Genomic DNA, 72,089 nt, shown 5'->3' with positions numbered 1-72,089 from the left:
TCATGATAATATTACGCTAGGCTGAATATCTTGCTCGTAGATGGCACAACAAGCTGGATATCTATTAGCGAAATCGCGAGACTTAGGCAATATTTTTTCCGGCTACAATAATGAGTTAGCCGTTTTTAAAAATCGGCTCAAAATCGAGCCTTTTAGCGACACTAGGGGGGATGATGATATATAAATATATATATATGTATATTTCTATAAACTATTTTTTAAAGAAAAATACAAGAATAACTAATGGGAATACAGTTGAATACGGATGAAATAGCGATGGTCAACGAAACTTGGCTTAAACTGATGAAAACCCCAAAAGAGTCAGGGGTCCTACTATTCATAAAGTATGAAAACATTCCGTTTTAGATATGGTATGACTGGATTCTTTATTTTACTAGTTTATTCAAGGCCTACCCAGATTACAAAAATCTTTTTATCAAATTGGAACGAATCTCGATGGAAGATTTAGCCAGTTCTAGACAAATGAAAGCTCACGGTGTCACGGTATATAATATATATATATTTGTTACCGACAATGAGGTCAATCAGGCAATATCTGTAATAATATTTAAGAATTATCTGAAAGGGATCGATATTTAACACAATCTGGGATTTACATTTCTGGCATAATGAAAAATGCTTTGCGGTAGGTTTTTATATTTGAGGATCTGATCTAAATGAAGATAACTGATCTTGGCTAAAATATTCCTTTTCAGTATTGTGTAAAATATCCCCTTTAAAATACCCTATTTTATACATTTTAGACAATTCGATGATGAACTTTCAAGTTATTTAAATTAAAAATTAGAGAGTGTATGAAATATAATGATGACGCTTATTGCCGGTAATATAATGCACATATTTTTTCTACCTATATTGTGATTCAGAGTTTAAAAAAAATAATTATCAAATACATTTTTGAGCAATTAAAGGATATCTTTTTAAAGAAGAGATTTTTGATCAAATATTTTATCTAAAAAATACCTTTTACCGCACGAATAATCTTCCATGAAGACTTCAAAGATTTTTGCTCAAAATTTTTTCGAAGATTATTTTTTTCACTCTCAGATGATTGTTATTTGTAAAAAATATATTATTTAAGGTAATGAACAGTCTTTGCCATGGTTCAAAATCTCGATGATCCGGAATGCCTAGAGGAATTATTGATCGCAAATGGAGTAATGCATGCCAGATTTGGCTTAACCCCTGAATATTTTCAAGTTTGAATAACTTTTTACGTACATTTAAACATTACGTTAAAGCAAAAAAGTAAATATAAATTTTAAAAAAAGACTATTGATAAGAAATTCGAGATTAGATTTAAACACAATTACACAACACACACATTGTTATAATTTCTATACCATTAGCATTAGTTGTAGGGATATTTTATATCATGATTAATGAACATGATATTTTAGTAATTGTATACTAATTCTTATTCTCCGTTTAATAGCGATTTCCAGGTACCCAGGTTGGCCAGTTTTTTCTCGGATTTTTTTTTTCATTTTTAACGGTCCTGAACATCAATATTTGTATAATTCATTTTTCTCATTCGCTAACACTTTTATCTACGTCATTTTGGGCCTTCCTCTAAGTATTGATCCTCCTACTTCGATCAAGGTGCATCTCTTTAACCAGTCATCTTTTGTCAAACGTTTCACGTTCCCAAAACCATCATAGTCTATTTTTTCGCATTACCACTCCAATCATTACTCTATACCCAATCTTGGTCGCTATTCTTTGCTGATTTTTCATTCCACAGATCTATCTAATCATCTTCATATCTGTTCTTTCTAATTTGGCCTCGTAGATCGCTTTCATTATTACATAAACTAAATAAATCCTCACTCAAACTTTCCCCTTTTAACCTTAGAGAGACTTTTTTATTTGATAGAATAGACGACATCTCTAAACTATTTCCATGCTTCTCGCAACAGCAACAGAATCTACCCCACCATCTGCATTTAGCATATCGCTCAAGTAATAAAACTTATCAACTTATTTAAACCACCATTTTCAACGTTATCAGTATACCCTTTTATGAACGTTCTACAAATAAAAGTCATTCTTTGCAAACATCAGACTTCCTTTTCCCCGCATAATCTATTATGTACCCATTTCTGGTATCTAGTGTATTGGATTGAATTATAACTACTCCTTTTTCACATACACCACACCAGTTGCTGGATTCCTCCATCTTCAGATTATCTCCACCAATCATCACCTTTGTCTTTGCTGCATTCAATTTCAAGCTCTTTGTTTCCATAGCCATCTTCCATCTAATAATTTTTGCCCCTCAATTCTTCCTCACTGTTTGCCATTGATACAAAGTCATCTGCGTATAATAGCTCCCAGGGAAGTTCTTCACGCATTTCTCTAGCCACCACATCCATTACTAAGATAAATAATAATGGACTTAGCAAGGATCCTTGATAAAGTCCTACCTTCACTTCAAAGCTTTCACTATCTTTATCATCGGTCCGTACAGCAGTTTGTGCTCCAGATTGACATCTCTGCGATATTCAATTATTCTTCCACACCTGATTTTCTCAAGGTCCATCTAGTAAGCTTTCTACAAATCAATAAGCACATAATACAGTTTCTTTTCCTCTGCAAGATACTTCTCCAATATTTGTCTCACCAAAAAGGGTTATCTGCCTTTCCTAGATGCAAAACCAAACTGAATTTCGTTAATTTTAATTTGTTCCCTTATCCCTAACACCCTCTCAATACTTTCTATGTATGTTCCAGGAGTCTAATAGCTCTGTAATATATGCGATCTCTTGTATACTGGAATAATTATACTTTTTCGCCAATCCCAGGGAATAGTTCCTTCTGTGACACTGTTTGGTTAAATTCAATAACCTAATTCATCAAAACCTTTAAACATCTTTGATATCACCCTCGTTAAACATTCTGCCTTCCTTTTTTCATCTTTTTCACTGCTCTCTTAATTTTCATCCTTTGCCAAATTTAAACCTTGGACCATCTACCTTTCCATAACTAACATCATTATCCCATTGATTCCCTTCTTCAAAAGTCCATCCATGTAGATTTTCCAGGTGTTCTTAATACCACTTTATCAATCATTCTTTCCATATATTTAAAACTCTTTTTTGCCATCTGCTTTGCTATTCGCACATTTCCCAATCCTTTCGCGGATTCCATTTCCTTAGCAAACTCCTCTATATTTTCTTCTTCTCTCTTTTTCAGCAATTCTTTTCACCACCTTGTAAATATCGTTATCACTATTTTCTTAAGTATTATACCATTCTTTGAAGCACCTCCGTTTCTCGTCCAGAGCTTTCGCTACCTCCGGATTCCCTCACCATGTCTCCTTAGATGGCCCTCTTGTCTATTCACATTTCTCGTCAGTTGACCTCACCCAGGTTTTCTTCATGGCTAATGTCATTTAACCCAGATGCTTGTGCCACCTCTGCCTCTCTTACTGTCAATATCATATTAAATTGACGTCTAGCACTCTCCTCTCAATTTCTAAACCTACAGTTTTGGCACTAACTTTATTTAGTGATTCTGGCGCCTTTAAAAGTGAGATCTCCTATAACTAGTCGGTGCTGATTAATAAATATTATTTTTTTTAAAGAAATATAACCATTTTTTTATTATATTATTATCTAATAATAAACACATTAAAACAACCATTAAGAATTTGTGGATAGTCTTTTTGGATACTTGTGGTGGTGTATTGGGGGATTCCTTTTCGGAGGCCGAAGCCGCAGCTTGGAAAAAAATGTTTGCGATTATGGAAAAATATATATTCAAAGGATTGCAACAAGATGACTAAAATATTTTACTCTTTTAAATGCAAAAGCCACTATATATTTTATAAATTTTAAGAGACCAAAAAAAAAAATTTGAATTTGTCCATAGTTGTATTTATGATAATCACCAATTTTTATTCTCGATAAAATTATTACCATTAATATTATTACACAGCTTAATTTCCCCAATAATGATTCGCAGAAAATAATTCAAATATTTATAGGCCTTTTATTTCCGATAATAATTTAATTCACGTTCATTACAAAAACATCATTGAATTTCAGGGGAAAAAAAACTTCCATTCATTTACACTAAACAAAATATGTAATAATTGATTGACATTTCATACAATCTTTAAATTAATATTATTTATTTTGTATGTTTGCAAACTGCCCCCCACCCTTCATACACCCAGTGTCCATCTCTTCAAAGTTCCTACAAAGTTGGAATTTATAATCCTCGGGATTCATTCAATTTATCGTATTGGTGGCATTGACCCAACTAGAGTATTATTCGAATCGTCCATTTGAATTGTACCGGTTTTGGTTTAGGAACCGTTCATGATATTTATTTTAACGATCCCTTTTGATACTGATCTATATATAATAACTATTCGTGAAATATATTCTTATATATATTCACTTTGTGATATATTGCCAATAAACGACATTGACATGTTTATATTTATAATTTATGGGATAATCATTAGTGTTTAAAAGGGTTGTTTTGAGCCGATTTTTAAAAATGGCGAACTTAATCAGAAAAATATTTCAAGTCTGAAGATTCTGTACATAGAAGGTGAAAAAAAACTATAGGAAAAAAACAAATACCCTTACCTGAAAACCCTTTCTATACTCAAATTATAATTTAATGACAACTAAATCAACTAGAATCTAGTCTAAGAATTTCTTTTATTAATATCAAAATCACAATAATTCAAAATATCAAAAAAAAACTCACAAATCGCTATAATTCAAAATATATTTTTTGCAATTATTTATCCACACAATTAAAAAAAATATCACGTGTTCTATTATTATAATTATAATCCAATCAAACTTATTTATTTTAGTTGATTGGCATTACACAAAAATTAATATAAATTTATCTATAAAACTACGACATGCCACCCCTTTATGAGCCTATGGCATGCCTGTATTTAAAATAACATTTACTAACACTATCTAATTTTATACAAAAATATATCTAAATAATTGAGACTGCGCTGTGGTAAAAGAAAATAAGTTCACTCACTCTAGTGTCATAAAAATACTCCACGAATAATTTTCTTAGGCGGACATGGGGTTTCCCTAGAATACGTCCGTATCGACTGGCTGAGAGACTTCGGTAGCCAAAACTGCCACAGCTCTTTGTAGCATATCTCCGTCTTTCGGGGTCTGGACCCGAGCGTCATAGTTCCTGATAATGGGAGGATGCCAATCAAAATTCATAACAGGCCGTATTGGTACTGATGTCGTCTTCTATTAGCGAAATCTCAAGTCTTAGGCAATATAAAATATTGAGTTTACCGTTTTAAAAAATCGACTCAAATATCGATTTTGCATCACTACCTATTAGTCATGTTTTTGACCTATAAGGCGCTATTCGCGCTGGGTGTGAAATTGCCAGCCTGGCATATGCTTGGGATATTCCCCTAGTGTCTCACCCCGTTGATTATTTTTTATTCGAGTTATTCATTTAGAACAATCTCTCAACCAATCTACCGAATTCCAAATCAGGCTATGAATGGCGTCGGTTATTCCAAGCAAAAATCTCTGTATTTTTTTAACTAATAAAGAACCGTATAGCTATTTCGCTTCGTCTTGCCTGCGTATCGCTTCCATTGTTTTTTTATAGGACCTTTTGTAAATTCCTTTATACCTAAAACGAATTATTTGTTATTCGATTCGATTCGTATTTTACGAATACGAATAGCACAATTATTCGATTCAAAAATTTGAATCGAATTCGAATAATGAAAATATATTATTCGTAGAATAATTTTTTATCTATTATTCGAGATTATTCGATTAAAATAATTTATATTAATAAATATCGAAAAATAATCATATATTATTAAAAGTACCTATTTAATATTCCTAGTGGAATAATGAAGAAAAATTTTATATTTCTAAATGTTGTTAACGGCTATTTTTTATTCGAATAATTCATAATACAAAATTAACTACCGAAAATTGTTTTATGATGAACGAAGAAAGTATTTATTTATATGTAATTTATAACACATAAAATAACTAGTGGCTATCCCGTCATGAATGACGGGCGAACCAGATATTTTTTCTTTGTTTGATGATGGAGAAATCATAAATTTGATTTTTTGCAAAAACTTGGTGTTTAAAAAATTTGTTGTTAGTATATTTGTCTTCTACATGATATGAATATTATAATATTTATATACTATATATGTAAGCTTCTATTTTATCTTACTAATAAAATTTGTTTGTCTTTTATCCATAGTTAAATTTTACCAAATGAAATTAATATTTTTTTATTTATGGTTAAATAAAATTTTCGAATTGAATCGAATATTCGACGAATCGAATTGAATAATCATTTTATTAATCTACAAATACGAATAATGAATTATTCGATTTAAAACGAAAACTAATAATTCCATTATTCGATTTGGAATTTCGAATCGAATACGAATAATGCAATTATTCGATTCGATTCGTATTTTTGTAGGTCTAAACTCAACAAACAGAAAAAAAGGAAAAAAATATTTTTGAAGAGATGCTAACCCAAACCCTGACTCTATGTTTTTTCTTCTCAACCAGAATCTAACCCTGAACCCTTTTAAAAAGTTGTGGATTCGAGGGTGAAAAGATAAAATTTCCTTAGGTGACAAAAATAAAATTTCCTTAAAACAGTAAATTATATTTTAAAAATAGTTCGAAAAAATATTTTCTTTCTCATTTTTCGAAATTTTCCGTTTTTTGCATCTAATTATATGATTAACATGTAAAATTTTAGATTATTATGAGAACATATAAGGAACTAGTTCAGGGGCGGACTGGTGATGGCACAAGTGGTCATTTTGACCAGGAGGCCGCGATGTTCATTTTTGAGGACGATCATTTAAAAAAAATTTATAAAAAGGCCGGCCAGAAAGAAAATATAATGTATATGTTATTTCTTTTTATCATTATAGGTTATGTTAGACCTTTTTCTTATCATATTCATGTAAGTTATCATATTTCACTTTTTTAGCATTTAGAATATCGTATTAATATTGTTGAAATAATAAAATAATTATATTTAGTTTATAGGATTATATTTAGAAGGATGTCAATCAATTATTATTATTATCATTGATTGTAAAAAAAAGTGCAATTTTTGTGTTAAATTTCTACATGTAATTAAAGTGATACACGTTGAACCAGGATCGAAATTTTACTGGGAAGAATATTTAAATAAAGAGAATCAAATGAGGACATTGAAGGATCATTCGAATTCGTATAAAAAAATATATTTTCTGAGGATTATCATTTAGATATTGTAATGGGATTTTTTTAATACAAAAAAAAAATTTCGTGTCCGTTTAAATGAAAATTAAATTGATTGATTTTTTTATTTTTCTACATTATTTTATAAATTTATTATAAATCAATTAGCTTTATTAATAATAAATGCAATAACATCCATGTTGTAATATACATATTTAAGATAATGAGATAATAAACAAATCTTACCGTAGATCAGACCACAGTGAAACACTTGTCGATTTTGAAATTAAAAAATTTAAATCATTTGATTTTCCTTATGGTGTGGTGATACGAATCATATCAAAAAAAAATGATAAATACTTAGACACCCAATTTAGAAAAGGCTATTTTCAGGAACAAAAGTAGATAAGGAAAGCCAAAATTTCCCGATGAATCGAAATTCAAGGGAAGACGTTCTCTAATAATTTTATATCAAAGACAACTGTTTATAAGTTATTGATGCTGTTCTAGGTAAAATTAGGAATTTAATATTTAAAAAATAAGGGAGATACGTAGCAAACTATTAGGTTTGCAATTATATAGTATAAAGACAATAATTGATTTTGGCGAAAATAATCTATCCGGCTTAAGGAGGCTGCCATATCTTCACAAATAGGTGGAGTAAGATGGTGGGCACGTGATAAAGATTTTAGATCGTTATATGATGAAGAGAGATTCTTATGCCCGATCTCTTTTATTGATAAATCTAAGCAAATTTAAGACGTTAAATATGTTTTGATGTTTTTTTCGAAATAATGGGAGCAGTTCTCATTAATATTTTCAAGCAAAAAATTAAAATATTATAAGCGAAAATGATTGAAAATGTCGAGTCTTTTGTATCTTTTATAACCTTCACCTCCATTGGAAATAAAGCTATAAAAATGGCTAAAAATTTAAATAAAAATATTCCTGACACCAGATAACATCTGGGCACAAATAAAGTGTAAAAAAACACGAATAGGTCTAACAAGGAGGATGTATAGTGATGAATGGTAAGATGAACGCTCTAAGATCCATTAATCTCTATATTTTACAGGAATTTCGTCCTACAATTGATCAAATTATAAATTAACTACCATAAGATTTTTAATGAATAAAAGGCTTATATAAAATGCGCAATATTTGTATCCATTTTAATGAAATAAATGTCTAAAATATTTCTGGCCTTGAAGAAAGTTTCACGATTAGAAAAATGTATTCAGTGACAAATTAGGACTTTAATTGTAATTGATTTCGAATATTTATTTATTGGCGCCAAAGCTGAGAGTCAATGCGAGATTTATTAGCTTAAAAATAATTAATACACTCATTATTTAAATTCTATTTGGGAAACTATAGTAATTTTTTTAATAAAATTGTGATAACTGCAATATTGTGTTTAACCCATCGTTTTAGACATTGTTTAAGAATATAAGAAATAATAAAAACATGCATAATATGAACCCGAAGGCCGGGTAAAAGCGTACCAAAGCCCCGCAAAAATGAGTATTGGGGCGACCCCAATAAATAGTCTAAAAGACAATGTATATATATATATATGCTAATTATTGCAGTTGAATTATTTTCAGGTCGTTTATAATATTTCAAGTGTTTCGAAAAGAATTTAATTAGGATCGAAATGTTATTGCAAGATGCTAATTTTAAGTAAAATATTGTTTATACCTTAATTAATATAAGTTAGAGAAATTTCGCGAGGTATGTAGGTTCTATATAGTTTCAACTCATTTAGATAGGAACAGTGGGGGGGGGGGGGCATAATACAAATGTTGAAATTCATCTTTAAAAGTATATAATAGTGGTTGAGACAAATGAAATATTTCTGAGTGCCTAAACGACTTGAGATTGATACATAACCCTGAGTGTAGTAAAAGATAATGTCATAGAGGATTTAACGATTATGATTGACTCGTGGTTATGTCATATATAATTTTATTATTTTTTCTATAAATTTAAAAGTGGTAGTAAGATATTCTTTTTATAAATTTATTTATCTCAGATATAATCAAATAAATTATGACCCAAAACCTGGTCAGTCAGAGGTTAAAGCCCTGCAAAGTAATTTTTTCGCGGACCGAACCCGAATTTTGAAAGATTTGTGTCCGTAGCTAATAGTAAAATTTTTGTTCCAGCCCGACCAAAGCCCGAATTTAAAAAAAAATTGGAATTTGAGTTTAAATATTTATTTAAAATAAAATTAAAAATTATTTGTATTTGTTAACATATTGCCACCTTAAATAAAAATATATTTAACCCTCAATTTTTTAAATATAAAATTTTGAGGCTGTTTAATTGAATAGATCTTAGATAAGACAAAAATTATCAAATAAAAATATTAGTATTTTGTAGAATTCGCCCGCCAATACGTGCTAACTATGAATTGAAGGGGGGGCGGGGGTTGAAAATTGCCTAAATGAATAAGAGAAATAGATGAAGAATGACACATGATTACGATATACATTTCGATAAAGTAAAATTGATTATTGAGGATATTTTTAATATTTAAATTTTAGGGGCCTCGGGTCGGGCTCCCTTATACAGCCCAGTTCCTAGCTTAAAGTCTTCAATATCCGAGCCCGACCCAGACATCCCGCGCAGGGTTCACCGGATATCTGTTGTCTATGCAATTTATAGATTCATTCACACCAAAGAAAGACTGGGGTGAAATCTTAAGATGGGTAAGCGGAAAATAATTCCCCGGAAAAAAGAAATCCCCAATAATATTTCTTAGAAAATCATTCCTCGGAATTGATTTTCTTAAAATTTTTAAACATTTTATTTGAGGATTTTTATTTTGTGGATAAATTTACAGGTAATTTTTTCTCCTATTATATTAATTTTGTAATTTTTAATATCTTAATAAACGGAATTTTTTTTTTCCGGGGAATTATTTTCCTAGATATCTTAAGATGAACTATAAAAGGTATGGGGATCGAGATAATATTCGTTAATATCTTCTTGAATATAGATTATTTTTTTAAAAAATAGCAATAATTAAATCTAATATTTTTAAACAGTTGTTTTACGATTTTATAAATTTTAATAAAATGTAACTAATAAAGTTTGAGGAAGCATTAGAAATATTCAATTAAATATACAACTTTATTCATTTCTTTAAAAAATTCTAGAAAAAAAAATATTAAATTTATATAAAAATAAATTAAAATAAAATATGTGTAAAAAATAATAAACCAATCATAAAAAACAACCAATCACCTATTAATGTTTTATAAAATAAACATAAAAAGAAAAAATAAGAAACAATAACCAAAATAACAAATAATAAATAAAATATTATACACAATTTTAAAATAAATTTCCATTGTGATGCGTTTTTCTTTTCATTTTTTTTAAATTATTTTTTTTGTTGTTTTTTTTTTAAAAAAAATCTCTTTTTCCTTGTTTGAAAAAAACATATAAAACATATTTGTTTTTTTCCCAATTCCTAATTGAAACTACACCTAAATATTAAAATCACGATATTGATTTATTATTATTTTTATTTTCATAAGACCATCCCCTGGTTATATCCGAATTTTGTGAGTCTTTCACGAAATAGTTCTAAAGCGAAATCGTAGAGCTTTACATCCAACTGGTTATTTTGCGCTATTTTTATCAACATATCTTGATCCAAACATTTGATCCTATCCTCAGATTTGCTCTCTTTATTTTTCAAAAGCTCTTTATTACTGAAGGATATTCCCAACACTTTCTCGAATAGGTAGATAGTTTCTGGCACATATTCAGTTATGCCGAATACCTTGAGCCCTAATTGCAAATTAATCTTGGCACTTTCTAGCATAATATGATTCTTTTGTTCAGTTGATAGACTGTGATTAGTGTTTTTTTTTAAATTATAATATTGTTTATAAAATATGTTTACGAATCATTAGTTTAAAATGAATATATACAATCTATAATACTTTTGTTAATAATTATTAGATCAACTTTGAACAAATAAAAAATCAAACTAACTTTATCATAAATTTTTTTTCTCAAAAATTTATTGCCTAAAATTAAGAAGTTCTATTAATAATTATTTGAACAACTTTGTATAATATAATCTCTCCCGTTTACTGTTTTAATATTACCAAAAATCTAATACGAAAAGTTTCAAGTATAGGATTAATTAGGGTATCGAAAGAATATAGTAGTTATCATACACTCCTTACCTTTTATCACATTCTATGATTGACATATCGGCTAGATGCCTTGTCATGCGATTATTTGACCATTGATTTTGACAGTAGACAAACTCTTCCAATGTGAGCTCCGAAAAATTTTGAATGTGGCCAAAGCATGTAGAACGAACAATTAACACTTCCTTCTCGCACAATATGAATTGCTCGGCCCAATCACCTCTTCTACGAATCTGATTGTATTCGCTCACGTATCTTTTCATAGGTTCTCTCAGCATCGTGACAAAGTATCTAAATTTATTTAGGTTAGGGGGGAAGATTGTCAATCAAATTTATTATATATATTTTGTTTAAATAAAATTTAATGTATATATACTTGTCCACTTGCATTAAATTGTTATATTTAGTCTAAACTAAACATGATGCCTGATTTAGGATTATTCTAGTATGATATGGTCAATTACATAGAGTAATACCAAGACTGACGATGCAATCGTTAAAAGTGTACATCAATGAAAAACAGCTAAGGACGCCATTTTGGTTATCCAAATCATTATTAAAAATTTTAAACGAGAGGCCAATTTACTCCTATGTCTGACGCAAACTATATTATAGAATTGCCTGATCATCGAGATAATAAGGAAGCAAGTTATCAATTTAATAGTAGTTTTTAACATGAGAATAATTAGTATATGGGTTACCAAAATGGCGGGTCCAGCTGATTTGTATTCGACGACGCTTTAAAATGCATCATCATAAATGCATCGTCAGTCTAGGTAATATTATATGTCATTGGATATGACTAAACTAATTTATCCAATATTCAAATTGAACAAGTAGGTCAAACATAACCTTTTCTTTAAAAAAAATATACTACCCAAATTCAAAAAAGTAGCGCCAGTTTTACATTTTGTCTCTTTTATCAATTCTGCACCCAAAATTCTATGTGTAGTTATAATCAAAATGATCTTAATATGGTAAAATAAAGTTAGTTTAATGATGATTTATTAATTTATTTTGGATCATAAATTTTTTAAGTTATGCCAATTTATGAGTTTCGTTTATTGGCCATTGTTTTAAACTGTAGTAACTAATGGTAAAGGGAAGAAGGTAAGATCGTGAGTTTTTTGGACTATCTGCAAAATTATCATTTTAGTTTTGTTTTTTTACAATTATTTTTGAACCGGGAATTCCAATTGATCCCAATTTTTCACGAGAGAATTCTTGATTTTAAGTGAAAAAAAAAATTCAGTCATAGTCGGAAAACTTCACATAAGTGTTAAACGGCTTTCAACTTTTTTTTGCCAAAATAATATGACGCGATCCTCGAGATTTTGTTGATAGATCTCCAAACCTTCCTGCCATCTACGATTCCAGGCTTAAATAATAACTTTTTTTGTCACTAAAATTATTGGGGTACTTCAAAAATCGAGATCAGTGACAATATTAACAAATTTATTGATCCCGTCAAATCTCTTCTCAATGGCTTTAAATGGCGTCCGAAGGCGAAAAAAATCAGATATAAACGTAGTTTGCATATGAATTATCAAGGAAAATCGTAGATCAAAATAGTCATATGATAAAAAAGATATTCAAAACTCCATATATATATATATTATTTTTTATTTATATTTTGAAGATAACCCTACCCCATATATGTGTTTTATAGAAATCAAGCGGATGATATAAATAATATATATCTTAAAACAAATTTAAGAATTGTGAAATTTAGTCTTACACTATTAAATCCATATATTGTTCTTTACAATATCTGAAAAATTAAACACAGGAGTTATAGCCGATTTTGCCCAAATCTGTTCGACTATCCCCAGTCTCTCCTACTTTTTAGGTAAATGATATGCTTAGAAAAAAATCTTTTATTAACAGTTAACCAAAAGAAATAAGGATACTATTTCGCAAAGAAATACAATGATTAGACCTTTATTGTGAAAAGTCAAAAGTTGTTTTTGGCGATAGAAGTTTGATTGGAACTTGAGACTATTTGCAATAATGAGGTATGCAAGGCAACTGAAGCATCCTAATAAATTTAAGATATTTAGGAAAAATGAAATATCTAGGCACTGTCAGGTAGTCTTGTTAAAATCGATTTAATTTTTTAAAATGGCTAACTCGATATTCCAGATAAATATTGCCTAAGCCTAGAGATTTTGCTAATAGATCTCCAAATCTTTGTGCATCTATAAGGAAAATTATGAGGCTCGCATAACATTTTTCTGGATAAAATATTTATGATATCCGTTTTTAGAAATCGCCTAATATAGCTGTTTAGCAACACTACTGCCAAGTATCATTCTAGACAATGCCTAGAAGGTTACAGCCCTCATTAAATATGTCTCTAAATTTTGGCCAATATTAGTAATGTCTTATACCCATTTTTGAATCGAGACGATAATTTTGTTTGATCCATATTAAACCTTTCTTAAAAAATTTTTCTTGTTTATGATTAATTCTATATCAAATCAAACCAAAAAAAAAGTCGATTTTCAACCCCGACTCCCTCAGAACTTTTTTAAATTTTGAATATTAGTAATATATGATATAACTAAGAAAAAATAATGAAATTTTTACTTTATACAACAACTTACTCCCTAGGATATAGGAGTTTAAAGAACGGAAAATTGGTACATTTTTGACAAAATGCGCTTCATTAATTTTCAAATATATCTTCTCAAAGATTAAATTAAGATAGAGTAATAATTTAAATTTTATTAATTATCCTAATAATGGATCTTTAATAATGACCTATAAATAAATGTGATAGAAAACTCGATTAATACCCAAAACCGGAAGTAAAAAACCGGAAATAATTTTTATTTTACAAGACAGCTTAATATTTGTACAAAATAATCCTAGATGGGGATGAAAGTTGGTCTAGGAGTTATGACCTTTTATATGGCTAAAATTGATCATATTTTATTATAAATATCGTCATATTTAAATTTAACGAATCTACTTAGGTAATCATTTTTATTAAATATTATGTAATTTATTTAACAAAAAAAAAATATTAATGGATTAGAGATCTGCAAAGTTAGGCACGGTCCTTACCCGGCCGGCCTAATTCTATTTAAAATATCGGGTTCGGACCGGGCCAGGCCTAATATTTATAAAATAAATTCGGGCCAGGTCGGGTCGTATTTTGGAATTTTTTTTAAAATATATCTTAAATTTATCAATTTTATATTGAATTTATTATGTAAAATAAAAATATTTGATTTTATTTATTGAAACTAAACGACATAATAACATATGTCTTTTATTTTGAGTAATTATAAAAATTAATTTCTATATTTAAATAAATTGGGGCCGGGCCGGGTCGGTAATTTTTTTTTAAAAAAATTTGGGTTCGGGCCGCCGGCAAAACTCTTTTAAAAAAATTTCGGGCCGGGCTTGAAAAATTAGGCCCGATGCAGATCACTAATGTGGATTATTCACTTTGGTTAAATTTTCTTATAAAATTACTTGGCAAAATAATTTTGAATATAGGGTGATTGCAAGTCAAAAATTGTATCTGGGTAGTGGCGGAGCAATTGGGCACTATCAAAAAACAACTCTCCCTTACCTCTCCACCTCCTTATCTTACTTACTTTCAAACCTTCCGGAAAAGAATATTTGATTTGCACTACTTTATTTTCTGAATATTACCAAATGATTTTACCGAATACAAAACAAAAGAAAATCCAAGACAAATGATAATTAATAATTGCTCCACGAGCAATATATATATAAAAATTTCATATATAATATTATAAATATATGTATGAATACAAATAACGTTGAAAATAACTGACATCTCCTATATATAAATATATATATGTATGACTACATATAATGTAGAAGTTAACTGACATCTCGTATCTAAAATTATATATATGCGTAATTGTAAAAGTACAAAACACAACAGGCACCTCCTCGGGTCTCTGAAAAATACATTATAAAACAAATAAAGAGCCCAAACCAACCTATAAAAATAACTTAAACATTGAGGCGGGTCTACCAAGTTTTTTTTTTAGATAAATGGGGGAGGAGGGGTTTAATAAATTACCATGGGCAGGCGATCGGGTTATATATTTTTAAAAACAATGGCGGGAGTTTGAGTTAAAACGCGCTCCTTTGCTGACCTCTAGCGCATCTAGATAATTAAAATATTGACCCAAAGATATATAAATATTTTAAATATGTCTTAAAATAAAGTAACCAGTTATTTTAGTCGTTACATTCCACAAATAAAATGCTAATTTATTCGTTTCGAAAGATCGAATTCGAATAATTAATTATTCGATTCCTCCTTTGGGAAAAGTTCAATAAGCTAAATAAACCGATATAAATTTGATCAAATATTAGTCAGACAGAAGGCAACTCTGCTTTAAAAATTTTTAAACTAAGCACCACCAGAATAGGATTTTAATCGTTATACATTCCGGTTGGAAACATTGTATGAAATTTTTGATAATTGTTTAAAAAAAATATAATGTCGATTTAAGAGAACTTATGGAAGGTGTTTGGACCTAACTTAGAAATGTATAGTTAAGAAAATTTTACAAAAAAGAAGATGGAAATTAGTTAAGAATGACACTTTTGCAAGTCTTTATTTATATAAAATTAGGTAAATTAATGAAAATCTTAAATATAAAATGGTTTTTAAAAACATGTATTATACAATTACATTGGATCATTGAATAATTTTGCGTGTCTTTTGTTTGGGTAGAATATGCCGGCTTTTACCTTAATATGGTGTTCCCTGATAAAATTTTGGTAAGAATTAGTGTTTTCGGACAAATCATATAGCTTCATTACCACAGGAAGACAGTCACGCATACGGTCGAATACGGGATGTAACCCGCAATACTTCCAGCCATAGGTGAATCGACTATAAAGCCAACTTTTGGTACCACCGTATTCAGTAATATTGTTTATAATTTTCTCCAAAGATTTTAAATTTGGGCGTTCGCATAAGCATATTATGCGTTGATGATTGGTGTCGTTTGGTGTTCTACAGGAACACCCAGGATTTACTTGGACATTGTGCACCAATATTGAACTGAATCCGGTGCCTCCGGTCTTTTGTATGTGCACAAATGCCAAAATATCTCGATTAAAATTGAACCGTACTGCCGTAATGGGGTCTATCAAACATTCGCTACTAAAATCTTGGCGATTGCCAATATCTCGATTACAACTCGCATTTATATTTTGGCGATAATCAGAGGAAAAACGCCGTTTCAGGTAACTATATGCGTCAAATTTCGTGTCTATCCAAGTTCTATTAAGTTGTTGAATATCTTCGCGGCTGAGTAAACGAACTCTCCCATTTTGAACGCGAGATATATTGTTCATACCTAGTTGATTATGGTATTTAGAGAAAATTTTATGAATATCGATAACCCTGAGCGGATAGCTTGCTGAATAGAAGTGATAATTGAAAATAAATTCATAAAAAAGGATTACAATACATGAGAATAGTAGTATTATGTACAAATTATCTCTTCGTTTTAACATAAACATCTTCTTCTTTTATAAAATAAATTTTAAATAAAATAATATCAGAAGTTGAATACAATTTCCTTCATTTTAAGCTGAATAAGCAAGGTAAATATAATTAAAATTATTACGCCAAATTTCTTTGAAAAAAAAAACTACTTAAATATGATAATATTTTAAAATCAACAATATTATTCAATTTTAAAGAAATGGGTATGTTTTGTGTTTCGTTCATTTTTACGCTAAATAAGGATAAATATTATGTTGTTAAAAAGGTTAAGATTTTAGCTTAATTATAAATATTAGGTGAGCTTCGCGATTTGGCAAATAGATGAAGCATTTCCGCCAAGCTGTGCGCTAAATCTTTAGGCTTACATAATGTTATTTTGGTAATAATCTTAAATGGGGCCTTTTTAAAAAAATTAAAATAGACCCAACTCGGGCTTTTTAAACAACATTTAAATTTGATAAAAAATTTTGGTAGGGGCGAGAGAAAGAAAGATTATAACCTAGAAAACGCGTAATAAGGTTAGGAACCCCGGATTTAAATAATTCCAGTAAATATTTAACAATTTTAAATGGGGTCAAGTAGAAACTGGGTTCGAATTAGCATTTTTTTTTTAAAAATATCCTGTTATTGGTAATTTAGCAACAAAGTTCTATCCGTACTTCATAATCTTGTATATATTAACTTTTGATGCTGAAATAATAGCATATTTTTCGGTTCGTCTACTAAACGAGTAATTGAAAATACTATATCTGCTCTAGTATGATCTACAATCGTGTAAGTTGCTAAGCCATGTCCCTAATTGATGACACTGATGCCCCAGCGTTAGCCACCATCTATTTTACAAGTAAAATTTCAATTTTTTTTTTTTACCTTAAATAGTTTTTTGAGATATAAAATAATTTAAAATTTTTTTTTACAAACTTTACGAAATTAGTCATTTTTTGCACCTTTAAGGCCCAGGAACCAGGATCTTACAATTTACAAAAATTTGAAAATTTCAAACATAAGGTCACTATCATCATAAAATCAAAAAAATAATATTGCAAATTCATTCATTCATTTAGCACGTTGATCTACGACCCGGATAAGAAGGCAAAAAAGCCGACAAAATTTCAGATAAGAGTAATAAGATGGAGGACACTAAAAATTCCTTCCTAGTTGTTAAATTACCTTGGCTTTATTTATTTTTAAGAAAATGTCTAATTAAGAATATTTGCATATAATTCTACAAAAATAAACGAATAAGGGTCATTCCATGTCAAATGAGCAAAAAAATGAGATTTTCGGCCAACCCCCTTCGATTTTTTTAAAATTTGGTTATCATAGATAGGTTAATGTAGTTAAGAAATAGCCAAAATTTTAGCCTCGTAACATTTATATTTTTGGAGATATCAGGGTTCAAAGTGGCAAAAATGACGTATTAACATTATCTGCCTTCTTTCAGTTAAGCATATATCTTAAAAAGTACATAATTGTAAATAACAAATTTAATATCAAAATTACGTACAAAGATTCTATTTTCAGATAAAAAAATATATTTTATCCAATTTCCGGTCATTTTATTTAATATGCAAGGACTAAAAAATTTTTTGGAAATCATACGACCTTCAATTTTTTTAAAAAATTTAGTAGACATTGCTAAACTCTTCCTTTATATTTATAAAAAAAAATTGGTCTGGGACGTGGCCATCTTCATTCTCAAATTCAATAAAAATGTTTAGAAAGGTGTATAAATATTTCCCCGAAAGGGGGCGTCTTTGTATAAAAATATATATTAATCAGTTTTTAATGGTTTTGCTTGAACTATTTGATATAATTTAAAGGATTATTTATCTTGTAAGTGAAAAAAACAACAAATGGGGGTTTCATTCAATTATAGAAATTGTCTATAGATAAAAGAAATTCAATTTATTACTTTATAAAATTTTCTGCCCATATAACATATATTTAATGAATATTAATAAAATATGTCCAACCAAGTTTCGAGTTCTTGAATATAAGAAATTTTGTGCATTTCATATATGACGCCAAAAAATAATATCAAAATTTTAGCTACAATTTTTTTAAAATAATTTGATATTTTTAAAATATTTCAAATATGAATTTATTATTATGAAATTATTATATACAAAATAAAAGTTTTATCATGATAAAAAATCCAAAACAATATAAATATTGGATCGGATTTTCTAAAATCGGCATACCCTTAGTAAATAAGAATAACAATAAATGAGTGTTTCAATCAATAAAATAAATTTATATGGGCAAATGTGATAATTGACCAGGGTCAACATATTTAAGTCGTCGAATAGAAATATCTTGTTCTATTGACATCAAATTTATAACATACAAATAATGGCTATCCATAGATAGAACCACTCTTGAAACAATAACCAAGCCAGTAGATGAATTTATCAATGCCTTTTTTGAAAAAATCGAATCTTTATTACCCCATTCTATTTCAAAGCAACAATCGTTGTAATTAAAACAATCTAAAATTGAACTTATACGAATTATTTAATTTTATGTGCTTTTTAACTATAGCTTTATACTTCAAGATGAAGTACAAAGTTATCATTGGAATAGGGCTCAATCCACTGTTCATCCACCCTTTTGTTATGTTATAAAGATAATTTTGCCAATATTTATTGCCTAAATTACGTAATGATATCCGAATCATTGCAACACTATACAAGAGCGGTACATTATTTCCAAAAAACATTGGTAAATTTTTAAATTAATAAAATTTGTATGTCAAATAAAAATTTTTATTTTTCCGATGGCTGCACAATCGTAAAAAATTTACATATTTACCATGATGAGATGGATTTAGGGGTACGGGCGGAGTGATATTTTTCTGCTACAGCACACGGGAAAAGTGTTTGTAATAAGATTGGTGGCTCAGTTAAAAGATTTGCCTCTAGAGCTAGTTTACAAAGGCCTTACTCAAAGCAAATAATCACATCATATGAATTGTACGAGTTCGCTAAAGAAAATATTTAGGGCATATATTTTGAATATATGACCCAAAAAAATTATGATTCCGAAGAACTATTTACTCAGGGAAAGATTTTCAAAAACTTGTTTATGATTTGGTGGTTAGCCTTTGTTTTAGGGAAAAATCAAAAGCAGTAAGAAATATAAAGTTTTTATACCCATGCTAACCTTCTTATTCCTTTACATATCCAAGTATAGACGACACTAGAGATCTGCAAAGTTAGGCCCGGCCCCAACGGGCTTCGGGCCGGGCTCAATTTTATTTAAAATAATCGGGTACCGGCAGGCCTAATATTTTTTAAAAAATTCGGGCCTAGTCGGGTCGGACCTTGGAAATTTTTTTAAATATATCTAAATTTATCAATTTTCTATTGAATTTTTTATGTAAAATAACAATTTTTGATTTTATTTATTGAAACTTAACGCCATATAACATGTCTTTTATTTTGAAATTTAAAAATTAATTTCTATATTTAAATAAATTTGGGATTGGAGATCGGGCCGGCAAAACTTTTTTAAAAAAAATTTCGAGCCGGGCCGGGCTTGAAAAATTAGGCCCGATGCAGATCACTAGACGACACTATTTATTTTCCAAAATGTCATATCTTAACATTAGTTTCACTGTTAACTGCTACTGGCCGTAGTTTTACATTGTCGTCATAAGAAAGTAAATGAGCTACTTGAAAAATTAGAATCTTTTAAAAGTGAGATATATATTAGATTTTTAAATTTATATTATATCAATTATTTTCATTATTTAGGGGGCCATATATGAAATGAACAAGATTCTGATTCATATATTCAAGAACTTTAAACTTGGTTGAATACATTTTATTAATATTCATTAAATATAAAAATATGTTATATGGGCAAAAAATTTTATAAAAAATTTTAAAGTAATAAATTGAATTTCTTTTATCGATAGACAATTTCTATAATTGAATGAAAGCACCATTTGTTGTTATTTTCATTTACAAGATGAATAATCCTTTAAATTATATCAAATAGTTCAAGAAAAACCATTAAAAACTGATTAATATATAATTTTATACAAAGACGCCCCCTTTTGGGAAAATATTTATATACTTTTCTAAATATTTTTATCGAATTTGAGAATGAAGATGGCCGCGTCCCAGACTAATTTTTTTTTATAAATGTAAAGGAAGAGTTTAGTAATGTCTACTAAATTTTTTTTAAAAAATGAAGATCGTATTATTTCCAAAAAATCGCTTTTAGTCCATGCATATTAATGAAATGACCGGAAATTGGAAAAAAAATAAAGTATTTTTTTATCTGAAAGTAGAATTTTTGTACGTAATTTTGATATTAAATTTGTTATTTACAATTATGTAGTTTTTAAGATATGCTTAATTGAATGAAGGCAGATAATAATGGTAAAAATAGGTCATTTTTGCCATTTTGAACCCTAATATCTTCAAAAATACAAATGTTATGAGGCTAAAATATTGGCTATTTCTTAACTACATTAACCTTTCTTTGCTAACCAAATTTTAAAAAATTTGAAGGGGGTCGCCCAAATCGTGGTTGATTTGTTATGGAATGACCCATATAATTAGAATATTTACTATAATTTAGGAATAATTTATGTTTATCATTCGTCATAGATTAATAACTATAACTATTCATCTTTTCATTTTTTTATTCGTCTGCTTTTCATATGGAAAAAAAAATTACAATAAAAATCGCAATTTAATTAAACTTATTTAAAAATAAAATATAATTATAAATCAAACATAATATTCGATAAAAATATATATTCAATTTAATAAATAAATAATCGTTTTCATAATCTGATAAATTTAGATTCTAAATCGTAGATTCCGACAGCACACCCGGCCTTTTCGTCATAGTCTACCCATTCCTAAATATGCAAATTTCGTAAAAAGATAACTTGTTTAAACATGAAAAATGATGATGTGAAACATAAACATAAATTTTAAATGATACACTTGAGTGTTAGAATGCCATTAAGGCAATAAGTATATCAACTTCTCATTTTTTTTTATTTAGAGGACACATCACAGCCAAGACAGGGCCACATTTGAATGGCCGTGGATAAGCGCCCCTAAGTGAATGAAACCCAAAAATTAATATACAACTTTTAAAGTATATTTTTAATATATGTACCCTACTCTATAGGAATAATTTATAAATTCGATTGTATCTTAACTTTACTTTTTATATTTTAAACTGAATAAAATTTATATATATATAAATTAAATAAAATACAACTTTGTATATGATTTTGATTAGATTATGGGGGTTAATTGTTTCATAGATATTATAATTTTTAAAGTCAAATTATAAAAATTTTTTAAGTTGGGTTCATGTCAGGTTGGATTTAAAAATGTGGGCTCGGTATTGAGTCAGAATCGAACAATAAATTTTAATTTTAAATTTAGGCTTGAGTCAGACTCGGATCACTTTTCAGACCTCTAGTTAAATATCTCTGAAGAAATAAGTATATCGAAATTTTTTTCAAATAATAAAATATTTAACAAAAAAATATGAGGTTTCCGAGGTCAAGCCAGATTTTTTATGCTAAATTGTCCAAGCAGCCTATAAATTTTAGCGGCCTGCCAAAATTTTCTTTTCCTTGCCCATTACGATTTTTATTTTAAAAAAATGTGACCAGATCTTTAATATATATGGTTAATTCCATATTAAATCAACCAAGGTTTCAACCCGACCTCTTTCATTTCTTAAATTTTGCATACTGGTAGTATATACTATAACTAAGAAAAAAATGAAATTTTGCCTTCCAAAACTGTTTATCCGCTAAGATATGGACGTTTAAAGGGCGGGAAAATGGTACATTTTGACAAAATGAACCTCATTTATTTTCAAATATCTCGAGAAATAATTACGTTAGAAAAATAATTTAAATTTTATTATGTAGCTTAATAATAGTTCTTTAATATGACATAAAAATAAATATCCATCCCAAATGGCGAAGATTTTCCGGTTCATTTTTTGGAAGAATATGACTTAACAAATGAAATGGAATTTTGATGTCTATGGATTCAAATATTCTTAACTCACTCTTTATCATGAATATGGTTATTCAAGAGTAAAAAAGAGATAAGATTTATATTTCTTTATAATAATAATTTAATAAATTACTATTACAATATCGGAAAGGGTAAGTTCCACTCATTTAGTTAAACTACAACTGGGTACAAGGTTTGTTGGTATCCTTGAGAAAAAAAAACGGCATAATTTTATGAAGGGTGAGCCTTCATAAAATTCACGTTCGCTCATTTTGGGCAAGTCTATGACCAACATGCTAGATAAGATAAGAAATATGATAGAAATCTTATTAATATCGAAAATCGGTTGTATAAAACCAGAAATGGACATAAAAATAAGGTATTTTTTTCAAAATTTTTTTTCTGTAGATAGGTATCACACTGCTTTATATTTGTACAAAATCCTAGACTGGGATGAACATGGGTTTAGGAGTTACGACTCTTCATATGGCTATAATTGAACAAATTAGACCCAAAATATTATTAAAATTTAATTAATAGTTTGAAATAATGTTAATTTAAAAATTATGTCTAAATGATAGGCTTTAACTTTATCAAAATTTTTGAGAGGTGGCTAGTATAATGAGCTTTGTTTAACACTTAAGTTAAATTAAAAAAATCCTTTTTTTTCTATGGCCATTTCTGGTTTTATACATCCGGTTTGCGATATTAATCAGATTTCTATCATATTTATTTTTATGTTATACTAAATAACTATTATTAAGCTCATAATAAAATTTAAATTATTTTTCTAATATAATTATTTCTCAAGATATTTGAAAATAAATGAGGTATATTTTGTCAAAAATGTACCATTTTTCTGCCCTTTAAATGGCCATATCTTAGCAGATAAACAGTGTGGAAATTTTTTTTTTCTTAGTTATAGTATATACTACCAGTATACAAAATTTAAGAAAAATAGAAGGGGGTCAGGTTAAGAATCAACTTTTTTTGTCGATTTAATATCATCAAATAATTCAAATATAATTTTCTAAATAAAAATAGGAACCTAAATAGTTTTAAAAATTCAAATATAAAATACCAAATTTTGTATAAAAGCCTACAATAATAAAATCATCATTAATTAATATATATTTATTGAATAGATAAAGTGTTTCATTTAGTTTTGTAGTCCCATATAATTTTTATTCATTTTAATAGAAATGTTTGTTGATAAAATTAATGAATATATGTATAATTTTATTAATGAATATTATTAAATTCACAAATGAATATCTGAATTAAAATTTGATAATTCATCATATCTAATAAAATATTTACATTTTCCTTCAAGGATATATTATCAAATGTAGTTTCACTTTCAGAACTTTTAGCCAAAAATCCCTCCTAAGAATATATTTAATTTGTTAAGTATCATTTATTATTTTAATTTTATATTACTCTAGGTGAAAAGCCAATAGGTTCAATCCCTCTACATTCAAAGATAGCAAATGTCTTATACCTTTCATCTTCCTCATCATATTTATGTGGCACATTATTTGTTATACCTTTGAAAAAACTAATATTAATTCCAATATTATAGTTAATAAGTATATAATAAATGAGATAAGAATTCAATTATAACAATCAGAATATATTATTTATGTATATAAATAGCAATTGTTATGTAATGGATATAAATTATTATATATTTACTTATTGAATTTTCTCTTGAGCAAAATTTACATTTAATGACTAAATTAGCATAGCCTCTGCCACTACTTATCTCCTTGGATTCCTAATTTAAATAGTAAAATTTTATCAAGGTATTTAGTCACTTCAATTGATAAGTAACACCATTGTTTTAATTCTTCCCCACAGTTAGAACATTTAAGCTATATAAATGTTAATATGTATAAACAATAATTATAATTACCATTAAATACCATCTAAAATCTTCGCCGGGTGCTTTAAAATATTCCACATTTTCTAATTTAGCTTTTAGTTGAAGCCCGAAACTCTTATTTTAAATATCTATAATTTCTAAATATTGTTTAAAATATACAGGCATTATAATTTGAAACGATTCACCTGGCTGGATTGAATTGTACCAATAATGGATAAGGAACGTTTTATATTTTTTGTCAATTTTAATCTTAAATTCCGCAAAATAAATGTAAAAAAAGGGTTAAAAAATATCCAAAAAATATCATAATGTTTAAAATTTTTCTGTTAATAATAACTTGTAATATTTCGAGTGTTTATAAAAGTTCTGCAAAGCATGGCCCGCTTCTGCCTGTTGACAATTTTTGTACAAGTTGTCACATCCGTTATGGTTTTTAGTACTGTACAGAGATATCACTAATCTTAATAATCTCAAAAGGCATAAAATATGTTTTACTTTTTTCCAATTTTTTTTTAGCTAATATTATTCAAAATTACCTTTTTTTAAGTATAAAAGAATATTTAAGGGTTCCAACCCCCACCCCACTTATCTCTCTAGTGACTTTACTCGTTATGTACTCTTGTAATTGTATCATATCTATTACATATTTGTAACGATATATATTTTCATTGTGTTAATATACTTTTTCATTTTAGATAAAGAAGGCAATTGTGTATATATTAAATTAAAAACGTCATTTTATATGATATAAATTATTTATTTTGGATATAAAAAGAGATCTTATATAATAAAAACAATCAGTTAATTTTACATAATAAAAATTTGTTATTTAATAAAAGACTTTATTCACATACTAAAATATTAGTATCATACTACCGACGACAAGACAGACTACTAGCGAGTCCATTCTTAGGGCAAGAGTTTCCCCACTACTAGCAATTCCATTCTCAAGACAAGATTTTCCCTGCTTGTCGTTAATACAATAAATAAATTGCTTAATTCAGGCGCGTACGCAGGAATTCGGTTTGGGGGGGGGGGGGGAGATAATAAAATTTTTCAAGAAATATTATAGTTTTTTAAAAATATCAAGCATAAATTTATCAGGACTAATAACTATTTCTAATACACAATTTTAAATTAATGTGAATTATAAAAAAATTATATGTAAAGAATCACTTAATGACCCAAAATAGAACTTTGAATTTTTTGAGCCTTTACACAAAAAGTTTCTTAGGAATAAGCATTTTGTATGTTATATATTTACAATGTAAAATCCAATCTTTGATGTGATTGAGCTAATTTTTCAATTATCTCATTCTTGCTTGTTGTCAAATGCCTATGAATATTCAAAAGATCTAAACCTTTCAATCTACTTTCCAGAGCGTCCATAGCATTTTTTGGGACCATATCTACCATAGTAAATCTTATAAACAAAGTTATTCAGCTAGTTAGGCATCATGATACTTTAACATCTTCATAATAAAAATCTAACAAATATTTTTTTTTCTATCACCATCTGAAAAAGGTTGGGAAGGCTTTTGTGGAAGTAATATTTGCAGATTAGTAAGTGCTGCATGATGAATTTAAAATTCATTTATTTGGGTTATAAATGTATCTGTATTTAAGATATACTCTTCTACTGATCCTATATTAATGTTTTGACGATGAGCTCGCCTTGCTACAAGTCGAGGGAGATAAATATTAAACACGTATAGCTCTGCTTTTGACTCAACAATAAAATATGAAATTCTTCATCAACATTCGCCATAATTTCCTTGAGTTCTGATAAAATGCTCTCCGCTATTCTCATTTTCTTAATCAAGTCAATGTCATGTTTTTGAAAAGTAATACTTAAATAGTTGTATAATTAAATAATACATTCTATGAGTAATAAAATTTGGAATAAGCATTGTATCCAATAATTTTCTTGCTTCTGAGGAAATATTTCTTTCATGCCATTGTGATATTTCAGTGCAAATATTGGCTCTTCTAACTCCTTAAAAGCTGTTACTGCTTGATGGCAGAGACTCTATCTCGTTGGACTTGCAATTTCTTTTTCCCTGTTGGACAAGAGGTTTCAGAAATAATTATTATTTGACTAGAAATTTGAAAATGGTAGATAAATATTACGCCACTAAAAATTTGAAAATAATAAGTAAATATTACACCAGAAAACTTGAAATCGAAATTAATTGATAAAATAACTTAGTAGATAAATGTGTTAATAAATGTAATTAAATATATATTTATTATGAGATACGAATAAATATTAACAAATATAAATTAATATAAACAATAATATTTTCGAAAAATATATTCGGCATCTGTATTTTTGGCATTGGGGGGGAGTGGCCCCCCGACCCCCCCCCCCCCAGCTGTGTACGCCAATGGCTTAATTTTTTGTGAAATTTAATATATTATAGATTTCGTGTTTTAGTTATATAGCTCTTAAAATATAAAGAAATAAAAAATATTATTTATTATTTTTCAAAAGGTATTAATCAATATAAACTAAAATCAATAGAGTATATTAAAATTTTAGTATCCAGATGGTGAATTTTACAAAATATTATAGATTTACTAGGCTCCACTTGATATTTATATATGAATTGTCCGGTATTGTGATATCGCTATTATCAAATAACACTATGGTTCTACAATAAATTTCGTCTGTTCAGAAAATACTGAATATAATTTTTTATAAATATTTTCGTTATTTTAGCGGCAGGGTTATTTTTAATAATTTTAAAAAAAAATTATTCAGGAAATTTTTTTCCGGTTTTTTCCGGGGATTTATTTTCCCCTTTATTTAATTTAAATTTCTAAAAAATGGGGGATTTATTTCCGGAAGAAATTATTCCCGGTGAATAATTTTCCGGGATATTATTTTCCAAGGGTTATTTTTTCCTGGGATTTTTTTCTCTGAGGAATTATTTTCCAGTGGATTTTTTCCGGGGAATTTTTTTTCCTGGGAAATTATTTTCCGGGGAATTATTATCGGGAATTTTTATTCCGATTTTTTTTCCGGGAAATTATTCTCCGCTTACCCCTTTATTTACACTGGGGAAAAATAAATATATGTAGATATTAAAAACGGATGCCTGGAAAATTTGTACAAAACAATTTAATTAACTGGAATGGACTTTTTATAAAATTTTAATACATAAATTAATGGGTCAGGTCAGGGAACTTGCGTCTCAGGCTGAAGCATACCAGGTTTGACAGTCCCCTAATGTATATTAGACTGTTGGGCCAAGCCGCAAATTTTTCTCCAATTCGATCTCAATCCAATATTTCCCAATATTACTATATGACTGATCCGGTGATAACCGATATCGAACCGAATTTATATAGATTTTTATTCGCCAACCAGTGTCATAAAAAAATTAATATTTTCTAATTTAAAAAACTCAACTAATTTCTACAAATGATTATGTGTATTTTGTTTTTTTTTATTCTTCAAAAGTTAATCATCTAATTTTAAATATATGGTAGATGATTATAACTGATTGTAGCGTTATTTAGTCCATTTTTAAAAAAAAGGCTAAATTAAAAACCAGAGTAATATTATTCAAGCATCAAAATTTTGCCAATAGATATCCAAACCTTTCTGTCTCTGACAAAAATCCTTAAACTCTTTTTTTGGCTAAAATTTTGACGTAACCCTATTCAAAAATCGGAGAAATTGAATTGTTTAACAACACCAGCATATTGCGAGTAATCAAACAAAAAATAGAACCAAATTTGTAGCTGCATTAACTTTTAAAAATAATTCTATTTTTTTTTTAAACATCCATTACAAATCAAATTAAATTTGGTTTTCTATTTATGGAATTATGTTAAAATAAAAAAAAATATTATATAATTATATATACAATCATAAAATAAACAAAAGCAATAAAAAGTGTCGAATTTGATCCTTTACCGATCCAATCCGATATTTAATATCGACAGAGCCCTACATATGAATATGACTTATTTAAAATGAATTTAATCGAACACATCAATACTTGATTCAATTTCTTTGAGATCCAATTAAAGTGTCTAAATAAAAGTTATTAAATCTTATAACAGTAGTGTAATAATGATGTATAATATCACATTATGAAATTTTTAAGAAAAACTTGAAATTTATATTTAAAAAATAAGCATTTATATAAAATCTCGAGGAATTTGTATTTAAATTGAAAGTTTTTTAAAAAATGTCTAAAAATAAGGGGAAGTATCATCAATTTTCCCAAATGTTGTTTCCTAATTCTAGGAACGATGATAATATTTCCTCCATTTTTTCAAAAGCTCAATTTAATAAATACAAGTCTTCCTAGCATCTATTAATATTATTTTCAATATATCCTTTAAAATTTTCTAAATGTACGCGAGATTCCCCATTTTTGGCTATTTTTATTTGAGCGATTTAGAATGTGTAGCCCAATCCTTATTCTTTAAATTAAAATTTGAATCATATCTGTATCAATAATAGTTCAAATGAGCTAGATGAGTTTATATTAAAGTTGATTTTCTAGCCAAGTCCAAACATGGTATGTTTCAAATGGCTATAAGATATTATTCAAGAATTATATTATAAATTACAATAAATAATTAATTATCAACATTTCGTTTTATCATCATACTCAATCTATTTAATAATATATTTATAAATTATTATCTGGATTTTATTTACATGCTTAAAATTAACTAACTCACCTATTTATAAATTTAATCAAAAAATGCTAAAAAAAATTGATTATTTCAATCCTTTCAACATTTTCAAACAATTTTGAGAGAAATTGGTTCAATTAGTGTTATTAAAAGATTAGATATGAGCCTATTTTTAAAAACGGCTAACTCAATATTTTAGCCAGAATAATATTGCCTTAGCCATAGATATATAAACCTTTATGCTATCTATGACCAAAATCTTCAGTCTTGCGTAATATTTTTCTGGCCAAAATATTGAATTAGCCGTTTTTAAAAATCGGCTCATAATAGAGCCGTTTAACAACACTAGGTTCGGTAGATAAAAGTTAATGGTGGCATGGCCAGTTCTTAAACATGGCCGTCTACTTCTCCCCTGCATAATTTTTATTCTAACTATCATTATTACAATTTTAGACTGATTCCTAGCCAGACCAAAAACCCCACCACTCACTTATAAATGATATATTATTTTTTGAAATAATTACTGATACTAATGAAAATGCTTAAGACCACATTTTTTTTTAAAAAAAAATCTATAAATAATCAAATGAATATTTTTGATGATTTTTTCTTATAAAAAAAAGTTTTGTATGCTTTATAATTTTTGATCTTTGTTCTAGACTTGGGGATGACTAGTATGGAAATGATAATTATATTTGAAATTTTAGTCGCCTTTTTTATTTGTGGAAAGGGAGATGTACGTAAATAATATTTTTAAAAAAAATCTAAAGTAACTAATAGCGCGCTACTTTTAAAAGTAACCTTTTAGCAACACTGCTTTTAAGGATCACATCTGCCCCCATAGTTATATTTATAACCTTGAACCCTTTACGAAACACTACTATTTTTGGTTCGCCATTTTCTTTTTAGACCTTAAATATGCCACCTACAGTTATATTTCGAACATTGTATTTTTTGCGATACATCATTGGTTCCTCATTTTTCTTTTCTTTATTTCGAACTTTGCATCCTTTTTACCGCAAAAGTGTTATACAACATATTTTTTTAAATTGATATAAAAGGACAATATATCTATTTTTGTTAGTATTTAAGGTATTGATAGTTATATATATAATAGATATTACATATCAAATGTAGTTTTAAATTAGAACTTGAGTGATTTAGAAACCGATATGATCACTTTTTGGACACATTTAACATTTTGTAATTATTGAATTCGGTCCTTTATATGAAATGAGTGAAAAATATTTTTCATATTTTGACCATGGCTAATGATGCTCAATTACATCTGACTTTTCTGAATATTCAGAATCTGATGATAGACGATAGATACTAATAATAATAATATTATCCATATTAATCTATTATAATTAAAATATATTCAAACTAATATTCAAATTAATAAACTTATCTCTTATCTTCTCTTGCACGTAATGGTAAAAGTATTATCGGAATTAGGTAATAGGAAAAAGCAAAAACAGCTGATTAAACAAATATACTAGACTATATATATACTGTTAAAAAATTCGGATTAACATTAATGTTTTACAAATAAACTAAAAATAAAACAAGGGCTTTCTTAAAATTGAACGAATCGTTAAATTCGATACATCGTTTGTCAAAAAAAAAGGAAAGCGAAATTTACGTTCAAAGTTCACCAAATAAATAAGAACGTCCGTTCATCATTTGTAATTTGGTCAAAAAATTTGTACGCGATCAACAGCGTTCATTCACAACACTAGTATTTATACATTTTAACTGACTAAATTATTTTTTTTTTATATTAACATCGGGTTTTCAGTTGCGACATTGTGGGTTCAAATCTATCTTCCTTTTTATAATTCATTCAAATTAGTGGTGTATAACTAAGAAAGAAAATAAAATTTTAGCCTCCAATTTCTAACAGCGGCTGAGATACAGATTTCTAAATGTCGGAAAAATTGGGCATTTCGGGCAAAATGCACTCCCAATCAGAGTAGGGTTGTGCACATATAATAAAATATATTTGTATCGTGTGCCACCCACTCTAAACATGTGTATATATCATTTTCTGTGTTTCATTCACTTAGAGGCACTTATCCAAAGCCATTCTGACCTTGCCTTAGCTGTGATATCCTCTAATAAAAAAAAAATGAGAAATTTAAATACAGCTTGTTGCCTTGTAAAATGCCATTCTAACACTCGAGTGTATCATTTAAAATTTATGTTTTAAATCTTCATTTTACAATTTTAAACACTTACCTTTATATAAAATTTGCATATTTAGGAATAGGTTGACTATGACGAAAAGGCCGGATGTGCTGTCGGAATCTACGATTTAGAATCTAAATTTATCAGATTATGAAAATTATATTTGATTTATAATTTGATTTAAATTTAATAAGTTTAATTAAATTTTGATTTTTATTCTAATTTTTTTTATTTCCATTTCAAAAGCAGACGAATAAAAAAATGTAAAGATAATTCGTTATAGTTTATAAAATCTTTGAGGAAAGATAAATATGAAATATTCCTAAATTATAGTAAATATTTGAATTAATCGTTAATTTTTTAAAATCATTTGCAAATAATCTTAATTTAACTCTTTTTTTTAAATAAATAAAGCCGAAGGTAATTAAACAACTACGAAGGGATTTTTAGTGCCCTTACTCTTGTAACTCTTATCTGGAGTTTTGTCGGCTTCTTTGCTAAAAAACCGACGCTTTCTTATCGGGGGGGGGGGGGGGAGGGGGGTGGTCGTAGATCAACGTGATAAATGAATGAATGATTCGCAATATTATTTTTTTTGATTTGTTTTGAAATTTTTCTAAAATATATATTTGTGATTGGTAAGATTATGCAATCAGATGGAAAGGAAATAGCAGGGCTAATTCTACATCTTGTTAACTTTTTTCTTTATACCACAAATATGAATTATAAAAAAATCTTATCATTCTAATTAGGAGACAATTTGGGAAATTATTTCTTTGGAAGAATTGTTGTGTTTATTTTTTAAAATTTATTTTAAAAAGAATTATATTTGAGTTAAGCAATAAAATGTATTGAATTTTATTTTTCCTTATTACAATAAATGAAATATACGAAAACCTGTTTATCGTTATTATACAAGTATTTGATTTCAATATTTATATTAAATTCTAACTCTATAAATTGTATATTTATAATTTCCTAGGGGCTTAGATAAAAAATCTAGTCTAAAATCGATATGTAGTTTGACTTTACCCCACCCCCCCTCCATACTAGAAATAAGAATACTATTTTTAAGAAAAGCAGTCATTAAACGAAAGCTACACCATCTGATTTTTTTAAATTTGATAAGAAATTAAAGATGAATGTAACTAAGATAACCAAAAATTTATCCTTCTAACATTATTTATATTTTTGGAGATGTGATAATTCAAAGTGTCAAAAATGACGTGCCTTCACTCAATTAAACATATCTTATGATAAAAAAAATTTTTTTTTTTGATTTTTTCAATTTCCGGCCATTTTATTTAATATGTAAGAATTAAAAATGATTTGTTTTAGAAATAATACCATCTTTAATCTTTATAGAAAATTTAGTAAACATTACTAAACTCCTTTTTTATATTTATTAAAAAAGACAGGTATGGGACCCGGCTAATTTGATACTTCAAAAATAGAAAAAAAATGATTAGTTGTATGTATAAATATTTTCTCAAAAGGAGGCGTCCTTTTTCTATAAAATTATATATATTAATAAATAGTTTATCTTAAGGAGTTTGATATTATTTAAAGTAAGTGAAAATAACGATCAACGTTTCAATGAGGAAATTCAATTTATCCCATCATTTATTATAAAATATAGGAATCCAGAATCTTGTGCATTTATATCAAAGACCTGGTACCATTTAGCATGGCACGGCTCGGATTTTTTTTCAAAAATTTTTTGCACCCTGGCCGGGCCGGTGTTTTTTTTAAAAAACAGGATTATTTTAAAATATTTTATATTTATTTTTGATTTATATAGATAATAATGACGATTTCAAATATTTGGTTTTACAATACATAGCCCGGAAAATATTTCCGGTTCGGGTATTTTTTTTAAAAAAAATTTCAGGCCCGACCCAGCCCTGATTCCTGATTTGTATACATCTGGCTTCAAATGCGCGAAAAAATTACTAATTTCTCAAAGTTGCAAAATTTTTGAATATATTTATATTTCACAAACTATTTAATGGTAAAATAAATATATATCATTTAGATTCAAAAAATCTCTAAAGGTCTATCGAAGGAAAAAACAATTAGCGACAATTTGAGTCCTTAACTTCCGGTTTACGTTTACTCTATACGATGTGGAAACCCTGATGTCGCTATCGGCTCTTCCAGTATATGCATTTTTTTGTAACCAGAATTGAATTTTACTTGCATAAAATAGATGGTGTTATACAAAATTATGGAGTACGGATATAACTTTGTTGCTAATATACGAATAACAGGATATTTTTTTTTCAGACTATTTTGGACTATCGATCAAAAAAAAAAGCCCATTTCCAGCTTATCCCGTTTAAAATTGTTAAATATTGCTGGAATTCTTAACCTTATTTTACCTGTTTCTAGATTATTATCTTTCTTTCTTTCCCTCGCCCTACCCCTCCCTTTCCATTACTACCTATTTATTTTCTTTACTAAAATATTATCAAATTCGATATATAATTTGAAAAATCTTATTGATGTTAATAACAATATTTATCCTTATTCAGCACAAAATGAACGAAACACAAAACATGCCTCTTTTTCATGAAAGTTGAATAATATTGTTGATTTTAAAATATTATCAAATTTAAAATTTAGTTTTATTTATTCTAAGAAATTTGGCGTAATAATTTATTTTTACCTTCCTTATTTTGAATAAAATGCAGGAAATTATAATAAACTTCTGGATATTTATTATAAATGTATAAAAGATGAAAATATATAATAAATTGAAACGAAGACGATATTTTCAACAAAATGTACATAATACTACTGTTCTCATGTATAGTAATCCTTTTTCATGCATTAATTTTCAATTATCACTTCTATTCAGCAATCCATCCGCTCAGGGTTATCGATATTCATAAAATTTCCTCTAAATACCATAATCAACAAGGTACGAACAATATATCTAGCGTTCAAAATGGGAGAGTAAGTATAATCAGCCGCGAAAATATTCAACAACGCAATAAAACTTGGTTGGACCCGAAAATTGACGCATATAGTTATCTGAAACTGCGTTTTTCCTCTGATTATCACCAAAATATCATTGCGAGTTGTAAGCGAGTGATTGGCCATCACCAAGATTTTAGCTAGCGAATGTTTGATAGACCCCATTACGACAGTACGGTTCAATTTTGATCGGGATATTTTGGCATTCGTCCACATACAAAAGACCGGAGGCACCGAATTCAGTTCAATATTGGTGCACAATATCCAAGTAAATCCTGGGTGTTCCTGTAGAACACCAAATGACACCAATCATCAACTCATAATATGCTTATGCGAACGTCCAAATATAAAATCTTGGGAGAAAATTATAAACAATATAACTGAATACAGTGGTACCAAAAGTTGGCTATTATAGTCGATTCACCTATGGCTGGGAGTATTGCGGGTTACATCCCGTATTCGACCGTATGCGTGACTGTCTTCCTGTGGCAATGAAACTATATGATTTGTCCGAAAACATTAATTCTTACCAAAATTTTATCAGGGAACACCATATTAAGGTAAAAGCCGGCATATTATACCCAAACAAAAGATACGCGAAATTTATCCGATGACCCAACGTAATTGTATAATATTTGTTTTTAAACCATTTTCTATTTTAAGGTTTTCACTTCTATTTAATTAACATAATTATTTTATCGATTAATGACTTGCAATAGGTGTCAATTCATAACTAATTTTTCATCTTCTTTTTATTTTGTAAAAAAATTTTTAATTATATATTTCTATGTTATGTCCAAACACCTTCTATAAGTTCTCTTAAATCGACTTCATAATTTTTTTAATACAATTATCAAACATTCAATTTCATACAATGTTTCCAACCGGAATGTAAAACGGTTTCAAATCCTATTCTAGTGCTTAGCTTAAAATTAAAGCGGAGTTGCCTTTCTGGCTAATTTTAGACACAAATTTGTATAGGTCTATTTCGATTAGTGAACTTTTCCAAAAGGGTCTTTCGAAACAAAACGAATATGTAGTAGTTTTTTTTGTGGAATGTAACGACTAAAATAACTGGTTTTAAAAGAAATATAACAAATATGTTTATATACCCTTGGATCAATATTTTAATATTCTAAATGCGCTAGAGGTCGGCAAGGATCGGGTATTAGCTAAAACTCCCGCCATTGTTTCAAAAAATATATAACCCTATAGCCCGTCCGCTCATGGTATTTTATAACCCCCCCCACCCCCCTCTTACCAATTATCTAATAAAATTTGTTTAACCCGTCTTGATGTTTAAAAGTTATTTTTTAACGGTTGCCTCTTTATTTGGTTTTATAAATTATTTTTCAGAGACCTGCAGAGATGCCCATTTGTCCGACCTTGCCCATAAATTTTTATCTGTCCGCCTAGATTTATTTTAACTCCACCCCTTCCCCAACACCCGCCACCTTTAAACTTTTTATTTTTTAGTAATAAGGTAAGGGCCTTTCATTTAGACATAATTTTTTTAATATAAATTATTACCTAAATATGATGGATGATATTTATATTAAGTTTGAACAATTTTAACCATGTAAAAGGTCTAACTCCTAGACCCACGTTTATCCCAGTCTAAGTTTATTTTGTACAAATATAAACCAGTTTAGAAACACATCCACAGGAAAAAAAAATTTAAAAAAAAATATGCCTATTCTTATATCCATTTCCGTTTTTGTACTTCCGGTTTTGGGTATTAATCGGGTTTTCAATCACATTTATTTATACGTTCATATTAAAGATCAATTATTAAGCTAATTAATAAAATTTAAATTATTGCTCTAACTTAATTTATTCTTGAGATATTCGAAAATTAATGAAGTGCATTTTGTCAAAAATGAACCATTTTATTCGCTCTTTTAAACCCCCATATCTTAGCGAATAAGTGGTTGTATAATGTAAAAATTTCATTTTTTTTCTTAGTTATAGCATATATTACAAATATGTAAAATTTAAAATAATTCTGAAGGGGTCTGGTTGAAAATCTATTTATTTTTGGTTTGATTTGTCAATTTTATTCAGCATAAAATTGCGCATATAAACAAGAATTTATTTTTATGAAAGGTTTAATATGTCAAGATTTAAAAAAAATTATCATCTTGATTAGTGTTGATAAACGGCTGGTTTTTAGCCGGTTTTTTAAAAACGGCTAACTAAATATATCATCCAGAATAATATTACGCAAGTCTGAAGATCTTGCTTGTAGAAGTAACAAAGGTTTTGATATCTATTGGCCAAATCTCATGGTTTAGGCAATATTTTTCTGGCTGAAATATTGAGTTCCCCGTTTTGAAAAATAATCTCAAAACGAGTCGTTTAACAACACCGATCTCGATACAAAAATGGATATAACGCTAACTGATATGGATCAAAATTTAAAGACATATTCCTTTAATCGGGGCTGAAACCTTCTGGGCATTGTCTAGAATGATGCCTGGCAGTAGTGTTGTTGAATGGCCTCGATTAGCGTATTGCTAAAAACGGCTATCATAAAATATTATGCGAACTTCATGATTTTTCGTATAGATACACAAAGATTTGGAGATCTATAATCCCGAGGCTTAGGCAATATTTTTCTGGAATATTGAGTTAGCCATAAAAAATCGGCTTAAATCGAGTCGTTTATCAACACTATTTGGCAGTGCCTAGATATTTCATTTTTCCAACTATTTTAAATTTATTAGGATATGCTTCATTTGCCTTGCATACCACATTATTGCAAATAGTCTCAAGTTCCAATCATACTTAAATAGCCCAAAACATCTTTTGACCGTTGTGTAAAATTCTAATCTCTGTATTTCTTTGTGAAATATTATCTTTAATTCTATTGGTTTAAAGATTATCTTAGCCTATCATTAAACTAAAAAAGTAGGGGAGACTCTGGTTAGTCGAACCAAATTTACAAATTCGGCTATAACTCCTGTGTTGTTTTGTTATTATAAAGAAAAATATATGAATCGATACCTAAAACTATACTCTACAAAGGTATAATCATATTCCAGATATTTTATTTTTTCTAAAAGTGGAAACTTTGCCCAACAAACCCCAATAGCGGGGTTAGGCAAACCACTTAATTGGTGATCCAAAATTAATTAGTAAATCATCATTGGAATCTTGAAACCAACTTTATATTACAATATTAAAATCATTTTGGTTATAATTACACATAGAATTTTGCGTGCCAAGATTGATAAAAGAGACAAAATATAAAACTGGCGATACTTTTTGAATTTGGGTAATACATTTTTCAAAGAAAAAGTTTTGTTTGACCCACTTGTCCAATTTGAACATTCGATAAATTAGCTTAGCCATATCATATAAAATAGAATAATCCTAAATCAAGCATCACGTTTAAGTTTAGGCTAAATATAACAATTTAATACAAATTGGGACAAGTATGTGCATTAAATTTTATTTAAACAAATATATATAATAAATTTCACTGACAATCTTCATCCTTACCCAAATAAATTTTAGATACTTTGTGACGATGTTGAGGGAACCTATGAAAAGATACCTGAGCGAATACTATCAGATTCTTAAGGGAAGTCATTGGAGAAGGCAATACATATTGTGCGAGAAGGAAGTGTTGATTGTTCGTCCTACATGCTTTGCCCACATTAAAAAAATTTCGGAGCTCACATTGGAAGAGTTTGTCTCCTGTCAAAATCAATGGGCAAATAATCGCATGACAAGGCATCTAGCCGATATGTCAATCATAGAATGTGATAAAAGTAAGGAGTATGGTAACGACTATATTCTTTCGATACCCATGAAACTTTTCATATTAAATTTTTGGAAATATTAAAATATTAAACGGGAGAGATTATATTCTGTAAAATTGTTCAATATTAATAGAAACTTTTTAATTTTAGGCAATAAATTTTTAAGAAAAATTGGAGTTAATGTTTGGTTGATTTTTTATTTGTTCAAAAGTTGGTATAATAATTATTAATAAAGTATTATAGATAGTATTTATTCATTTTAAACTAATGATTCGTAAACATATTTTATAAACAATATGATATTTTTTTTATAAAAACACTGATCACAGTCTATCAACTGAACAAAAGAATCATATTATGCTAGAAAGTGCCAAGATTAACTTGCAATTAGGGCTCAAGGTATTCGGCATAACTGAATTTATGCCAGAAACTATCTACCTATTCGAGAAAGTGTTGGGAATATCCTTCAGCAATAAAGAGCTTTTGAAAAATAAAGTGAGCAAATCCGAGGAAGGGAGCAAACGTTTGGATCGAGATATGCTGATAAAAATAGCGCAAAATAACCATCTGGATGTAAAGCTCTACAATTTCGCTATAAAATTATTTCGCGAAAGACTCGCTAAATTTGGATACTACCAGAGGATGTCTTATGAAAAAAATAAAAATAAATCATTATCGTGATCTTATATTTAGATATGGTTTCAATTAGGAATAGGGAAAAAAAACTTGTTTTTTTTTAAAAAAACAACAGAAAATAATAATAAAAAAAACGAAAAGAAAAACACATAGTGGAAACAATGGAAATTTTTTTTTAAAATTGGTTATATATTTTTATTTATTATATTTTGATTGCTTCTTTATTTTTCTTTTTATGTTTATTTTTTTTTAACATTAATAAAGTGATTGGTTGTTTCTTATGATTGGTTATATATTTTTGCACATGTTTTAATTTTTTTAGAAATTTAAAAAAATAAATATATTTGTATATTTAATTGAATATTTCTAAATAATATTAGAATAAATTTGAGAAAATAAGATAAAATAAGATAAAATAATATTAATACAAATTGCAGTAGCATCGCTGGGGGGGGGGGCAGGTTCTCGAGCCCTCTGAAATAGCCCCCTGTGAAGCAAACTAAAAAAAATTTTAATGGCTCCCTAATATCCCCCCTGATTTAAAAATAAATTATTTGTTAGCTCCTTCAAGGATTTCTTTTATAATTCTATTAATTATTATATATAGATTTGATTTATTTAAAAATTAATAAAACTATCAAAATTTTCATTATGAGTGCTATTTTAATTATAAGATCGGATCGATATATATATATTATATTTTCACTATGTCAGCTTGCAATCAAATTCTATGTTAAAAATGGTATATCAATCATAATCTAAATATTAATTTAGCATTAATAGATGAAATTGATTTTTATTTAAATTATTTTATAACCCTAATAATAAATATAATTATTTATTAATTGAAAATTAACAAATATAATATTGTAATTAGCCGAGTTCAAACTCACTAATCAACTATATTATTCATTTTTAAATTTAATTACCATGCCTTATTCCTAAAAATAGTTGATAATCCTCTTTTATATAGAAATGATTATAAAATATTAGGTAAAATACCATTTTTACAGATATATTTGACAATTATAGAATAGATTACAGTTAATAATTTAATAAACTTTACGAATCAATGCTCTTAATAAATATACATAACAATTTGCATTCAATTCTTTAGCGCCATCTATTTATTTAAGAAAATATCATTAAAAATTAAACATCTTATTATTCTTCTCACTATGAATGTATTCTTATTAGATTTTTTTTTCCCCTTCTCTTATTTTTATGTGTTTTTAATCATTATTTTTCTTCTTTGAAAAATAGTTTCGAGTTAAAATACGAGTATATTTTTGATATTATTACAAACTACTATTATTTTAAGATATAATATACCAATTGAGGTGGTTCGACAATAGTATACAATATCTTAATTACTTTCATCATGTTACTCTGATCCTTATTTTATAGTTATAAAATGATTCATATCATCTGTAAATAACTCAAGACTTCAATATATTTGCATAATTATTTCTTCCAAAGACTTTTGGTGTTTTTGTTTTATGTTATAACTTTATAAATACTGATATGAGTTTAAATCGTGAGTGTCATAGGTCTATGACTGCAAATTAACCAGCATCTATTATTTGTTTAGCTATTATAATTTAAAATTATTACTCTTGCTGGTGAGAGCATTTGATTGCATAATTTAGATGAGCGATAATGGTCAACTGTTTAGTCGTTTATATACCATCAAAAATATAAGATAATCTTCTAGAAATTTAATATCTCACAATAATTTTCTCGATTACTTATCTAACTTTTATAATGTCATATAGGTCTAACCACCATATAGTTTTATGATTTGGATTCGTTGTTTATATATTCTTCTTCAAGAATTAATTTGGTTAAGCCTACAAATTTTTGCTTAGTCTATTTTATAAAACATTGTCTAATGGTAACACAACGTTATATTAGTTTAATGACCTTTTGTCTATATTGACTGCTAGGATTATATTGCCTTGTGTGGTTTTTAAAACCCATTATCAATTCAGGGTTAACCTTTTTTATCACTTGTAATCAAAGATTTTTTTATATCCGTAATCAATATTTAATATTGTAATAAATGTGAGAAATGTCTTGAATCGTTTTACTTCGATTATTTGTATGCATAATAAATGACAATTTGCAAATTTCAATTAAAAAAGTATAATATATTAATATAAAGCTCGGTCGAAGGCCAGGCAAAAGAGAAGGTATAGGGGTCTTCGACCCCCCCCCCCCATAAATTTTTTTAGTTGAACCCCCTGAGATTGTAAAGGCTAGTAACGGCCCTGGCAAATCATTAGATCGAAACATTATAAAAAAAATTAAAAAAATACAAAAGATCATATCTCTTAAAAATCATCGTGGTAGTGATTTCACACTGGCAAAATATCAAAACGATAGATATTCTACAATGGTAGTGATTTCACGATCCAATACAGATGCCCGGGCAGGAGATTTTTCATGCAGTAATAACCCGGTCCGTTAAATTATTGCCCAACCCATTCAGATATTTTAAAAAATTATGGTTTGACTCTTGTCACTGGCTTTCGATCTGGCCAAGCTTTCCATATCTCTCATCTATGCAAATTGAAATATATATTAATAATTAAATAAATATCCACAATCTTTCATTTCTTCCTTTTTTCTTTGAACTATATATTTTTTTTGAATACTTTTAAGGTGCCTCGCGATAATTGCTTAGAGTGCGTCGCTCGCATCTTTTTTTTTTTTACCAGAGCTTGTAAAAAAAAAAATATTCAAAATATTTTTTTGAGCAAAAATCATCGAAGTTTTTATTTTTATTTTGTGATTTCATATTGAAAGATTATTTTAAGCATAATAATTAGAAAATATTTACTTATAAAAGAAAAAAAATATTTGAAATTATACTTTTAGAAAAAGAAGTGCTAATAGGTAGAGATCTGCAAAAGTAGGCCTGGCCAGTACCCGGCTTTTTAAAAAAAATCGGGTTCGGGCCGGGTCGGGTTGGGCCTTGGAATTTTTTTTTATATATATTTAAATTTATCAATTTTAATATTGAATTTTTATGTAAAATAAAAATATATGATTTCATTTAAATAACTAGACGCCATATAACATATGTTTTTTTATTTTGAGTAATTATAAAAATTAATTTCTATATTTAAATAAGTTCGTGCCGGGCGGTGCTTGAAAAATTAGGCCCGATACAAATCCCTACTTAATAGGTGCTTATTTGGATTTTAAAAAAAATTGTCTACACTTTTCCCTTTTTTCACTCTATATATAATTTACGAGTAACTAGGCCCCCATAACCAATGACATGTATAATACCTAGACTGACGATTCATTCATTAAAAGTGTACATCAATGCAAATCAGCTGGAGACGCCATCTTGGTTACACAAATCATTATTAAAATTTTAAACGAGAGCCTAATTTATTCCTATATCTGAATGCAAACTTTATTAAAGAATTAACCGGATCATCGATATAATAAGGAAGCAAGTTATCGATTTAATAGTAGTTTTTAACAATGAGAATAATTACTATATGGGTTACCAAAATGGCGGGTCCAGCTGATTTGTATTCAACGATGCTTTCAAATGCATTTTAATGAATGAATCATCAGTCTAGGTATTATATATGTCATTGGCCATAACCCTTTTGAGGGGATCCTTTTGGAAGTATATGTGTCTAAAAATTTAATTAAAATATACATGTATCGCTAATAAAAAAAAAATAATATTTAACACAAACTGTCCAATCTAATTCAAAATTTTTTTTTTGTCCTCCATAACAAATTTTTTTTAAAAAAAGCATCCTCAAATAAGCCCCAATCTGAAAGCTTTTGTCTTTTATATTTTCTTACATTTGAAAAATGCTTTATAAATTTCGTCCTTCGGTTTTATATCTATTTTCGTAATTATAATAGGTACTTAAAAAATGAAGATTTAAATTAATAGACAAATAAGGACAATTTTTTAGTATATACTCATAAATAGGCTAGAAATAATAGAATCTATATTCCGAATTCAAAGTAGTGTTGTTAAACGGCCCATTTTGAGCCTATTTTTTAAAACGGCTAACTCAATATTTTAGACAGAAAAATAGTGCCCAAGTCTAGAGATTTCTATGATAAATGATCTAGACCTTTGTTCCTTCTACGAGCAAAATCTTCAGGCTTGCGTAATTTTTTTCTTTTAGATGAAATATCGAGTTAACCGTTTTTAAAAATCGGCTCAAAACGAGCCGTTTAACAACACCAATTCAAACAGCCTTACCGTATTCGATGTATTTCATTTTGTTACATTTTGAATGGGTAGAATCATTTAATAAAATTAATAAAGTCGATTTTAAAAGAAATTTTCCAAAAAATAATAAATGAGAATGAAGAATGACCCTGCATTCACATCGCGAAATCCCGGCCAAGTACAAAAATTAATGTTAAAATTATAATTATTTATATAATATTTTGTATATTTCGCTGCGAATTCGGCTAACTTCGAATTCATGGTAAGGGGTGTAATATTTTTGGTATATATGTTATGTATAAATACAAAATATTTATAAAAAAAAGTATCATTCAGATAAGCCGGAAAGATATTTTGTATTTTATCCTTGTCAAAAAAAATTTTTTTTATAAATTTTGTTTGACAAGAGAGGACCTAATAGGGTTAGACGATTTGGATCCAAAATTTTTATAGTCTCGAGAAATTGGTTAAACTGTTTGTTATCGAGGATAGATTTCTATTTTAAACTTATTGAAAACAATTTCCAACTATTTCAAAAGCGATTCAATAGGCCACAAATTGTTTCATTGTCGAGGTTACTTTGATAGACGAGATCAGGTTTATAAACACCTAAGCATAAAAGTCAGGGTATATATGCTGTAGAATTATCCAAACGAAAACTCAGAAGATGCCCATTCCCCATCCCCATAATAGGGCTTCCCTATAATCACATCTTTGAACCATATAAGTTTTGAATAATAACAGGCATTTATAACCAAATAAATAATTGTATATATAAAACTAATATGTTGAATGTGACTTTTAAAATAAAATATAGTTGATCGTAATTTTACTTATCACATAAGTTTTTTTTATTTATAACTTTGCCATTTTTCGAGAAGCAAAATGTTATAAATTAAGTTTAGGGAAGAGTATACCACAACTTTTCCCGAATTTTCTATCCCCTATAAATCGTCTGCTTAATCCTTAATATCAATTACTTAATTTTATTTATAATTTATCTCTTTTATCGTCTGTTTGATCTTTGAACAAATAAAACAAGATTTACTAAATAATGGATACCAATCCCACTTATACTAATATATATAAAAAAAACAATTGCCACCTTTGAAACTACTCGATTATTGCTATATTTATTTCTATCTTCTTTTTGCTATCTGAGTCTGAGTATATTATTTGCCAAACAGTAGACACGCTAATCTAGTGCAATAGAATTCCACCTGTATTAAGGATTTTACTCCCAAGGCATGAGAGATTTCATAGATCTAAATCTATGAGAATATAATGTCCATATATATTAGACTTGACAAATAAAAGGTTAAAAAAAAATACTTTTAATTATATTTGCTCTTCTTTGTAGTTATCATCACACCATATTATTTATTTTTTTTCGACTTTTAGTTTAATAAATTAAATATGTTTATGCCAATATTTGACGTTAATTAGAGTAAGTAATTTGATGTCACATTTTTTTTACTCCAGAAAAATCTAATTATATCTTTTCATGACATTATTTATAAAATGACGATACGATATAATAAATTATTCACTAGGAAAAAAAGTGTGTCCCTTAGTTAAAGTAATATAATAATGAATAGATAAATATTTTTAAAAAATTACATTTTGCTATTATTATGTGAGAAGGTGAGCTTATATTATAATAGGTAACACTATAATAGTTATATTAAATTTTTGATAATCATTAAATTTCTAACCATTATCTCATAATTATTTTATTTTTTTTTAGAAAAAATATATCTATGTTTTATATCATTCATTTTTATTTTGTTTGTAATAATAATTTAAATTCTTTAAAAAGAAAATTTATTTTTTTTCGGCCTATATTTTTGGACATAAATTTTAAAACCTCTAAACATATAAACCAAAACATGTTACTTTCGGCGAACGATAAATTTATATTAAATTTATCGCTTCCCCAGCCGGCACTGGATTATAAAATCGTAAATTCGTCGGGAAATTTTACGTGCGTTCCGTGGTCAGTAGTCTACAAGAATAACAAATCGATGTTCATTTTTTTTATAACTATCGCCCCCATCGTGTTCGTGATGGGTTTGGTGGGCAATTCGTTGGGACTCAAAATCGCTTTTAGAGAAAAATCGCATCCCAATGTCATAGTGACCCGCGCTCTGTACTCGGCTAACGTCATAAATTTCGTGACCATGTTCATATACCCCATTCTGGATTTGATTGGGGAGCTCAAATTCTATAAATTTTGGACCAAAAAACCTTGGAATAGGTACATGGCGAATTTTCATTTTCCCATAGCTAAATCGTTGGTCAGTTTTTCCTTCGGTATTTACGTCATACTGGCTCTTTCTCAAATGATTGGCACGGCATTCCCGGTAAAATACAAAATGTGGTTTCGAACCAGAAATATAATGTACATGCTGATGTTCAATTTTATTTACGTAGTTCTGTGGTTCATACCGACCAGGTGGTTGTTCGAGATGCAAAATAGAATGAATGTGTGCGGAGTAGAGCCCTATTTGATTGTTTATTATTACAAATTTTGGTAATACGTTTATAATTTATTAAATAGAGGGAAGAATTTATATATAAATATTTTTTTTTAAATGGATGCCAAACATATACCTTTATAATGCATTTAATTATATTATATTCTAAACAGGTGCTTCATCGCCATTTTAGCCGATTCTCGTAAACTAATATAAATTTCCCCTTCCTACACACTCACCCTCTCCCCAAAAAATTAAGGAAGAATTTGAAAGAAAAATAATTAATAACTTTTTTAAAATTACAACTTATAATTCAAAATTTTTTAGAAAAAATTAGACCTTTATATCTCCAATAAAGTTAATAGGGAAAAAAATCTCACCCAATAGTGCTTCCTCCCCCCCCCCCTTTCCTTAGCAAAATCATGGCTAAGTTAGTGATTCTAACAAACTTTAATAGAGCCTTTGATCTATACAAAATTTAAATTATTTATAGCTACATTAAATTAAATAATACATTTCGGCAACTTTTGAAATTAAAATTTACGCCAAATTAATTTTATGAATTTGATTAGCGTTTTTAAAACGATTACGAACAACAAAATAAAATATTAAATAATATTAAAATACAAACATTAATTGCGAAAAAAAAAATATACTATATTTCAATATAGTTATCCTGACACGAAAAGGGAACGTCTCCTTTGGACAACTTACGAGGCAGCTCGGGTATTTTTCACCAAATTTTTACCAGCCCTAGCGATATTATTGGTCAAGATTTGGACGAATAGGATCCATAAATCGTTGCTAATAAAAAGGATAAATCGTAATCTCGACGTAAATTCCTCAAATCTCTTGCCACCGTCCAATAAATTTTCGGGCTTCTATAGAAATTTGAAAGAAAGCGATAACTCTCTCAGTCCGGAATATAGGGTAAAAAGAATAGCATTAAAAAATCTAAGAAATAATATTACGTGTAATAATAATGATAATTTTTTTTTTGAAAGATGGCAAAGAGTTCCGAAGGAGAATCTCAGCCTTCTTCTTCGAAGAATTTCATCATAAGAAGCCCAAAATTATACACCAAATTGCGGGATAATAAAGTGGAGAATACGCTGATCGGCATAATAGGTATCGAATTCGTGGTGCTACTGTTTCCGGTCTCGATTTTTCTGATCTTCCGCAATTTTTACATCAACACGATGATGGATTACGATATAGATGTAGCTTTAGCCGTTTGCACACTTGTGGAGTACCTATACATTTCGCTCACCTTTTATCTCAACCTGATATTTAACCCCATATATAGAAGGGGCTTAATGGATAAACCTTTCGAACTCGTTAAATACTCGAAAAAAAGATAAATTTATTTTACGTTTATTACTATTTTTTTTTTTAAATAAAATTGTCGAATTAAATTTTGATAATGTCGAACTACTTGACAACCAATGAACATATGGTTCGCTAAAATAAGCTTTAGGGCGGTATTTTTTTTTAAAGGCTTCATGTATGAGATACCTAGAGATAGATTAATATTCATGATAAATTAAGAGGAGTGATGTAATATATTCTTCAAATTATTATAGCTAGGAATGATACGCTCCCATAAGTTACACCCCAATATCATTTTGATGCACTCTCCTCCTTGTTTACCTTGGTCATTGGTCGCCTAATTTTACCATCTAAACTATATTGGCGTGTATATTTTTAATAAACATATACTTAATCTAAACTACATATTTTTAAACAAAAATATTGGAATCAATCTTCAAGTTGAGACTCAACTTCGAAGCTCAATTTAATTTTTTTAGGCTGCTTGACTATGCTATAATAGAGATGGTCAAAGTTAGGGTATTTAACAACATTTAATCTAAACCAAGGGTTATATCCTTGTAAAATCACTATAACTTTCCTAATTTTCCTTAAAAAGTGAATCATATTTTAATGATCAATTTTCTGTTTATTTATACATCCATTTTTTGTACCATATCATCTATATTCGATTGTAGCCTTTTATCAGACTGAATTAGGTGTCAAAAAAAATAAATTCAGATCTTTAAAAAAATAAATAGACGCAACTGTTTTGATGAGATTCTGAGGCTGCATGGTTATCGGGTTTTAAAAATAAAATGAAGGCGCCTGTAATTCTTATTACAAGCCAGTAGATCTTCCCAATTTTTATGAAGCTTATATTTTTTGAATGTATCTTGCTTAAGAAAAAGGAAAGTAATCATTAACCTAAGTTTCCCAATATTTTAATACTATAGGAATTAAAAATGGCATTAAATTTTGTGCTCAGGATAAGAAAGATGTCCGCACAACCCTATGATGGCCAAAATTATAAATTACTCTAATTTGAACGTTTAAACAACGCATTTTTTTAGGTTAATTTTCTTTTGTATCTTATTATAAATATATATATATAGAGTTTAACCCAACTCGTACGTGTCTTGATGAATTAGGCTGGCTCGTTCATGTCAAATTTTATTTATTCTTTTAATGCAGATTTATAATTAGAGGGCGTAGTCTTTTCTCCCCGGTGGAATCTAATAAATACTATGGATCAAGCAACCCTAGGCAATCGGTTTAATTTTACTGGGGGGAGGGAGGCGAGATTTAGTGTCTAATAGCAAACTCGCATATGCAGAAAATAATCGCGAAACATTAAATTTGAATCTAGTAACTATGCGACCAGTTATATTCTATAGTAAATCTTGGAAGAAACTTTGCAGGAGTCCTAAACCATATGAAGAAGCGGTGACAGAGTTCATCAAACCCCAGGATAAAGTGGTAAAAAAAAACAATTTTACAAAAAAAAAGTTGATTTCGATAACTATAGTTTTGTTAAAATTATTTTAAAAAAATGTTAATAAGTAGAAAATATTGTATTTTATTTTTATCGATTAAATTAAATTAAATTACATAACAGAAATATTTGTTTAGAAAATGATATTTTAATAATTTTAAACATTTCGTCTAAAATCGCACAAATTATTACGCCGAAAATTTAGTCTCATTTTTGCAAATGGGATCTAGCCTTTGTTTTCACAAACTGAACAAAGATAAATTTTCTATTTTTTGGGGTAATTTATGGCATAGAAGGCGCATCAAAGATTTTTAGCAAAGAGAATAGATTTTCAAGATATTCGGATATTTTTTTTTCCTTAAATTTTTTAGAAGGCGTTAGGTTTACTTCAAATAAACCCATTGACAGAAATGATTTTAATAATTATTATAAAAAACTTATTACCTTAGGCTTATTACTTTAAATAATTATGATTTAAATTTTGCCGGATGAGCAGAGTGGGAAGGGGGGTGTGTGGGTAGCCTCAATTTTTATTTGTTTAAAATAAAAGACTTTACAGATATCAGATTTCAACAGAAAACATTGGATCCTTTCTTCAGCATAAATATGGATTCAAATTTTCAGATGTTTCTGATCCTTATTTTCTTAAATATTATCCAATTTCTATATTAAATACATTCTTTATAATACCTATAAATTTTATACAAATTGTTCGAGTGGTTTAAACGTTTAAAATGTCCCTTAAACTGCAAAAACTCTACTTCTACAAACCGGTTAAATATACACATGAGACTGTTTTTTTTATACCTTTCAAAACTTTACTATAAGAACCCCCATTCTTTCTTTTTTTTTATAGTTTACCCATCGCATCGTCCATTTTACGTCAAACTTTTGTCGCATTACAAAATGTAATATTCTTAGATTTTAAGAAAATTTTACAATATAGTCTAACTCTATAAGATGTAAAAGACCTTCAAAAGAAATTTAAAATTTGCAGCACTCTCTTGAATTAATTTTAGCAAAATTAACAATTTGGAATCATTACTTTTTTTCTTCAGATAATATATTTGGAACTTAACTATTAACATTCTTTTCTCAACATAATAAATATACGTATCAGGAATTTTTCTTCGGGCGATATACCAACCCAAATTTTTAAAGAGGACCTTGATTTGCTAGCGTTCCCGCAATTATCCCGAATTTTGAATTGATTACCGTTCAACTAAACAGCCGTTTTATTTAAATTTCTATTCGTCCAATTTACAATCACATGACTTGTCAGATTTGACAGCGATTTTAAATGAAACTGATTAATTCTATAATTAAAAAAACCATTTTTTAGTATTTCTTAATTTCCTAACCCCATAATCTCTTCTAACTTTAATCTCACTCCTTACTAACAGATACCCGTTTAGTTTTTAAATATTTTTCATCCAGATTAAATAATTGATCTCGGTTATAAATTCCTTGAATTCGGCTTAGTAACGACTCGATTTGAGCCGATTTTTAAAAACGGCTAACTCAATATTTTATCTAGAATAATAATACTCAAGCTGAAAATTTTTCTCATAAATGGCACAGAGGTTCTAGACATCAATTAGCGAAATCTCAAGGCTTTGGGAATATTTTTCTGGTTGAAATGCTAAGGTAGCCGTTTCTAAAAATCAGAGTTGTTAAAGGATCTAGATATAAAAATGTGGTATCTGTATCTAGATAGATTTTTGATTAAATAATCTGTATCTAGATATTATTTTAGACGTTGTATCTGTATCTAGATCCATTTAAAAAGTATCTTTTAACAACTCTGCTAAAAATAGGCTCAAATTGAGCCATTTAACAACCCTCGTGATAATGATGTATGATGTTGGTCGGCATATTGCAACAACACTAAATTGGCTCTATATTATAAGAAAATATACATTAAATTCTTCGAAACATCTTTTCTCTAATTGAAAAAATTTTTTTTTTTAATTTACGATTATGAATCGACAAATTAAGGAAAAAGTAATAACAATTTTTTTTTGTGCAAAAGTCTCTAAGGTAAAACTCATAATTAAATTTTTATATCAAATTGGTTTAAAAAAAAAATTTAATATTATTAAAATATTTCTCTTTTTTTTTAAAAAAAAAAAAAATTTATTTTTTTTAAGGAAATAATTAAAATATCAATCATTTTATTTTCGTAGAAAATTTTATGTCATAAGGAAAGTTTTAATTAAATTTGCTTTTATATATTTTTTTTAATTTGTTTCTTTTTAAACTTATAAAACAGAATAACCTTGATATTTTTTCTATAGTGAGTCAAAGTTATAGGGTTCATATTAAGAATCTGCAAAACCCGGGCCGGTTATGGCCCGTCAAGATTTAGATTGACGGCCCTGTCAGCCCCTTATTTAGATATTTCTACCACCAGTTTAGGGCCTGCTAGATATTATTACCATTTATCCGGCCTGGCCTAGAGCCGGTTAATTTTTTAGGCGAATTTCCTTATTACCCTATTTTAAATGCTTTTATCTATATCTATTATCCCCCCCCCCTCCCCCCAATGTCAATAAAGCATTATATATCTTAATTTTATGTCCATCCATATTTATAACAACCGTTTTATAAATCAAATTATTCGGAGTCTGAATATTATTATATATTCTCTCCCCCCCCCCCCTCCCACCTCCCTTCAAATTTTCATCAAGATAATTTTTTTCAAGATCAGGAATACTTTATTAAAATTTATATCTAAATCATGTTTAAGTATATTCTCAAAAATCTTCTTTTTAAAAAAAAAATTCCACATTTCAAACTGTAGCTTTGATATATCTATATATATGGTATTTTTTATCTAAAGATCATATCATAAATAACTTATTTATTTTTTCCCCCTTAATTTTGTTGCTTATTTTAATCGAAGTTTTAGTGTTTCTAGTAGTGTTCTTAAATGGCTCATTTTGAGCAGATTTTTAAAAAGAGCATTAGGAAAAATATTATGTAATACCTTAAGATTTTGTTTCAAAATTGGCACAAAGAGTCGAACATCTATTAACTAAATCTCGAGGCTTAGATAATATTTTTCTGGCTAAAATATTGAGTTAGCCCTTTTTGAAAATCGGTTCTAATCGAGCCGTTTAACAACACTAGTTTTTAGTTAAACAGCTCTTAAAATTTAAAGAAAATAGACCATATTATAAAATATTTTCTAATGGTTATCAATTCAAAATGTTAGCTCGAAAATCAAAAAAATAAATAATATATATGTCGTGAATACTTGGAGGGATTTGGAATCTCTTGATTTTAAATCCTTTACCGAGGACGATTTAAAAAAATTTTAAAAACCGATTTAACCGGAAATATATTCTAGCATGTGCAGAGTATTTACCCTGTTAATTTCAGCCAATTTCTATGAAAAATCCACGTAAAAATAAATATAAATTAGGAGTAGTTTCTAAAGTTCATTGCAAAATTGTTTGAAATTTACAGTTTGGCTACTCTATTGCCGAAATACAATTCCTGTGAATCGGATTTTCAAAATCTAAAAATCGCCCTTAGTTAATGATTTAAAATTGAAATATATATATCGAAATTTTAATGTCTGGGGATGGCCTATTAAAATTTTAATATAGTATAATTCGATTTTTATTAATATAAATCATCCGACTCGACCCGGTTAGTTATATTAATTTTTTGAATTTTTTTTGGGGTTTCTGATCGACCGGGAGGGCTATTCAGGTCTCTAGCTTCATATTTATGATATAAGCCCCCTCCCCTCTCTCTCTAGCTTAGAAAAAATAGTATACAAAATTAAATTTAAAATTCTTTAACCAATTTTATATTTTATCATAATTTAATGTATTACCGATCGATATCGTTTAAAATACCTTGAAAAATAAATTAAATATTTATTTAAATATATTTATATATATATTTTTTTTTTAAAAAAAATTGAAACAAATTATTAAAATGTTTCACATTCCATTTATCACATAATGATTCGTTTTTGTAATTCTATATTTTTGTTTGTAAATCATTCTTTATTTATTTATTGGATAATAAAATGAAATATATTTGAAATTAAACATGTGTCTAAAAAGTAAGGATAGGATCATTAGTAAAAGTTAAAGAGTTATGGGTTCGGTTTAAATTTAAAGATTTGAGAGATATGGGTTAGGGTTACTAATGTAAAAGCCGGAAAAGTTCCCGGGAATTTGAACGAAATTCAAAATTCCAATTAAAATTTAAAAGGAATATTTTTTTATTATTAATTTCTAATATTTTAGAATATCATTAGAAAGAAGTTTCAAAATTACTTACAAAAAGATTATCCATATACCATATTTTATATCAGCTCATTTTATTTAATATCCTTCTTATAAAGATTAACTTAATATTTTGAATTACACATATTTAGTTAATAATTTTTACATTTATATTTTTAAGGTAATATTTATAACTCTTAAGTAACATACTTTTCAAGAATATAATCTCTCTTTTAAATAGATATGTTTAAAATATAAAAAAATGATAACATTTTTAATATGCTAAGTTTTTGAAAATTTTAGTAATACTTTTGTAACAAGCTGAGAAAATTTTTCAATATTAAAATTATTTAACTTTATAAGTAATACTCTAGGATTTTCTCTCTTAAAATGGATCTATCTGAAATAAAAAACGAGAACATCAAATGTGTAAATTTTAACTAGATTAAAGTCAATGAATCAAAAATTAAGATATTGAAGTATAAGATTTCTTTTTTGGTTTTTACGAGTAGGACTGGCACCCAGCATATCTAATTTAGTCAAGTAGACTCATTTTAGGCTAAAAATTGTCAAAATTTTTCCATTTTTAGCCAATTTAGAACATTTTTAAAAAATTCCCTATATTCCCTGGAGAAAATTTTGATTTCAAAATTCCCGGGAATTTTACATTGGTAGTTAGGGTTGAGATTTATTAAAAATGGCTTTAAGTAAAATTAGATCATTTTTTATCAGGTCATGTCAGTGGCGTATCCAGGATTTTCTTATAGGGGGGGGGAAATTTTCGGGGGCTTCGCCCCCAAACCCCTTTTACCTGGCCTTCGGCCAGCTTTCCCCCGGTCTTCGCCCGGGTCTTATTTAGCTATTCTATTAAATTATGAATAATTTAATAATAATTATATTTCTATTTTTAACTATTATTTACTAATTCGTGCTTATGGATAGGATATTACAAGCCTCTTTTTTATTATTTCAAGTTAGGTATATTATATTTAATAAAGTTTTTTTAAATGTAAAGGTTTATTTATATGTAAAGTTGAAATAAAGTGTAATGTCATTTTTTTTATAAAATTTGCTTTAAAAACTAGCCTCAGCTTAAATTCTCATACAATATAAGTAGAATATAATTTTTTTTATTGAAAATACTAATAGTAGTTTAAAATATTGACTAGAAAATAATTAAATTAACAAGTTTTTTTTAACTTCTTATCAAATACAAGATTTTTAATTATTTCGTTTGTCTTTGGAACCAAATCTCTGTGTATATTTAACAGAGCTAACCCATTTAGCCGAGATTCAGTACTTCGTAAATATGTTTTCAACCTTCTCAAGTTGGAAAAAGTCCTTTCATTCGTACATGTTGTAATAGGCAAACATGCATGAATATAAAACAACTTCGAAATATTAGGAAATTGAGCCAAGGTTTCTTTACACCGATTGAGCGCATCAATAGCATGCTCAGGTAAAATAGCTAAACGTATAAATATTTATACCACAATTCGAATTCACTGATTAAATTTATTTCAGTATCAATCTCATAGGAATAAAATTTTTCTAAATATTTAATTTTACCAATAGTGGCATTAGAAAATGAAGAAGGATCTTTGGGTAATAAAACTTGAAGATTGCTAAAGACTTGTTTTTTATCTAAAACCCGTACTTTTATTTGCTATAAAAAAGTATCTAAGAATGGGATGAAAATGGATATTTTAGAATATTCTTCAGTTGAGCCAATATTTATTTTCATCTCAAAAATGGCCTAGGTGCTAGACGAGGTTTAATTAGTATTATATCATAAAATTTAGCCTTCGATTCAACGTCTAGATATGTTGATTGATTTAAATTTGAATATTGTTTATTTTATATATTAACTATTTAAGTTGATTATTTAATATGTTCAATTAACTTTATATATATATATATATATATAATGTTTTTAGATAAAAAATATATAGTAATAAATTTGATTTAAATTTAAATAGTAATAGTTGACATAAGTCCTTTCTTTAATTTCTTTTATGGTGCCCAGGTTAAGGTGGTACGTTTTTTCGTTTTTCTTTCTTTTTTTTAAAAAAAAAATATAAAACAAAGTAAAATAATAAAAGTTTAAAATATCCTTACCTTGAATTCTTTTGTAAAAATAAAAGGTAATGGAATTACTTATCAAATTCGTCGTTCGATATTGGAGATGATAAAAGGACATATAAAATTTTTTTGACTTTTCTTTTCGATAGTCAAAATTTTATCCAAATTTACAAAATTATAAAAGGTAAATAAATTTTATTTAGAATAAATATAACTTGTTAACTTCTTGTTTCTTTTATGGCGCCCTGTTATGTTTTTGTAAAAAAAAAAAAAGAATAAAATATAGAAAATTTGCCTAAAATTAAAATAAAAAAGTATAAATTAAATTTGAAATTGATGACTACCTTATTTATTGATTTGACTACCTATTGTGACGATTGCTTAATCCATTGAGATGACTCTATTTATATGACTACCTATTGTGACGATTGCTTAACCTATGGAGATGACTACCTATTATGACTACCTTATCTATTGTGACTACCTAATCTACTATGACTATCTAACCTATGGAGACTGCTTAACCTATGGAGATGACTACCTATTATGACTACCTTATTTATTGTGACTGCCTAATCTATTGATATGACCAATGCCTAATCTATGGAGATGTTAGCACGTTCTTTCATGCAAAAAGCTTCTTTCTTCATGGTGTCCCGGCTCTGGATGTTGGACTGGAATATGATAACCAGCACCTAACCTAATGTGACAACCTAGGAAGAACTGATATGGAAGTTGAACGATAGGTTATGAATTCTATTTTGTGAGACCAATGATATTAAAGTGTAATTAAAACATATGAATTAAAAGGGATTGATTTAAATAACCTTATAAGTAATACTTAATATGATAAAAATGTTTTTGAAATAAAGCTTTTGAAGACAAAAGGTTATGTAAAAATTAAACATCATTATTTTAGAAAAATATTGTGTGAAATTTTAAATTTTTTTTAAGAGAGGGAAATGTGCATAATATTTGCATATTTTAACCTCGGAGATTGAAAATAAATAAAAATAAATTAAATATTAAAACGCTACTAATTAAATATGGAAATGCTAAAAAATGTAAAACGCAAAAAATATAAAACGCTAAAAATATAAAACGCATAAAACGCTAAAAGTATAAAACGCTATGATTAACTTAACACCTAAAAAATAATATAATAATCATTTATCATTCCTTATTTTGGATTTTATTCCTTATTCCTTAAATTATCATTCCTTATTACATATTTTATTGTTCCGAAATTCAAAATTTTATTCGTGCATATTATTCATATATTTGATTTGATCAACTATTCCAAATTACATATTCCGACTTATTCCAAATTCCAATATTCGACTGGATTAATTATGAAACATGATAATAACAATTTTGAGAAATGTGAACAACATACGATAAGGATATCAAACCAACGATAACGTTCAACGATTTTATCAAACCTACGCGATTGATTCAAGCCTACAAAAAACGTACAAACTCACGCAACTCTAATAAACGATTTATCAAACCTACGTGATAGAATCAAGCCTACGAGAACATTTGAGACTTATGTGCTAACCAAGATGAAACCGAGTAAACGGGAAAAAACTTCTGGGACAACAAGCTCTCGATGACTGCTGAGAAGAAGATTAGTTCTTTGTAGAAGAGGGGGAATGTTGATTGATTTAAATTTGAATATTGTTTATTTTATATATTAACTATTTAAGTTGATTATTTAATATGTTCAATTAACTTTATATATATATATATATAATGTTTTTAGATAAAAAATATATAGTAATAAATTTGATTTAAATTTAAATAGTAATAGTTGACATAGGTCCTTTCTTTTATTTCTTTTAAGATAATGTTCATGTATATTTTCCGCTAAATCATTAACTTGAACCAAATCTAAATTTGGTTTTTGTAAATTTCTACAAAGTAGTGAGCTAAAAATAATTTATTGATGCAACTAGCAGCAATGATAAACTCTGATTGATCAATTGAATTCAATAATGCTATCGCTACTAACGACACATTACTTTTTTTCATGCTCAGCCTTATTTATAAATTATCGTTTGATTTCAATCTCTTTGACTAAATATTTTTACATTTTATTAATATTTTTGAATAATATGTTGGAAAATTGATATTCAAATATTTGTAAAATTTTGATTTGTGGGGGGGGGTCTGGGGGTGGGGGTAAAATTTTTATTAGCTTAAAATGATATATATGAAAATAGTCAAATTTGCGATGGGGGGGGGGGGGAATTTCCCCTTTTCCCCCATTGGTTACGCGCCTGGGTCATGTAATTATAAATAGGGAAAGATATTTTAATAAATCAGCGGTTGTAACTGCAATTTCCTTCAGTTGGATCATAATTATTTATTATTTAGAATAAATTTTATAAAAATATTATAAATGAATAATCATTAAAAAATATATAAAAAAAAGAAAGAATAAAATTATTTTATGATTTATCCTAGAACACAGAGAAACCGACATTCAATAAATTGAAGGTCAGTTAGGATCATTTCTAGAAACTTCCAATGTAAGCAGTGGCGTGACTAGGGGAGGGCGCGCAGGGGCCCTGAGCTCCCTGAAAAATTTTAATAGTCCCCTGAAGAAAAAAATTATTTTCAATGGCTCCTTGACCCCTTGAACTAATTTATTAATTATTAAGACCATCTAAATTTTTAAAATGAATACTATTTTAATTATTAGATTAGATTAATACATATAAATTATATTTTCACTATGTCAGCTTGCAATCAAATTCTGTGTTTAAAAATAGAATATCTATATCACTCACTAAATATTAATTTTGCATTAACAGTTGAATCATAATCTTTTATTATTAAAATTATTATATAACCCTAATTAAATAATTTAATCATTTATTAAGGGAAATTAACAAATTTAATATTATAATTAACCGAGTTCAAAATCATTAATCAACTATATTATTCATTTTTAAATTTAATTACCATGCCTCTTCCTAAAAATATTTTCAAGGTCCAAATAAGTACAAGAGATTTCTTTATAAAAGTAAGTAGATATGTCATTGGTAGACATATAGTTTATAATCCTCTATTATATATAATTGTTTATAAAGATTAGGTAAAATGCCACTTTTACAGAGGTATTTGACAGTTATATAATATATTACAGTTAATATTTAATAAATTTTACTAATATATGCTTTTAAAAATAAATATAAATATTAATTTGCATTAAATTCTTTAACGCCATCTATTTATTAAATAATATTATTACAAATATATTATTCATCCCGCAATGAATGTAATAAATTAGATATCTTTTCTTCTCTTTTTTTACGTGTTTTCATAAAAACTATTTTTTTTCTTCTTTGAAAAACAGTTTTGAGTTAAATTTTTAATACGAGTATATTTTTGATATTATTACAAACTACGATTATTATAAGATATAATATACTAACTAGAGGCAGTGAAACAATAATATATAAAATCTTAATTGCTTTCATCATATCACACTGGTTCTTATTTTATAGTTACAAAATGTTTTATTTCTAATGTGCATCCTTGCCTGTAAATGACTCAAGGCTTCAATATATTAGTAATTTCTTCTAAAGATTTTTAGTATTTTTGTTTTATCAATTTATCTAACATAATAAATTCTGATATGAGTTAACATCCTAAGTGTCATAGCTATTACTGCAAATTAACCAGCATCTATTATTGGTGTGGCCAGCCGCGTACGCAGGAATTTGGTCTGGGGGGGGGATAATAATTTTTTTTAAGAAATAATATTTTTAATTAAAAATACTAAGCATAAATTTATTAGGATTAATAACTTTTCTAATACACAATTTTAAACTAATGTGAATTAAAAAAATTATATATATAAACCGGCATTTAAATGTGAATCATAAAATATAAAGTGAATATAAACCACGATATGAATCACCTAAATGACCCAAAATTAAAATTTGAATTTTTTGAGCTTTTAAAATATATAAAGTATAAAAAATTTAAATGTTGTAAATATAAATTAATACAGAAAAGGTTTCTTAGGAATAATTGTATTTTGTATGTTTTGAGCTAATTTTTCAATTATCAATCCTTGCTTGGCGTTAATAAATGTCTATGAATATTCAAAAGATCCAAATCATTCAATCTACTTTCAGATGTTGTATTTCATAGGTATGTTTTTCACAGACTTGCAGGCCCGGTTCCTGAGCCGGACCGTATTTTAATTTTTTTAAATATACCCGGGCCGGGCTCGTAATTTTTTTTTAAAAACACCCGGGCTGGGCCTGAAAATTTTTTAAGAAAAAATATCCGAGCCGAGTTGTATATTTTAAAACCAAATATTTGAAATCGCCATTATTAGCTATAAATATCAAAAATAAATATAATTTATTTTAAAAAATTCGGGCTAAGCCAGCCGGGCCGGGCCTGAAATTTTTTTAAAAAAAACCCGGGCCGGAAAAAATTTTAAAATAAAATCTGGGCCTGGTCCTGCAAATGGTACCTCTGCAAGGCTCTGTTATTCTTCTTAAAAAAGTGAATGTTCTCTCATTAGTTTACTAAAGAGCTGCTAATATATATATAACCATTTTAATAATTGGGAGTATAATCTAAAATCTGTTTGAAATAAAAAGCATCCATAGCATTTTTTGGGACTGTATCAACCATAGTTAATCTTTTAATCATAGTTATTCAGCTAATAAGGCATCATAAGATATTTTAACATCTTCATGATAAAAATATAACAAATATTTATATTTTTTTCTATCACCATACGAAAAAGGTTGGGAGAGGGGACATTTGTTTTATAATACTCTTCTACTGATCCTATATTAATGTTTTGATGATGAGCTTGCTTGCTGCAAGTCGAGGGGGACAAATATTTAACACGTATAGCTCTGCTTTTGACTCAACAATAACATATAAAATATGAAATTCTTTAACAACACTAGCTCTATTTCTTTGAGTTCTAATAAAATGCTCTCCGCTATTCTCATCTTCTTAATCAAGTCAATGTTATGTTTTTAAAAGTATTTCATAAAATAGTTGTATAATTAAATAATACATTCTAATGAGAAAAAAAATTTGGAATAAGTATTGAATCCAATAATTTTCTTGCTTCTGAGGAAATATTTCTTTCAAGCCATTGTGATATTTCAGTAATAGCATTAATAATCAGCTCTTCTAACTCCAAAATAGCTGTTACTGTGGCGGAGACTCGATCTCGTTGGACAAGCTTGCAATTTTTTTCTCCCTGTTGGACAAGGAGTTTCAGAGATAATTATTATTTTATTAGAAATTTAGATAAATATTACGCCACTAAAATTTGAAAATAATAGGTAAATTACGCCAAGGAAAACGAAATCGAAATTGATTGATAAAATAACTTAGTAGATGAATGTGATAAATAAAATAATATATGTATATATGAGATAAGAATAAATATAACAAATATAAATTAATATTAACAATAATATTTTTGAAAAATATAATCCGGCATCTGCATTTTTTGGCTTTGGGGGGTGGGGGGGGATTTGTCCCCCTGCCCCCCCCGCTGCGTACGCGCCTGGGTGTGGCTATGTAATTTATTATTACTACAGCTGCTGAGAGCATATGATAGCAAGCAATAATGGTCAACTGTGTAGTCGTTTATAAATCATTAAAAATGGAAGATCATCTTTTAGAAATTTAATTACTCACAAAAATTTTCTTTATTACTTAAGCTTCCATCATGTAATCTAATATGAAGCTTAAGTAATATATAGTTTTATGATTTGGATTTGTTATTTATATTCTAGGCCTATTAATTTTTCCTTGTAAGTCCATTCTATAAAACATTGTCTAAAAAGGTAACAGAGTTATATAGTTTTATCTCCTTTTGTCAATGTAAGTTGCTAAGAATTATATCATATTATGTGGTTTTTTAAAGCCATTATCAATTGAGGCATATGTATGAAATAATTAACCTTTTTTTATAACTTGTAATCCTTTAGAGGCAAAATTTTTTCTATCCTCAATCGAAAATATTTTATACTGTAAATAGATTTTGTATTTATTATTTTAATTATTTATATGCTAGTTTATTTTGTATGCATATAATAAATGACAAAATATGAATTCGGAATAATTATTTATAGTTAACAAATTTTAAAAATATAATATATTAATATCAAACCCGGCCGAAGGCCTAGCAAAAGCGGGCCGGTAGGCCCGCAAATTAAGAGGTATGGAGGGCTTTGCCCCCATTAATTTTTTTTAGTTGAGCCCCCTAAGATTGTAAAGGCTAGCGACGCCCTTGAAATTAAGTAATATGGAAATTACATTTATAATTGCATGATAATCGATATATAGGATATATTGATATAATGAAAATATCCGTATGAACATATTGTAATATATTATTTATATATTATGAATGGTATAATCGTTAATTAGATATGTTTTATAATAATTATATATATATATAAATAATATAATAAACGGATGAAGGTTAACTACCTAACATTCATAGTTTCGTTAGGATATAACAGGATTAATATTTCTGTTGTTTTATCTATTGATTTTAAAATATATTGTAAAAAATGTATTATGGAATAAATTATTATATATATGTATTTGGTTTATAATGGTAATGAGATCCTTCTTAGATGTAATATTTATTTATAGTAACATTATGGGCTATGGAGGGTGTGGGGGGGGGGGGAGTTGGTATAGCAGAAGATTAGATAAATTGGGTTGGAATAAGACAAATGAAAGTGAGGAGGATTTGAAGGAGGTTAATATTTACTTTTTTTCCTAGTAGTTTTTTCTCTAATATTGATTTTTGCCTATAGTAATACTAATATAATTATTCTTTTTTACTTGAACAGTTTGAGATAGTGTTATAAAAAATCTTGAATTAGCAAATCTAAAAAAAACCCGCGGAATCCAGATTTTAGGAAATAATATTATCTAAGTCTTGAGATTATATTCTGACAAAATCTAAGTGCTTAGATATTTGTTTGGTTAAGATCTTTAAGTTAGGGGTAATATCAATAGGCTAAAGGATAGTTGGGGATGGGTATAAAAGTATCTGTTTATTCCTTTATATTTATAACTGTAATCTAACTAACTATGAATAAACTACCACAGAGTCTTCATTGATTATAATATGTTTAGGAGGAGTATAAATTAATTTTTAGATACATGACTATCCATTCATCAAAACTTAAGCGTAATTAAATACAAGTCAGCTGGCGATAAACCATTTTGGTTTCACATATATAAATTTTTTTTAGTTTTTAATGAAATCTGATATAATATTAAAAAAAGTTTTCATAAAATTTAATGTCAATTGTATATATGGGAAACAAAAAAATACATTGCCACTAGCTTCTTTGTATTGATACAAATTACAAATCAATAATGTTGTACAAGATGAAGGCGTTCGTGACAAAATTGTTTATTTTTGAAAAAAAAATGATGAACGCGTTTTTTTTGATAAATGCATTGGTTTTTACGTTCGTTCAATTTTAAATCGTCTTATATTTATTCATTTGAAAATAAAAAATATTAATTCGAATTTTTGCGAAAAAATGTTAATTTTTAATCCGCTGTTTTCCTTATCACATTTAAATATTTAAAAAATACATTATTTCTGTCTTATAGTCTAATTTATTAATTTGAATATTATTATTTATAGATTGGCATAAGCATGTATATCCTTATCAATAGTAAAATGTGTCAAAAATCAGTTTAAATTCATCAAGTTCTAATTCAAAGATATATTTGATTGTAATATTTATTATTTTATATATTACTATAATTATGCTGTTAATAATTTATTTTTGATTGTTGTGTTTCAAGATATTAAATTATTAGATTATTATAACAGATATATAAAGTAAAAATCATTAAATATTATTTATTATATACCTAGATATATATTAATATTTAATATCTTTTAGAATTTATTTATTTTTATTAAAATTATTTGAAATTTTGCTATTATTTTTAAGTTTTTATCAATGGTTTTATATTTTAATAATTGAACACAATTTAAAGTAATATTAATTTATATATTTTATAAATATTTAAATGTATATAAAATTATATATATATTAAAAATTATGAAAAAATTATTTTATAAATAAAATATTTCTTTATTCACTTAAAATTATTAATATTAAACATGACTAATATATTGTATAATATATGGTATCTAATATATATAATCTCCATAATCAAAACACGATTATTTTCGTATCTCCCTAATGTATTAAAAATTTAAAGAGACTATATAATGTAATGTTAATTTTTTGCTATCTACGAGAGTCGAACCAAAAACCTCCGGTTTCAAAAGCATGCACCAACTTGAATATAATTAAATCATTGGCGTACGCAGCGGGGGGGGCAGGGGGACAAATCCCCCTCCCCCAAAGCCAAAAAATGCAGATGCCGGATAAATTTTTCAAAAATATTATTGTTTATATTAAGTTGTATTTTATAATATTTAATCCATTCTCTTTCGTTTTAAATATATTTAATTCATTTATTTATCACATTCATTTACTTAGTTATTTTATCAATTAATTTCGATTTCAAGTTTTTCTTGGCGTAATATTTGTCTATTTTCTAGTCAAATAATAATTATGGACATAAAAAATTTTTTTAAACATACTGATGATGATGAAAATCCTAGTCATCTTACAGAAAAGCAAAAAAGTATAAATAATTTTATAACATTTCATAATTAGCCTTGAAGTAAAACATAAGCTTCTTAAAAAGGTAATAAAGATACCTAAGATTAATATTTGATTTAATAATAGATTTATATTCTACCCCTCAAATTTCACACAAACTTTATGTGCTAATTGAAAGTTAAAATTTCAAAACAGCTATTTTACTAGATGGTTGTGGCTAGAATTCTCTACCGAGACAATGGAGCTTATTGCAAGTTATGAGTCCTGTTAGTTAAGTCAACAAGTACAAAGATGCTGGATAAATCTTTGACAATAAAACAAATTTATCACAAACGCGATGAACCCATTATTTCTTCAAATTAATTGTGGGGATATGATTCCCATTTTATTACATATTAACAAAAATAGGATTAAAATAGCAAAAGAAAATAGAGATCAAGCTAACTATTGAGGCTATACTATATTGTGGATTGCAGGGCCCAGAATTACATGGTCATTGGATTCAGGAAGCTTGAATTTCAATAATAATTATAATGAAGGTAATTTTCGTGGTCTTGTAAAATTTCGAGCATTAGGAGATTCTGTAAACAGAATTATTTTTGATACTCCTTGTCCAACGAGATGGAGTCTTTGCCATCAAAACAGCTTCTATAGAGTTAGAAGAGTGGATTATTATGCTCTTACTGAAAAATCACACCTGAAGGAGATATATCCTCAGAAGCAAGCATATTATTGGTTTCAATACTTACTTTTTTTTCTCATTAGTATATATATTATGTATTTTTAAAAACATAACATTGACTTGATTGAAATGATGAGAATAGCGGAGAGTATATTATTAGAACTCAGGGAAATTAGGGCTAATGTTATTGAAGAATTTCATATTTTATATGTTATTTTTGAGTCAAAAGCAGAGCTATATGAGATTAACATTTGTTCCCTCGGCTTGCAGCGAGGCAAGCTTATCGTCCTCATTAATATAGGGTCAGTAGAAGAGAATTATAAAATAAATATTTTTATCCCTCTCTTAGATACATTTTTAACCCAAATAGAACAGGTTTTAATTCATCAGGCAGTACTTAGCAATCTGCAGATATTACTTCCACAAAAGCCTTACCAACCTTTTTCAGATAGTAATAGAAAAAAAAATAAAATATTTATCGATTTTTTCATGAAGATGTTAAAGTATCTTATGATGCCTTATTAGCTGAATGCCAACTATAGTATATAAAAGATTAACTATGGTTGATATAGTCCCAAAAAATGCTGGATGCTTTGCATCATTTCAAACATCTTTAAGATTATTTTCCCAATGTATAATAAATTATATATATTAGCAACACTTCACATTAGTACTGCAACTAATGAGAGAACATTCCCTTCTTTAAGAAGAATAAAAACATACCTAAGGAGTACAACTTCTGACAATATATTGAATGGTTTGGCCCTTTTGAATATTCGTAGGCATTTGACGCCAAGCACAGATGAGATAATTGAACAATAAACCCAATCTCAATGAAGATTGGATTTTACATATAAATTTATAATATGCTTCTTAATTATTTTATGTGCGAATTAATATTTTAATTATGTTTTTTCATGAATACTTTTTAAGTTATTACATACAAAATACAATATTTTCAACATTTAAATTTATACTTTATATATAAATTTGATAGGCTTAAATTTAAATTTCTATTTTGGGTCATTTATTTTATAGTGATTTCTGATTTATATGCTGGTTATATTTATTTATTTATAATTCACATTTATATTGTTTTTCATATGCCGCCGGTTATATCCGTTTAATATTTTTTATAATTCACATTAATTTAAAATTCTGTATTAGAAATTGTTATTAGTCCTAAAAAATTTATGCTTTATATTTTAAAATAACAATGATTTTAATTAAAAAAATTTTAATCCCCCCCCCCCATACCAAATTCCTGCGTACGCGCATGAATTAAATTTAAAATATTATTATATATATATATTAATTAATAGCTGATATTTTTAAAATTTTGTCGTTTATTAACATAACTAGCTGATGGCGTTGAAGGGTTATTATTTAGTTTGTGTGTATGGTACTAAATATATTTTATTAATAAATTTTATAAAAATATTAAAATTTAGGAGAAAAAGAGGGAAAATTGTTGCATACAGTGAGCATTAAGAGTATTAGAAATATCAAAATTTAATTTTAATATGGAAATCATATTGGATAAAATTTAAAATAGAGATGCTTGAAGATTTTTGAATTTTAAATATGGGTTAGACATTGGCCTGAAAATTTCTTTTGCAGACATAGCTAGGCCTGATCAAAAAACCAAGTCTCATGCAACTTTCATATTCTGATTGTATTTTTGAATGAATTATGACTTTTACATATTTTATTTCAGTTCTTAGCTACCAAAATTATTATGGACTTTGGCCGAGCTTGAGAATATTTTCTCAACATAATTAGGAGCATGAACCTGTTGGGAATTTTTTTTATATTAGATATTGCATAATATTTATATGGGTCTCAGGTAAAAGCTAATTTAAATATATTTTTACTCAAAAAATACTATTCACTATTAGTCCTAATGAGTTGGTCTTGGTCTGAAATAGGATTTTGAGCGGGATTAAAGAGAATAAAAAATGAATTTGGTTTTTAGAAATTTACCTATCTCCACCAGGCTTGAGAAAATAATTTCAAAATTATTACGAGTTGGCCAGGTTTGAGAAAAATTTTTTAAAAATATTATGTGTGGGGCTGGGCTTGGAAAATATTTTTATGAATAAATTATTATCAGCTTGGACGCTTGGGAATTCCATTATCAACTATGGAAGACAATGACCTAAAACAAATTTTTTTGCAGGCCTGAGGACCTGGTCTGAAAGGGGGAGGGGGTTATAAAGAATAAAAAGATATTATTTTCAAATAACAGGTAACAACTATCATAAAAGTAGGGAGAAAAACTAACTAATTACCCCTCAACCCCCTCATTCTTGATGGGTTATTAGCTAGTATATTTATATTATATTAAATATTCAATGAATTATTTTTAAAATTTATTCATAAAGTTTTAATTAAAGCGAATGCTTTCCTTTTTTTTTGAAGGTGTACATAACGTAAACGGTTCGATTATTATCAATGAACGTTAAATGCGTTCAATTTTTTTAGAAATTACATCACTACAAATCATGAATCGTCAGTTAAGGATTATTAACCCAAATTTTATAAGATACAATTTCCTTAAATTTATAAATAATTTAAAAATTTTTTTAATTACTTTTGTGGAAAAAATATAAATGTTATAAATTATCTAGTCTTTTTATATAATATAATATCTAATATTTTGTTATTTATTTGCAAATATATAAGAATAAAATATACTACCAATACTCCTTAATTTTATTTATGTTAATATAGTTTTCATTAATATTTACCACTTCGCAATTTCTATGATAATTTTACACCCTCCCCCCCCTCTCTCTATTCTTGTAATAATTAGAATAATATTATTTATTTGCATTTAATTAAATAGTGGTTTATATAAATTTGAATTGTTACGGAAAATAGTCTTTTTTTTAAGTTAAATATTAAAATTTGAATATGAATATGACGAGATTATATAATGTAAATTTTAGTAGTATAAATATAGTGATAAAATAATGTAATAGGAAGAAATAAATTTTAATTTTTATTTTGCTTTTTAATTTTTGTTATGATTTATTTAATTACAATTAATATTATTTAATAAAGTAATTAGTATTTAATTTATTTATTCTATGTTATTTGTATTCTCTAAATTCTAATACCTAACATTGTTGCCGAAACCCATATGTACACTGATGCGCCTATACCTTCAGTCTAATTAACTTTGAAAAGAAATTCTAGATAAAGGGGGAAGGGGATGTAAGAAATGACCATCGACACGATAAAGAATGAGAGCAAAGAAACAATGGTATCAATAACCAGGCAAATGGTCGTAGTTCGAAAAAGTATAGAATTAGTCATTTTAGTCTCAAGAGATCGTGATAGGTAAAAGGAATTCGTCACAAGAGATCGTTATACTTACAAGTGATCGTTTTAGCTAAAAGAAATTCGTTATTTTTATTAAAGATATACGTTTAACGGTGAATTAAGTTGATAATATTTAGCAAAATATTAGGTTGTTGATTAACCAAAATCTTCATAAAGAGAAACAGCTTTCATCATTAGAAAATTCATGCCGCAATCGAGCTCATTTAGAGATCGGATTTTTATTTGGGATCATTTAAGATACAAGAAATTGATATCGTATAAGAGATATTTATTACAAGAAATGGTTATTGTTACAAGAGATTGGTATCGATATCATGACAAGAGGCAGTAGCCTTACAAAAGAGCGTTATCGTTATAAGCAATTTTTATCGTAGACATTATGAGACAAAAGAGATGCCTTAGCGAAATGGAGATAACTCAATGTTTAAGCTGTAATCTGACACAAACTGTTAGAAACTAAGAATACTAGGCAAAGGACAGCTGTAGTTATAAATTAGAAATATATTCAAGATTAAGAATAGATTTTGTGGAGATGAGATACAAGTCTAAGTCGAAATCGAAAGAAAGTTGTTCATTTGCAGAAGGGTGGATCTAACGTAAGTGGAAGGGTGTTGTAATAATGAGAATATTATTATTTGTATTTGCCTATAATTAAATAGTGGCTTATATAAATTTGAATAGTTACGGAAAATAGTTTTTTTTAAAGTAAAGTGAAATTTGAATATGAATATAACGAGATTATATCATATAAATTTTAGTAGTATAAATATAGCGATAAAAATGTAATAAGAAGAAAATTTTTTCATAAATTTTAGTAGACTTTAATTTAATTAATTACAATTAATATTATTTAATAAATTAATTAGTAATTAGTATTTAATTTTAATTTTTCTATTTTATTTGTATTCTCTAAATTCTCATTTCTAACACCCCTGTTGATTGACCGTTACCTTTTACTTCTGTTTAGCGTTAAACATTTGTATCTAAATATATTCTGCTTTAAAATATTAAAATCAATAAAATTTCTTTAACATAGCCTAAAGAAAAATATTACCATAATTGTATATTATTTATTACAATATGATTATTCCCAACGATTGAATTTATTTCCCTTTTGATGTTTGGTTCTATATATTTTAAAATATTTTACCGATGGTTATAAATATTGGTGATTTCGTATTACCTGGGGACAAAATTGATATTCATAAGTTATTTTTCAAAACTGATAATAAAGATAACCATTCTAATGATAATACAATTAATCTATCAAAATTTAAACATGTAATTGGGCCAGGAATTCGGTATGATGAACATAAAGGCATAATTATTACCAGATTTGGGAAATTAAGATGTAAGTTATATTCATAGCTTCTTATTAACTCCTATATTACCATATATAAAATTTAATTATGATAATCTAATGAATTTATTTCATAAACTATTGTTTGAGTTAGCAATATTTTTTATCTTTGATAAACTTTGCATTTGAATAGACAACTCCTTTAGTAAATTTACTAAGTTTAAAATTTAGACAAATTAAAAATTGATATTATTATACTATCCTGCCCCCCCCCCTTCACTCTTTACAACAATGATTAAAGTATAAGAAAAAACAATATTTAACAACTTATCTTAATAATTTAAACCTAATTAATATTTTGTTATCTTTAATAATGCATAGCAATTAAATAATTTTTCAAAACAATAATAAATTATTATAAAGGTAGATACACTGGTTCAATCAAAACATCTCAACCTATCTCAAAAGATAAATCTTCATCTGATTCAGATGATGGAAATAACCATAATAATATTGATGGACATACAAACTCTAAATTAGAAAACAAAATAGGTGCCCCCAGTGAGAATAATATTATTAAATCTCCATCTTCCCTATATTTATGGGTAGAATCATGTGTCAAATCATATCTTAACCCAAGTCAAGGGGATAGGGTAATAGGAGTTGTCCTGAAAACCCAAGATTGCAACATTTTAATGGACGTTGATCATTCAAAGCGTGCTATTGGTGCAGCCATTTTACCTGATCAAGCTTTTCAAGTCATAATCTATCTGACTTTTTATTTAGTCATAATATTTTTTAATTAAATTTTATTGTCCATTTTTTGAGAAGTTTGGAATTTTTTTTAATATAAACTATACCCTAGTCTGGTTATACCTGTCCAACATAGCCCCTACTTTTCATTATCTGATTTTGATAACATTTTTAGGTATTACTATCTAATCTAGATATATTTGAGAAATATTTTTTTAACAACTATGGTGGGTACACTAATTTCTAATAAAATTTTAAAATGGTAAAATTTGAAGATGGAATCCTAAAGGATTTATAAACAAACAGTACAATATAGAATAATAAGTGAACCATATATAAAAAGTAACTATTAGCTATGAATTTATAAGAAAGTGTTTAAAAGTTAAGTATAAGGAATCATCAGTACTAATTATTGAATGCTTAATATTACCTTTAAATTTATAACCATTATAAATCTATATATTAAATAATAAATAAACTGTTTGTTATCTTTTTTTTTAAAAGATTTTATTAACTTTATTATGTAAAATGCATTGTTATACATACAAAAAAAATAAATAAATTATAAAATAAATTAAAAATAAAAAAAATAATTTTTTTGCGGAAATGGATAGTGGAGAAGAAAAGGGAAATCTTATATATATATTTTTTTTCTCTAAATAAACCTAAGTATTTGTTTGGACGATATTTATTTTTCTTCTAAAAATTAGAGTGATATGGGTTCTGACACGAAGCACTTGAACATAAGGGTTCTTTAAAGCATGGCAAAACGTTCAAACTTTGGATCAAATGAGTTCACTATCAATATAGTTGCTGTGGCTTAATTGGAGCGTTTAAGATATCGAGCCTTTTCACGATGATTTAAACAAATTATATTGAAACATCAGGTGGTTCTTATGATCCACTTTGTACCACGGCTTATAATTATATTTATACGGATTGGCGACGATAGAAATATAATCATGGTGCCTATCCATAAATTTTTCACACCGATCCGATATTTTCCGGTATTACTAAAAAACCGATCTGATATTTATAATTGATTTTTTATTTACCTATCATTTTTATCAATCTCCTAAAATATATCGATATTTTTTATTTTTTAAAATTTACTAAACTAATTTCCACAAATGATTTTTTAAAATTCTCCTAAAGTATAAAATCTCATTTTAAATATTTGCATTGAATGTGGTGTTGTTTTAAACAGCTCCATTTAGCTTAAAACAGGAACGAAAATGAAAATTATAGCCAAAATATTATTACTTAAAGTCTTGAAATTTTGCCGATAGAAGACCAAACCTCTCTGCCATATATGGGCAAAATCGGTAGAGTAATATACTTTTGGCCAAAATATTGAGTTAACTGTTTTTTTAAAAATTGGCTAAATCGTTAGCAACACTAGTTAAATATGGCTCGTCGGTATTAGCGCCAATGTGTTATTTTTTCAGCTTTAAATTATTTTTATGAGCGCGTTTTTTAAAATTTAAAAATCCGATTTACCAGAAATACTCATCATGTTTGGAATACCTATCTTATGAATTATAGAAAATTTTGCTGTTAACCTTTGAGTCATTTATAAATTATATATAAAAAATCTATGGTAAATTCTAATAAAAATTTTATTAAGTTTCTAAAGTTCTTGGAAAAATTGTCTTAAATTTATAGGGTAGGTATTCCAAACATGATGGAATACATTGGTAAAATCAGATTTTTGATTTTAAAAAAAAAAAGGGCTCAAAAAATTATTTAATGAAAAAATAACACATTGCCGGAAAAAAAACACTGACGATGACAATATTAAAAGCCTTTTTTTTTGTTATATCTTTTGAAGGGTAAGCAGAAAAATTCCCTGGAAAAAAAAATCCCCAATAATAATTCTTAGAAAATAATTCTCCGGAATTGATTTTCTCAAAATTTTTAAATATATTATTTGAGAATTTTTATTCCATGAATATATTTATATGGAATTTTTTCTCCTATTTTATTCATTTTGTAATTTTTAAATATTTTAAAAAACGGGGATTTTTTTTCCGGGGAATTATTTTCCTAGATTCCTTTTTTAGAATTTTCCCAAAAATTTGTATTTTAAAAATCCATTTCAATTTCATTAGTATTTCAAGTAAAACGTTTTTACAGAAAATATATATTACCAAAAAAAATAAATAAATAAAATAATTAGGGGGCAACCAAACGCAATAAACCGGACGTCAAATCAGGCGATTTAATTTACGCGCGGGTAGCGGAGGCGCCTGGCTCTGGTATAGATCCCTTGCTTACTTGTCGACCACTTTTCGGTAAAATATTTATTGTATTATAATATAACCGAAGTCTAAACCTACCTTTATTGTTCTTAAATCTACTTAATCTCGTGTAACTTTTGGATCCAATTCTCTTTCCTAGTTGTTGGCACTTTGGCAAACATTTTATCCGCATCATCCGCTT

General features: G+C 27.5%; 6 protein-coding genes across 7 annotated transcripts in view; 4 read left to right on the top strand and 2 right to left on the bottom strand.

Annotated features, from left to right (window-relative positions):
* The first annotated feature begins 243 nt into the window (after positions 1-243).
* LOC135928834 (globin-1-like) lies at positions 244-3,808 on the top strand. The gene is made up of 4 exons (XM_065465298.1): positions 244-344; positions 399-504; positions 3,285-3,392; positions 3,671-3,808. The coding sequence occupies exons 1-4, from the start codon at positions 244-246 to the stop codon at positions 3,806-3,808; spliced, it is 453 nt and encodes a 150-aa protein (XP_065321370.1).
* A 6,986-nt stretch (positions 3,809-10,794) lies between these two features.
* On the bottom strand, positions 10,795-11,706 carry LOC135928833 (heparan-sulfate 6-O-sulfotransferase 1-like). Its single transcript, XM_065465297.1, has 2 exons — positions 11,462-11,706; positions 10,795-11,119 (listed from the first exon to the last, which is right to left on the bottom strand). Exons 1-2 carry the CDS (start codon positions 11,704-11,706, stop codon positions 10,795-10,797), a joined length of 570 nt encoding a protein of 189 aa, XP_065321369.1.
* A 9,902-nt stretch (positions 11,707-21,608) lies between these two features.
* LOC135928361 (UPF0587 protein v1g245604-like) lies at positions 21,609-25,059 on the bottom strand. Of its 2 annotated transcripts, none has more exons than XM_065464815.1 (7): positions 25,019-25,059; positions 24,864-24,970; positions 24,766-24,822; positions 24,644-24,725; positions 24,389-24,495; positions 24,269-24,334; positions 21,609-21,819 (listed from the first exon to the last, which is right to left on the bottom strand). In XM_065464815.1, exons 2-7 carry the CDS (start codon positions 24,864-24,866, stop codon positions 21,742-21,744), a joined length of 393 nt encoding a protein of 130 aa, XP_065320887.1. In that variant the 5' UTR covers positions 24,867-24,970; positions 25,019-25,059; the 3' UTR covers positions 21,609-21,741. The 2 variants fall into 2 exon arrangements, with proteins under 2 accessions (XP_065320887.1, XP_065320886.1); XM_065464814.1 differs by lacking the exon at positions 25,019-25,059 and adding an exon at positions 24,993-25,009 and having other exon boundaries at positions 24,864-24,947.
* A 5,866-nt stretch (positions 25,060-30,925) lies between these two features.
* Positions 30,926-39,109, top strand: LOC135928832 (heparan-sulfate 6-O-sulfotransferase 2-like). The gene is made up of 6 exons (XM_065465296.1): positions 30,926-30,950; positions 34,543-34,640; positions 34,795-35,062; positions 35,206-35,221; positions 38,181-38,354; positions 38,758-39,109. Exons 1-6 carry the CDS (start codon positions 30,926-30,928, stop codon positions 39,107-39,109), a joined length of 933 nt encoding a protein of 310 aa, XP_065321368.1.
* A 6,036-nt stretch (positions 39,110-45,145) lies between these two features.
* LOC135928831 (uncharacterized) lies at positions 45,146-47,118 on the top strand. The gene is made up of 3 exons (XM_065465295.1): positions 45,146-45,813; positions 46,429-46,687; positions 46,762-47,118. Exons 1-3 carry the CDS (start codon positions 45,170-45,172, stop codon positions 47,116-47,118), a joined length of 1,260 nt encoding a protein of 419 aa, XP_065321367.1. The 5' UTR covers positions 45,146-45,169.
* Positions 47,119-68,738: 21,620 nt separating this feature from the next.
* The window catches only part of LOC135928260 (uncharacterized), a 7,428-nt gene continuing 4,077 nt past the window's right edge, over positions 68,739-72,089 (top strand). Inside the window, exons 1-3 of the mRNA XM_065464671.1 lie at positions 68,739-68,945; positions 69,318-69,652; positions 71,827-71,941. Coding sequence (XP_065320743.1) covers positions 68,747-68,945; positions 69,318-69,652; positions 71,827-71,941 — 649 coding nt within the window. The 5' untranslated portion in view covers positions 68,739-68,746. The remainder of the gene's footprint in view (positions 68,946-69,317; positions 69,653-71,826; positions 71,942-72,089) is intronic.

The sequence above is a fragment of the Gordionus sp. m RMFG-2023 genome, chromosome 4 (genome assembly GCF_954871325.1).
Source record: "Gordionus sp. m RMFG-2023 chromosome 4, tfGorSpeb1-WG-v2, whole genome shotgun sequence".
Lineage (NCBI taxonomy): Eukaryota > Metazoa > Nematomorpha > Gordioida > Chordodea > Parachordodidae > Gordionus > Gordionus sp. m RMFG-2023.
This window is presented reverse-complemented; position numbering and strand designations above follow the sequence as displayed.

What these genes read in the sequence shown, in the direction of transcription:
- LOC135928834 (XM_065465298.1), top strand. Translation starts at nt 244, where the DNA reads ATGGGAATACAGTTGAATACGGATGAAATAGCGATGGTCAACGAAACT. An exon ending in GGGGTCCTACTATTCATAAA is followed by an intron (nt 345 to 398) that starts GTATGAAAACAT and finishes TTATTTTACTAG; the next exon opens with TTTATTCAAGGCCTACCCAG. An exon ending in TGAAAGCTCACGGTGTCACG is followed by an intron (nt 505 to 3,284) that starts GTATATAATATA and finishes CATTCTTTGAAG; the next exon opens with CACCTCCGTTTCTCGTCCAG.
- LOC135928833 (XM_065465297.1), bottom strand. Translation starts at nt 11,706, where the DNA reads ATGCTGAGAGAACCTATGAAAAGATACGTGAGCGAATACAATCAGATT. An exon ending in ATCATAGAATGTGATAAAAG is followed by an intron (nt 11,120 to 11,461) that starts GTAAGGAGTGTA and finishes CACTAATCACAG; the next exon opens with TCTATCAACTGAACAAAAGA.
- LOC135928361 (XM_065464814.1), bottom strand. An exon ending in ATTTTAGATGGTATTTAATG is followed by an intron (nt 24,823 to 24,863) that starts GTAATTATAATT and finishes ACATTTATATAG; the next exon opens with CTTAAATGTTCTAACTGTGG. An exon ending in CTCAAGAGAAAATTCAATAA is followed by an intron (nt 24,496 to 24,643) that starts GTAAATATATAA and finishes GTTTTTTCAAAG; the next exon opens with GTATAACAAATAATGTGCCA.
- LOC135928832 (XM_065465296.1), top strand. Translation starts at nt 30,926, where the DNA reads ATGGTAAAAGTATTATCGGAATTAG. An exon ending in AAAAGTATTATCGGAATTAG is followed by an intron (nt 30,951 to 34,542) that starts GTAATAGGAAAA and finishes ACTTCTATTCAG; the next exon opens with CAATCCATCCGCTCAGGGTT. An exon ending in TCGGAGCTCACATTGGAAGA is followed by an intron (nt 38,355 to 38,757) that starts GTTTGTCTCCTG and finishes CACTGATCACAG; the next exon opens with TCTATCAACTGAACAAAAGA.
- LOC135928831 (XM_065465295.1), top strand. Translation starts at nt 45,170, where the DNA reads ATGTTACTTTCGGCGAACGATAAATTTATATTAAATTTATCGCTTCCC. An exon ending in GTTTATTATTACAAATTTTG is followed by an intron (nt 45,814 to 46,428) that starts GTAATACGTTTA and finishes ATTTCAATATAG; the next exon opens with TTATCCTGACACGAAAAGGG. An exon ending in CTCTCAGTCCGGAATATAGG is followed by an intron (nt 46,688 to 46,761) that starts GTAAAAAGAATA and finishes TTTTTTTGAAAG; the next exon opens with ATGGCAAAGAGTTCCGAAGG.